Genomic DNA, 71,633 nt, shown 5'->3' with positions numbered 1-71,633 from the left:
CTCTTGAGCTATACCCTCCCCCACCCCAGTTCCTTGTTTCTTGATGGAGCAATTGCGGTGGTAGATCAAGAGCATTCCAGGGACATAATGCACTTGGACTTCAGCAAAGCATTTGACAAATGAGATGAATTGTGGAAGGCAGAAAATACAGCTAGAGGAACTTCACTTCTACCTGCACATGTGTGTGTGTTTTCACACCGATAACAGCTGCGGCAGAGGCTTTATGTCTCTTAGCGTGGGAACCACATTCTGAAGATGTTATTAACAAACTGGATCTTGTCCAGAAAGCAGTAGGCAGACTAGGCACTTAAAACCATGTCAGCATGGAAAGGAGACTCGAGAGGGCTGTCTTGGGGGAAAGGGATTGGGCTGTGTGTGTGTGTGACCTCAAAAGCAAAGCCAGGACTCATGGGTAGACATTATATGGCCCCAAGTTTGAGCTCTTTGGTCAGGAAGAACTTCCTAGCTGTTGGAGGAATCCGCAAGTGAGGTATTTGAAGCGTCCAGTAGGCAGTGAGCTCCCTGTGACTAGAGGCATTCAAGTGAGAGGATGATTCTTCATCAGGAACACTGAAGCAGAGTCGGACATCAGCAAGGGGGTGTGCAAGAAGACCTTAAGTGTCTTCCCCTCCTGTGACTTGGCGGTTCTGTTACTATGGGATCATCTCTCAGACCTGCCCCCAAGGTTTGGGAGGACAGAGCACAAGAAACACGTTGACAGTTCTCCGTGATGTCAGATGGTTGTCTGCCCGTGTTAACAGGTGCGGCTGTGACTGATACTACTTTTTTTTTATAAGGTTATACACACACGCGCGCACACACACATACACACACATACACGCGCGAGCTGTTTTCCCCCTTGAAAGCCCTTGGCGTGAGGCGGATGACAGCTCCTCTCTCTGAGCCCCTGGACCACTCTGCTGCCAGGGGGCTGTCAGCCTCTTTCACGGGGGGCTCCAGACTGCAGGCTGGTGTCGTGTAGAGGTGGTGCCTCTGGCAAGAACCTGGCACTTGTGTCTCAGCCAGCTGACATTTGTGATTTTGCCCTTTTTCAAATCGGGACAGGCCTCCCACCGTGAGTGACTAAGCCAGGATGCCAAGCAGCGGCACCAGCCAGGTCGGGTCCCCTGCCTGAAGGAGTAACGAGGGCCAAGTCCGGGCTCTTCAGGTGGGCCTGCAGGCAGGTTCCTGGGGTGGGGGAAGGGCTGTAATTGCAGGGCAAAGCCCCCTTCAGTGCTCCTGACCCCCCTCAAGATGCAGGAGCTCTGGGAGGCTCCTGGGCATCTCGAGAGGGACGGTGAAGATATTGCTCCCATGCTCTCAACCGGACTTTGGGGGTGCAAGGAGGTGGACCTGGGGCCCTTCTATGATGCCGATACATCCAGAGAGGCAGCCCTCTGCCTGCTGTGGCTCTCGGGACCCCCAAGCCCACACTTCTGCACTCCTGCCAGATCCTTGTCACCCTCTCCCCCAGCCTCCCTTAGAATCGTCCCCACTAGGGTCACAGTGGGTGTAACAGGGAAGGCGACAACACGGCGTCACACGCCTGTTAGTTTGTCAGCACGTCTGCTGTGAACCGCCCCCGGCAGGCGCGAGGACTAAAGAGCTTTATTTACCGTCTTCGCTTGGCACGTGCACGGGGCTCGGGATCCAGAGCGGGCGCCCGGTCACCGGTGCTGCAGGACTGGGTGGCCCCCGGGAGGCTGGTGGTAGGGCTGACCGAAAGGTGAGAGTTCGGGCCGCCGCATCACACGTGCTGCCCCTGGGCAGGAAGGGGTTGGGGGGGGAACAGGGTGGTGACGCTTAAGATCTTTTAAGATCTGGCTCATCTGCCTGCTACATGGAAGCCTCTAAATAAATAAATGTTCGCTGAATGACTGAGTGAATGAAAGCTACCGCTGTGTGCCAGGCATGGCGCTTAAAGCTTAAATACATTCTTTTAAGCCTCATAACAACCTTATGAATGGGTATTAAGGTCTTTTTTTCATAAGAGAGGAAACAGGTGCAAGGAGATTATTACCTTTGCCCAGGGTCACCCCTAGTAAGTGATGGAGCCATGGTTCTGCCCTTGAACTATTTCAGTGCAAGTTCTGCTCCTCATCTCTGTCCTTGTGGGCCCTGCAGCGCCTTGTACGCTGGGGACTCGGTCAGCTGGCCTGCCCTCGGGAGTGAGGGGGGGTGAGGGAGGGGAAACCAGGCTGGTGGTGGTGGGTGCCTGAGAAGCGGGCTTCAGAAGCATCAAGGGGCACCACAGCCTTCACAATTTCCCTGGCCCCACCAGTGCCCTTAGGCAGGGGCTCCTGGGGTTGCTCCCAAGAGTATGTGAGGGACTGGGTGGCTCAGAGCTGGGGGAGGCGGTTCCCGTCCCAACGGGGTAGCTGCCTTCTTGCTGGAGGAGCTCTAACCCGGGAAGCAGAGAACTTGAGACCTGGCACAAGAGACAAGCAGCTGGAGGTAGTGGAGGTGCCATGGGCTGGGCACTGCCCTTGGCCTTGGCACTGGCCTGCTGCCCTCTGCTCTTCCAGGTGAGGCCCCCTCAAACCCTGTGCCCTCCAATATCCTCTGGAGGCCAGCTCTGAGGAGATAATAATTAAACCCACTTGCCTAACCTGCTCTGGCTGGTTGGACCAAGGTTTTGGGTCAAATCTGCCCATCCTTGGATGATGCCCACTCACGACGGTGCAGGAAAGTCCGTTCTCGGGTTAAAGTGAGACTCCTGTTCCCCCATCTGCCTGTCTTCATTTTCTCTCTTTCCTGCAGTCCTCACCCAGCCACTGAATCAGTGTCCACATCAGGAATTTGGGGGACTCTGCTCCTGGGAATGTGGCTGGGGGAGACGGAAGGAGCCCCCTGCTACCTTCTGGGTGAGCAGCATGGGGAGCTGAGAGTGACATGTGTTTGGGACCCAGAAGACTTACTCTTTGGGTTCAGTGAGAGGAGACAGATGCATGTCAACTATCGAATAAACCCTGATGACCACAATACATTGAGGGTAGAGATGGAGGATGCTGGATGGAGCTAATCAGGAAGGCTTCCAGGAAGAGGCGACGATGATTCATGATCAAGGCTTCCAGGAAGAGGTGGCCATGAGGGTGATGGTTTCCTGGGAAGCTGAGGTGCTGAAGGACAGCTGTCCCCAATTCACCGAGTTGGAGATAGTTCCTTGGTTGCTGCCTGAGAGTGTGGGCGAAGTTCCCCTTAATCAGCCTCTTTGGCAGCGCAGCCAGATGGCTGCAGCATCGAGGTAGGTGTGCTAAAGGGCCATCGTACCCCTGCCAAGGTCAAAGCCTGAAGAATGAAAAGCCCTGACACCTCCTTGCTGAGAAACAAACAGGAGCGGATGGTGGGGTTTTAACCAGCCAAGGCTGCCGATATCTAATCAAGATGAACGGCCTTGAGAGACGAGGCCCAGGCCCAGGGAAGGCATCGAGCTGGGGAAGTGGGAAGACTGCCTCGCTCTGGCTGCACGGAGCCCAGACTCAGGGAAGATGCAGAGGGGGTCAGAGGCCACCACTGTCACTGTCACCAACGTGGGCCTTCTAGCTAACACTTCTCCTGGCCAGAGACCGCTGAGAGCCTGCTCTGGGCCAGCTCTGTCCCAGGACTCAAGATAAATGAGGCGTGCCCTGGCCTTTTAAGGGCTGGAAGGAGCTGGTGGGAGAGTTCACATGCGTACGTTACTCTGATGCTATCTCAAGTGTCATTAACAGAGGCACAGAGGGCTGTGGGAGAAGGAGGGCAGCAGAGATTAATTTCCCTGCTCCCCACTGTTGCAGACCCTGTCAATTCACTCCCTGTGACACAGCCCTCTTTCTCACCTCTGAGCCTTTCTGGCGCCATCTGCTGGCGACTCTGAGGCCAGGCAGTCACTCCCAGTTAACTGAGCAAGTATTAACCGTACAGCACTTGGCTAGGCTCTGGGGTAGAACAGGTGCGACTCGGTCCCTACCCTCAGGAAGCTTACACTCTCAGAGGAAAGACAGACAGGCACTCCTTACGTCACTCATGGAGCTTGACTGGTAAAACACAGAGTCTGACAGCACTGGGTTTAATTAAGTCCAGGCTGTATCACTCGCCCTGTAGTACTGCTCAGCCAAACTGTGTAACCTCTGTGAGCTTCCAGTTCCTTCTCTCCAAAGGAGGATGACAGTATTTGCCTTGTGGGGTAGTTTTGAGTTTAAATGAAACATTGTTCAGAGAGTACTTACTTAACATGTTGCCTGGGATGTGGTAGGCACCTCAGAAAGTGGGTCCCCTTTCCTTCCCTATTGATGAATATTTTAGAATGTGGTTGTTTCTATATAATCTCGGAATTCTCTGCTAAGAGGCAGAGGACCCAGGGCTGACATGATGGTGTTCTTCAAGTGTCAGCACAATGCCTGGTACGGTCGTTCATTCACTCAACAAACATTCATTGAGCACCTGATAAGTATCAGGCACTGTGATAAAAACTAAAAATTGAAGGGGAACAAGACCAGGTCCCTGCCCTTATGGAACTTATAAAACAGTAAGGGAGGCAGAAAAGAAAAACAATTCTTGTGAAACTCTATGCGTGTGTGTGTGTGGGGGGTCCCTTTGGTGGTTTCCTGGGGAGCTCTGCTCTGGCACCCACACAAGGTTCTATGAGGAAACCAAGGGATGACCCATCTGAGCCTTTCTCTCAGGGAGACTGGAATCCCAGAAGGTTGCCCCTCTGCCCACCAGAGCCTGGGGCCCCTCAGGTTCTGGCCTTGGGGCCAGAGACTGTCAAGGTGGCTTCCTATTTGAATGTCCTACAGCCCTGGGAGCCTGAGCGTGGAGCAGGTGCTAAGAGAGTGTTGGATGGGGAGACAGATGGTCTTATATATGATTGAGAATGGCTTGTAATTCAGAGAGGCTTCAAGAATGTTCTGGTTAAAGGAATTTTCGGGGATCCAATTTCCCATATGCGCCATGGGGAGAGGAAACACCATCTTCTTGGGTTCCTGTCAAAGTTCACCCAGGGAAGGACATCCAGAAAACGTCTGAAGTCAGTTTTTCTGAGGTTGTCATTCTATCAAAAAAAAAAAAAAAAACTGCCCACGTGCCTGTGTGTGCACGTGTGTACGTGCGGGAACCCTGGCTCCCCTGCTCCCTCACCAGCAGGCAGTTACTGCTCTGGGTATTCAGGGAGAGCCGAAAATTAACGGAACTCAATGCGATGAGCGACACCTTGTAAAACAATCTCAATGACCAGACAACCAATCTCCGCGCAGTTCCAGAGAGGATGGAAGGAAACCAGGGGGGCTGTGAGCAAATGGTAGCGCGGAGCCGCTCGGGCAGAGGCGGCGCGAGATGGAGCTGTTCGTCATCCTGCCAGCTCAGAACAGAGAGGGGCACGCGGGCGGGCGGGCGGGCTGCCGGCCGGAGAGGAGCATCCCTTTTCCAGGAAGGGACTGAGAGGGGACGGTGACAAGCAAGGATGCCCGAGTTAGTCAGGTGGGGAAGAGTGCTGAGTAATCCGTGCCCGGGCCGTCGGGAGGCAGCGGCTGATCCTCCCCTGACAGCGGGGAGAAGACCTGCTTCTCCAGGGGGGCCCGGGCTCCTGGGGGAGGCCAGGCCGTGCCCCGGGACCCCACCCCCCACCCCCAGGAGAACCTTGGTGCTGGTTCTCTAGTCCCTCCTGGAGGGGCTGGTGACCTGGCCTGAGTAGCCGCTCCCGGAGGGGACCTGGGCTAGTGGGTGGAGGGCATCCTCACATTGACCCCTGGGGTCTAAGCATGGGAAAGGGCACAGTCCGTCCTCACCGCCCCACCCGGCTCCCAGTGACAGTCTCCATCCTCCGGGCCCCTCACGCCCCCTCCGCCCCGCCCCCGGCCCCGCCCCTGCCCCGAGAGGGGCCCGCCCCCTTGTTTCTGCTCCAGGTCCCAAGGCCACAGGATGGCAGATGCTCAGCCCCCATCAGCTTTTCTCTGACTCTAAACCCAGCACTCACTTGGTTAAAAATCTTTTTCATTTTCAATGCTTCTCCTTTCTTTTGGAGGGGCGAAAAGGGTGATGAGTTGTTGTTGTTGTTGTTTTTTAAATATATAAATCTCATTTTCAATGGAAATCTCCTTAAAATATTGAAAGAACCGCAGCTGCCTCTCTCGTCGTTGTCTCCCTCTCCGGTTCTCTTTCCTGCCTCTCCTCCCCTTCCCTCTCTAACCCTTCTCCCCGCTCCCCCAGCTTCCCCTGCACGTGGGGCTTCTCCTGCTGGTTGTCCCGATGTGGGAGGAATTGAGGGGCCCATCAGAGAAAGGGTCTTGGGGTTCCCACTGTGTGAGAGGGGGACGGATGATTCTGTTTGCTTTCTGCAGTCTGACCTTAGGGGTCATCTCAGCCATCCTTCCCAACTGGAGCAGAAGCGTGGCTCCTGCAAATTTGATAGACACCATCTTTTTTTTTTTTAATGCACTTTATTTTTTGATAGGGGAGTAATTAGGTTTATTTATTTATTTTTAAATGGAGGTACTGGGGATTGAACCCAGGACCTCATGCATGCTAAGCACACACTCCACTGCTGAGCTATACCCTCCCCACCACCTAGTAGGTATCATCTTTAGGTGTGAACAGCCCGAGACAAAACTGCCTACAGAAACCCACCCTGCAGTGTCTCACCACACTTGTCCTCAGTTCTGCTGTCTGACCTGCATTAGGTTCACATACAGGTTTATCACCCTTGAGATTTGTAGCAATTCAAGGACGGAGTTACGAGAGTGCCCATTTTATAAATGAGGAAACTGAGGCTCCTGCAGCAAGTTTAAACACTTGGCTCTCAGTGTCCCCAGACACATTCAGCCTCCAAAGGTCACAGAGCCAGTGGCCAAGCTGGGATTAGAAGCCAGGTCCTTTGACTCCTCCCCCAGTGCTCTTTCCACCAGGCTCTATGGTGTGGGCCAGCATCTCTACCTTGGTCTCAGCCATGAGAAGGCAGCAAGGAGACTGGAGGACTTGTGGCTTCCCGCTTCCTCCTGAACCAGGGCCCAGCCCATGACAGAGGTAAAACGCCAGCAGAGAGGCAGGTCGGATCCTGCGGAGAGCAGTGATACCTCCGCGGGTGAGGATAAAGCAAACAAGCAGGACCCGCCGACTGGGAGATAACGTCTGAGAGGTGATGGAGTGCTGGTTGCTTCTGCAGCTGCGGGGCTGCATCTGGGGCCCGGTGCTGACGTGGGCTCCGCCTCCGGATCCACATTGTCACCGGTTGTTGGAAAAACAGACGTTATTGTCCTCTGTTCCCGTCCCTTTGTCCCTAATAAGCACTTAAGTGTGGGTAGGGGTGGGGGGAACGGAGAAACCAAGACAGAATAGTGTGTCTATTTCAGTCTCTTTCCGGAAGGTTGCTCTTCTGTGGGACTTGGGGTTTGGGATAGAATGGGAGCAGGGAAGGACCTCCTCCCTTGGCCCGCGTGTTCCTGGGCCAGCCTTGGGGAAGAGCTGCCCTGGTGGTCCCTCGTCCAGGCCAGTGGGTGCTGAGTACTGGTTCTGGGAGCAGGTGGCTTCCTTCTCTCCTAGGTCCACCCCCCGGACTGGACCCCAAGCTGATATTAGAAGGGATGATGGGGACCTCTGGCCTTCTGCCTTGACTCCCGGAATTTGGGAGTTTGACTGATGTCAAGGGCTAATGAGATCAAAGTCTTAGGTTCCATTTTTGTTTGGAATTCATTCATTCATTCACTCATTCATGCAATGATCTGCTGCTGAGCACATTCTGAAAGGCTGAACCCTGCGCTTGACAGCTTCATGCTGGTTTGCAGGTGAAAACTTTTCATGAGAAGAACGGTACATCCTCTTACATCAGGTCCCCGCTGCCATGAGTTAATGGGAGCTCAGAGGCTCTCCGGCACCTGAATAGACCTGCAGCAACCTGCCTGGTGCCTCAGGTTCCATCAGCAGTCAGTCCTGTGAATGAAGGCATTGTGTTTCTCACAGGCCCTTGCTGAAATACAGGTGCATAACTGGAGGGCTTGCAGAGGGGAAAAAATCTGCCCGTCACCACAGCAGACAGAAGATGGGGCCCAAAAGGAGTGCTATGCAAGATGCATAAGTCTTTTTTTTTTCCCAGCACTGGGTAAATGTTTATTGAATGTTGATTAAATTATTAAAGCCTGACCACTACCACTGCTTCCTTCGCTTGCCTGCATTTCTCACTAAGTGATTCTTCACTCTGTTGTGACCTCCCCCTTCAAGATGGATAAGTTTTGATGGGAGAGAGATAAGAAATGTCCAGCCCATGGGCTGCTGCCCTGGGAGGGAGGGCCTGAACGGCTGGATGAGAGAGTTAGGGATGTGGTGGTGGGAGGGCAGTTCTGAGAGGGACCCGGTTCCAGGCATCACTGGATGCCCCACTCTGCTTGAGATGGACAGTGTGAGATGAACGGGCTGTCCCGGCCCTCCTGCCCTGTCTGGAGTAGAGTGAAAACTTAATGCTCTGCTGACCCTCAAACTCTGGAGGCTTAGAGACACGGCTGCCTCTGTCCCCATATGCCTCCCCCATGTCTCAGTGGGGTAAAAGGGGCGGAGACGCGGTGGATGGCGGCCCCAGCATCTCATCCATCTCCTGCACCCCTGCCGCCTTACCTCGACCACACCCTGCTCTATGCCTGTCTCCTCCCCTAGCGGGGTCCGAGGGGCTCATTACAGGGGAGCTCAGGTTCCCAGCCGGGGGCGACCCAGGGGCACCCGACAACTCTGATGAAAGAAGAGAGAACCTAATCCTTGAGTAGAGGTAGGGGGATTCCCTGTCTGCCATCCCCGCCTCTACCTGGTGGTGTTAGGGAGCTAAGTAACGGGAGAGGTGCCCACCAGGCAGAGATGCCCTTTGTAGCCTCTTACTGGTTAATATTCAGAACCTATCTCACCTCCCTGTAGCAGAACTTCTGAAAAAGTCACATAATAAAGCGCATTAGAATTTGTCTGAAATGGTTTCCATAAAGACAATTGTTATTGCCTGGTGATGATTCTAGGTGAGCGCACAGGCTTCCTGAGTACCAGGGCCGAGGGAGGGATTCCCGCTCCCCCTGTGGCCCCCACCACGTTGTCCTGCTCTAGGAGGCACTCAGGAAGGGTCTGCTGAATGTTCCCTAAAGCCCTCCCGCTCTCCCCTCCTCACTCCGTCCCTGCCAGCCACCTGCCTGCCACGTCAGCGTGAATATACCATCTGACAGCTTGCCCTGCGCTCCCCAGTGACAAGGGGTCAGAGGAGGAACTCTGTTCAGGAGAAAATGGAAGGAAACTGGCCAGAGCCCTCAAAGGCGTGCTTACCTCTGGTCACCCCTTCCTCCCTCCACTCACTCTTCTGCCCACACCCCTACTCTCACCACCCCTGCTCCCATGCTCGGATCTGGTTTTGCAAAAGCAGTGCTCTCTAGAGCAAAGGGTTTTGCCCTAAGGATGGCACGCAAGGACTTAGGATGGAGAGGACCCCTGAGAAGTAGGAAAAGCATCTCCTTGCCCCAAGCAGGGACTCCTGATCCACCAGGCCCAAAGGCAGTGATGACGCCTCAGTCATGTCCCAGGTCTGGGACCTGGGCTGGGCAGGTGGGTCTTCTCAAAGCATGTTCTCGATGAATATACAACGTTTCAAAACTAATCTATGGTGTCATAAGTCAGGGGAGTGGTTGCCCCTTATTGGGAGGGGGTGGGTTAGAGGGGGGCTTCATGGCCCAGATTCCATGGGTGCGTTCGCTTTGGGAAAATTCATTGAATGATACAGACCCTTATAATTTGTGACTTCTTCTGAATGTACATTACACTTTAAGTACCATCAAAAGCCCTTTGTCAAGTAGAGGTCGTTAACACATCCATAATTATATCACTGAAATGAAAATAACCTCTGCTAGGGTGGGGGGGAGCAGGTAATAGAAAGCAGCGGATAACCCACAGGTGTTTTTGACTTGGACTTAGAATGAGTGCGTTACACACAACATGCACTTGTTTGCAAAGGACTTACTTCTGTAAGTGTGCGTGCTCTTGCTGGTATTAAAATTTATTGGCAATTTCTGAACACATACTACTCAGCCTTGGGGGTGAGACGGTCCAGAAACCTTCCGGGTGGCAGCGAAGTCAGATGGAGGTGGGATTTAGACCTTGACATGGTGGTCTCCTCCCTGCACCTGGGGACCCTTCTCTCAGTGGTGGATGTGGTCACTGTTCAGGTCACTGCAATACACATTTCTCTCCTGCTTGGATGGGTACCAAACTCAGGTCTTGGTATGAAGGATCGGAAAAAACTGTCCGTTGGAGGAAGGCCTGAGAGCCCTATCCCAGCTCGGTGACTGGTTGGACGGTGTTTGCAGCAAGCACCCGCCTCCCCGGGACACGTCTGCTTTGCATTGTGCCTTCGCCCCACTCCTGTTGTCAAGAGGCAGAGTCTCCTTTCCAACCCTTTGAATCTGGGTTGGTCTTCGACTTACTTTGACCAATAGCATACGATAGAAGTCATGCTGTGTGACTTCTCAGCCCAGGCCTTCCTTAACGGGCCTGGCCACTGCTCTCCTCCACTTGGGACGGTCCTAAGACCGCCAGGTGAAGGAGTCCGGTCCAGCCTCCGGATGGGTGGGAAGCCCCACGAAGCAGAGATGAGCCATCCCAGCTGGGCTCCCCAGACCACCCTGCTGACAGCCAGCACCCACCACCGGACATGTTCGTGAGGCCAGTTTTAGACCCTCTGGACATCCCAGCCAGCAGCTGACGGCACACAAATGACCCAGGAAAGACTGGCTCAGGTTGTCCACCCACAGAATCACAAGCAAACACCTTAGCTGTTGCTCTAGGCCGCTATGTTTTCGGGTGGTTTGTCACATAGCAGTTCATAACAGATGCTGGCCCGAGCCCCCAATGGCCAATGGCAGCTTCCCAGGGGACAGCACTGTGCCCTCAAATGCGCTTCCATAAGCCCCAGAAGCAACTTTTTGCCCAAGATTTGTTTCTTCATGCAGCCCCACCAGCTCCCAGGGCAGACGTGGTGGTTCCCATTGCTCTTTATTAGTTTAATGTATGCTGAAGCCTCCATAGATGCTGGGGCCCAAGTGGAGCAGATGACAGGTGACTAAGTTCCGGGGGATGACTGGTAATGAGTAGGGACTGGAAAATCAGTTGTGTTAATTCCTGGTCTGTCACTGGGACCGAGAATTAATGAGAAAATCTGTCTAACTTAATGATATTTACACATTATACAGAGTGTGATAAAATTGTCCTCAGGTGCTGCCTGGCATTCCCCGTTATATAAGGCATGCACCGCCTCAGGGGCCGGCTGGTCTGAGCTGTCCAGGACCTGGGCCGGGCTTCAGGAGACTTACTGAGATCCCCCACCTAGCACCCTAACCTCTGGATAGGTCCCAGGCCCCGACGGGGGTCTCACTGGCATCGCTGCCCTGCCCAGCGTGGGCCATCCAACTGGCAGTGCCTCAGGGATGTGCTGGAGGGCACAATTATGGGCCTGCTTCGAGGATGACCGCTCCAGAAGCCATGCGGGCAGTTGGGCAGTGGCCAGGGACGGGTTCAGTCTTGCGTGTTGGCATGATTTGAAAGGCCGCCACTCACCTGCCCTCCAGGTTTGGATGAAGGGAAGGGACTCTGGAGGGCTGCCCTTTGGGCAGGGAAAACATGAGCGAGGAAGGGCAGGGATCAGGTAAAGGGTGTGATGGGGAAACATAAACACAGGGGCCTCCCAAGTGACGCCCCTTCCCCTGACCCCGGGAAGCTCTGGGGGCGGCAGGAGAGAAGGGCTAGTGTTAGGAAGTCACCAGTGTTGGGATAAGCAGACCCGAAACTTACAGACACACACCAATAGCCAGCCCCGCACCCCTTCCACTCACACAGCTCAAGCTCTGCCGTCCTCCCCGCCATGCGGTTGTATGTGGATCCTTCCTTCCTCCCCACAGCACCCCGTGATGCTTGCTCATTCATTCATGTATTCATTCAACATCCTTACGTTGAGCATCCCCTGGTTCCCAGTGAACAGAGAGGGAGGGCAGAGTTGATGAATGAAATTCAAATTCTAAACTCCAGCCAGAGCTCATGGAACCAGTCACTGCAGCTCCACCCCCTCAAGTATCCATTAAAAAAACAAGAGTATCACGGGGGTGCCAAGGAAGGTGACAAAAATTGCCCAAGAGAGACTGGGAAGGCCTTTCCAGAGGAGAGCACATTTGAGCTGTGTCTTGAAGGCTGAGTAGGAGGGCATTTCAGGAGGAGAAAGAGAAAGAGGAAGAAGCAGGCGGGGAAAAGGAAGGGGATTCTCAGCAGAGAAAGCAGCACATTCAGGCACAGGGGTGGGGAGGGCAGGGCGTGTTTGCGAAGCAGCAAGACACAGAAGTAGATTTCACCTGCATGAAAATCAGGGCGGACGTGAAGGGAAGAGACCCGGGAAGTCTGCCATCAGCTCCACAGCCCGCATGAGGTGGCACCCCTGGCCCTGCCCGCCCATCTCCCTCCGCATCTGTGTCAGTCGCCCATTGCTGCGTAACACATGAGCTCAAAATGTAAGAGCTTAAAGCAATAATAAACATCTATTTCCATTCTCTCTCCCAGTCTCTATGGGTCAGGAATTTGGGAGCAAGCTTGCTCTAGGTCTGTCTTGAGGTTGCAGTCAAGATGTGGACCAGGGCTGTGGTCATCTGAAGGCCTGGCTGGGGCGGAAGGACCTGCTCCCAAGATGGTTCACTCCCGGGCTGCTGGTTGTCAGCAGGAGGCCTCAGTTCCTCCCCGCGTGGTGGTGGCCTCCCCAGAGTGAGTGATAGGAGAGAGGACAAGGCAGGAGCTGCCTTTTTATATATATGAACTGGCCTCAGAAGTCATAAACAGTCCTAAAGGATGGCAGTTACCTTTTGCAGCTTCCCCAACATTCCAGACAATGGCCGCTGAGAGCACGGCTGCCGGGGGTCCCTGGGCGGCTGTGTCTGCCTCCAGAGTGGCCATCGCTAAATGCTGTGACATCAGTGAACTCATGGCTCCTTTTCAGAAACTGTGACGTGAGCAGCTGCCATCTGGGAAGGCAGACCCTTGTTGTACAGCCACCCCCAACTTGCTTGCTGCACCCCCCACCCCAAATTGCTACACCTTTCATGTCCAAAGAAGACGCGCTCAGCCGTGATTGGAGCATAGGGGAAGCTGGGGACAATACCAGCCCACCTTTATGGAGTACTTATTACGTGTGAGGTTTGTACCAAGCGTGGTAAAAGTGCTAACTTCTTACAGCCTTTTGGTGGAGTAGGTACCCTCGACTCTATTTTATAGATGAGGAAACTGAGGCACAGAGGGGGTAAGGACCTTGCCTGAAGCGACACAGCCCTTAAGTGGCAGAGCTAGGCTCTGTCTCCAGAGCCCATTCTGCTAACTGTATATTTATTGTCTCCATGATGTGAGGCAATATTCCCTTTCTATGAGGGAGCCCCAGCTCATCAGAGAGAAAGGGGTTCACAGCCCTGCAAGAAAGATGGAAGGCTCTCCAGGCCACAACTTGTGGCCATTTTTAAGAGCGCAGTCAGTGGCATTCAAGACATTCACAAGTTGTGTGACCGTCCTCACTGGCCACGTGGAGAACTTTTTCATGTCGTCTTGAGGTCTCTGCCAGCTCTCCGTCCCCCTGCAGCCTGGACCCCTCCCTCCCGCTGGAGGTGGGGAAGCAGCAGTGCAAACAGGCTTTCCTCTTTAGAGCGGGTATTAAATGATCCACCTTTGAGCTTTGCTCTCTGCTTCAAGGGCTCAGAGCGGCTGTGCGGATAACAACAGCATGAAAGGGCGCTTATCAGTCATACCTGGAGCTCGGGAACTCATAAACCTTTCATTAGTTTTACATCAATGACGGCTCAAGTCCTAGGAAGTAGATTTAGGCTGGAGGACGATGTCTCCATAAATCACCATCTCAAGACTAGGGCAATGGAGGGAGCCTTTTAGAGGATTTCCCAGCAGCTCGCTGAGGGGGTTTTGCTTTCTTGCTTCCTTTCTGACCTGATGTTGGATTCTGGCCACGTGTCCTCGGATGGAAGACGCAGTCCGAGGCTCCGAGAAGGGATTAGAAAGGGCACCAGAGGGCTCTCCCCTTTCCTGGGGTGCCGCCAAGCCTGCAGGCTGTAAGTCGTGTATTCGGGCTGTGTAGCTGCCTGCAGAGGGCTCAGGGAAACAGCTCTCTGAAGAACCCGAAGCAGCAGCAGCAGAGCAGAGAGGAGCTTTAAAATCTAGCTCTCACCAGAAACGAGAAAAGAAGATGGACCCTTTGGCTTACTAACGAGGACAGTTACGATCACAACAGCACTTAGAACAGTGCCTGCGGCGGAGACAGTCCTCAGTACATGTTAGCTATTATTGTGGACATTTCTTCCATGCTAGGCACTTTATCCATGATTTACTATTGCTACCCTCCCAATTTACAGATAAGAAAATCGAGTCCTAGAGAGGTTAAGTGACTCGCCACAGATGATGCAGCTTCAAGTGGCAGCGCTGGGGCCTGACCCTTCCCTACACTGCGGCTCCTTGTCCCGGGAGTGGAGGGGACAGCCTCTCTTGGGCTTGACTTTGACAAGGTCGCCTTCCCCTCTCTCCGTCACGGTCTCTTCTTCTCTAAAACAGAGAACCAACTTCTGCCTGGCCTGTGCCCTAGACGGGAAGTGGGAGGCGGGCCAGCCTGGGAGCGCAAAGCCCGGAGCCCTGGGGGAAGACAAAACTTCCTCACGAGGCAGGGAAGCCGTTCCTTTCAGGAAGATGGCCACACCTTTGATCTCATGGGCTCTTCGTGGTGTCTCAGGGAGACGTGGCTCATGATGTTTATTCCCATTTTACAGATGAGGAATTTCAGCCCTGCCCTGTCCCTCCCTCCCCCGTACCCTCCAGGTCCAATCACACAGCCTGTAAATGCCTAGACAGCCTGCAGGCAGGTCCTGGCTCCTACCGTGGTGCCAAAGTCCAGCAGATAGCTTAGCCAGCACAGACGAACTCTCTGGAAGGCTGTGTCTCCAGTCAGGACGTCAGGCATGGGTCCCTGCTGCTTTGTCTTTTTTCTGGGCAGGGATCCTCTCAGCTGCTTCCCTTCTGCTTTGCTCTGTAGCTCCAGCCTCAGGCGCCCCCGCCTCCACTTCCCACCCCTGGGCTGCCCTGAATGCTCAGACAGACTAATTACAAGAAATAGCAGAGATGCACTGGCAGAGAACCAGTGATTTGGGGACTGGGCCTCGGGACCCAGTGATGTTCGTCCGGTGCTGGCAGGCTCCAACGAATCAAAGACTTTGCGATTTCCTTCCCTCTCGCCTTGTCTTGCCGCTGGAGGACGAGCCAGTGAGCGCCGAGCCCGAGGTGAGCTGCTGCAGTGTTTGCTGCGTCTGGCTCTGGAATGAGAAGGCTCCCAGCAAGCAGTGTCCCAGGAGAACGTTTACTCGGGAATAATCTGCATGAGGAGTTATTTCCTCCTTGCCGAAGAGCTGGCTTGTTTCTGCTGGGTCTGGCAGGAGGAGAGCTCAGCCCACAGATATCAGCGAAGCCGCTGAAGATTCAGATTCATCAAGCGCTGGCTGAGCACCTACTGAGTGGGAATCCCTGGGCCCATAGCTCTGCCCACTCCACCCCATTTAGCCTTCCTACAACCTTCCCATTTGGGATTCTTATTCCCATTCTACCGATGGGGAAGTAGTGTCCATCATTACTAGTAACACTACCAACTGACATTTCCTTACTGCATTTACTGGCCATGGATCATGTCTACTCAATGAACTCTACCTGTATTTACTCACTTAATTCTCCCAACAACCCTATGAAGTAGATACTGCTATTATGCCGATTTTGCAGCTGAGGAAACTGAGGCCCAGTGAGGTTAAGTGACTGCCCCAGGTTACAGGGGTGGAAGGTAATGGAGCTGGGGTCCAAATCCAGGCCAGCTGGTACCCGGGACCACGTGGCAGAGCTAGAAATGAGATCCAGTTCTTCGGTTCACACCCAATTCATAAAAGCCACAGTTATTCTTGGCTTGATGTCCTTCATGCCCATGGGAGGGATGGGGTTTGGAGGGGTGGGGTCCCAGGTATCCAAGGATCCCAGGAGCTGTAAGGCCCACACGTGGCTGTGTGTAGTGAACAGGACATTTCAGTAACAAGCTATGGAAACCCAACTTAAGTAGCTTAAAATAAAGGGGGTCTATTGGCTCTAGTGAAAGGGGAGTCCAAGGGTGGCTCTAGGGATCAAACGATGTGGTCAGGGCTCACTGACTCTCTCTTGACCTCATCCACCAGAAGTTCTCTCCTCCGTCCTCAGGGCGAGGAAGGGTGGGGCTACATCCGTTGGCAGGTTAGGCACTGCTCAAAGACACCAGCTAAGGGGCCCGGTGGGAGCTGAAACCCATCCAAAGCTCTGCTCGCCAAGCTCTGTGCCCTGGTACGAAGCAGTGTTGGCCCAGAGGGGCAAGTTTCCTAATTCACCTGACAGGAAGACTCACCTATTCTAATACAAGTAAGACGCTCTGTAGGCTACAGGTCACCCCGACCCCTCCTCCTGGTGCCCGAGGTCAGCCTCATACCAGCACCCTCTTCCCCAAACTTGGAAACTCCATCAGATTCACCCACTTGGTGAATATTTATTTTTATTTTTTGTGGGGAGGAGTTAATTAGGTTTATTTTAATAGAGGTACTTAGGATTGAACCCAGGACCTTGTGCATGCTAAGCACACACTCAACCACTGAGCTGTACCCTCCCCGCTACTCAGCAAGTATTTAGTGAAACCCAACCACAGGACAGGTACTGCCCTGCCCTTCCTGCAGCTGACATTCTGGTAAGGGTTCCAATTGGCTTAGCCTGGGTCATGTGGCCACGCTTGGCCCAGTCGCCGTTGCCTAGGGGAATGGGTCTACTCTGTGACTGGCCAGACGCCCATCCCTTTGAGGAGGCAGGTACTCGACTGACAGCCTCACCAGGACCACCTGGAGTAGGGGTGGTTTCTCAGAGGAAGTAGGAGGACTAGGCTGCAGAAATAAGTGCCTCCCAAAGTGCGGGGTCCTGAGGAAGTCGCAGTCCTTCTCTTCCTTGGTCATTAGCCTTCCCATCTGCAGCAGGAGGAGGCGGGCTCCAGCGCTCTGAGAGGAGTGGGTCAGGGAGTCCCTGAGTGCTCAGCCACTGGCTCATCACAAGTGAAAACTCCCCCTGGTCCTGTCCGGAGAGGTCAGGAGTCAGGACTGTATACCCAATGTCAGCAAAGTCGTGACTTTCAGTTTGAGGATGAAGGAAATGTTGGGGCGTAGTGGGGTGTCGGGGGCCCATGTCGGGAAGCGGTTACTGAGTGAGGCTCTTGGTCACTCTGATGGTGGGGAGGCTCATTGCGGGTCACAAACACTGAGTACTGGGTGCCAGGAGCTTCACCTGCCTTGTCTTATTTAAGCTGCACCCCTGCCAGGTAGGTGTCATCCTCCTCAGAGGGAGTCGGTAAGAGAAATATGCTCGCTCAGGTGTGCTGACTTCAAAGGCCGCCCCGCCCCATCCAGCCCACGGGCCCTGGGGCCACAGAGGCGTGCGTCAAGCAGAGCGTGCCCTCCCTAAGCCACCTCTCCCGTGCTCAGTGAGGAAGCTCGTGTGGACCCGATTTCTCTCCCTATCCCGTCCCGCCCCCTTCGCCAGCCCGCCCACCCCTAGAGAACCAGCATATCCTCCTGCAGCCTCACCTCGCACCATTTCCCCGACTCCCACTCACATCAGGGTGGCATCTTCTGGATTCCTGAGCACTTTCCTATGTTCTCATCATCAAAGGACGAATCCGGTCCCCGAGGCCACCTCGTCGTCCCGGGACACCTGCCTGCCCAACACAGGAGGAAGGTTAAGCTCCAGCTGAGCCAAGGGGCCTGTCTGCCACTAGGAGGAAGCCCCCAGCGTGGCCTTCTGCCTTAGGTGCTGAGGGACGGGGCCCGGGCAGAGCTGACCGCCCTGGGGATGCCTTGCCAAGCGTCTTCTGGAGACAAGGATGTCCTGACAGGATGACCCCACCTGGAGACCGGGAGGCTGTGGTCTGTGAGATCAGCATCTCCATTATTATTTTATTTACTTATTTATTTTTTATTGAAATATAGCTGTCCTACAATATTGTGCTAGCTTCAGGTGTACAGCAAAGTGATTTGGTTTTATATATATATACAGGTATACATATATACATACACACATACACTTTTTTTCTGATTCCTTTTCATTATAGGTTATTACAAGATACCGAACGTAGTCCTCTGTGCTGTTCAGCAAATCCTCATTGTCTATCCATTTCATACGTGGTAGTGTGTCTCTGTCAATCCTATACTCCTGATTTATCCCTCACCCGCCATTGGTAACCAGAAGTTTGTTTTCCATGTCTGTGAGTCTGCCTCTGTTTTGTAAATCAGTTCGTTTGTGTCATTTTTTTTTTAGATTTCACATATAACTGATATGATATGATGCTTGTCTGTCTCTGCCTGACTGACTTCACTTAGTTGATAACCTCTAGGTCCATCCATGTTGCTGCAAATGGCATTATTTCATTCTTTTTTTTTTTTTAATGGCTGAGTATCTCTGTTATTAAAGTGTGGGTCTGGGGAGATGCCAGTGGCTGGAAGAGGAGCCCCAGCATCCAGGCATGTGGGCTCAGGCTCTGCCTTCCCACCCCTGTCCACGCCTGCCGCTCATACCCGCTCAAAATCAGAGAAGAGTGGGTGTGACTCAGAGCAGCGCACCAGCTGGTTTTCCATTCCTCGTTCATTGATTCACTGACTCCTTCATTCAACAACTGTTTACTGAGTACGTACTATGTACAAGCTCTGGACGCCGTCTTGGAGACACCATGACGACCCCCACTGTCCTGGAGTGTTCAGTCTTGTGGGGAGAGAGCGATGCATAAGCAAGCAGCTGTCAGGCTGGGGGTTAAGTTCCACCCCAGGGGTAAGTGCAGGAGAATCCGGGTGCAAAGGGAGGTACGTCACTCCTACCTGGGAGTCTTCTCAGGGGCGGGAGGGCATCTCAGCTGAGACCTGAAGGATCTGAGGAGCTACCTTGGTAAAATGAAAAGTGTTCCAAGCAGAGTGACTGGTTTGCACAAATGCCCATAAGTGAGAGAGCATCGATTGATTGATTCATCCATTCATTCAACAGATAGTTTCCCAGCATCTGCTGTGTGCCCAGCCGGCTTTCAGATGCTGGGGCTGGCTGCAGCAGTGAGCCAGGCAAACAGTACCCCTACCTCGTGGCACTTTCATGCTAATGGGACGTGGCCATTCACTTAATCCAAAGAAATCTTGATGACACAGGGAGACATGTGGAAGGGACAGTCGCCTCTCCCCTGCTCAGAGTCCCCTGGCCCCCGTTCTCCATCCCACTCCTGCCAAGCCTGGCAGCCAGCCCCCAGCCCCCCTGCACAGTCAGCCGTGGGGAGGCCACTCAATCTGCAGGGGCAGCCTGTGCCGCTGTATTAACAGCCAGGCCAAGCAGTTCTGCTAATTACAGTGACCAATGGGTTTAATTTACCTAGTAAGTGTCATGTGCTGTCACTGTGTTGTCAGAGCTCAGCCCCAGGGTCCGCTCCCTCCTCTCTCCCTCAAGAGGTGCCCGCCTGGGTTCTTGCAGCCTCTCCACTGGTGGTCCAGGCTCCCTTAAGTCCAGGAACCTGCCTGCCCATCACCATGTCTGCTTGGGACCTGTCTGCTGACCCCTGGTGGCAAGGGGTGGAGAGTTCTTCCCTGTTGCCACTGTAGAGGGCTGAGGGGCCATAGCTAGTAGGGGAAGGAAGACCTTCCCATCCCTCCAGTCACCTCTGCACAGGGCAGAGAGCCCCCCGATCTCTAGACATCCCCATCTCCCCCAGCTCTACCTTGTCCCTGTGTAGCAGTCACCCTAGCTCAGGTCATTTTATGTGGTTTCCTGTTTCATGATTACCTTCCAGATCCAGAGCATGAGCACCCTTGAGGACAGGGACCTTCTCAGGTGCTCTGTTTGTTGAATGAGTGAATGAGTGAATGAATGAAAGAGAGTCTCACTCCCACCGCGTGCCTCAGTCCTTATTACAAGATGTCTTTGGATCTGGTCCAAAGCCATCCTTTTCTTCCCAAATCCCTTCCCAACTCTCCTCCCAGATGATGTCTGCAGGTGACAGGTGGTCCCACGTCTCCATTCTGCAACCTGAGAAACGCAAGATCACGGGGCACAGAGACCGAACAGAAGCCGAGGCCTGACGATCTGACTGGAGCAATGACACCGAGACCAGCGTCCCCATTTCTGCGGGATGGGCTCAAGCCTCCAACCAGCGCTTCCCATGACTGCGCTCAGTTTTCTGCTGCTCCCAGGGAGGGGCAAAACCTCCTTGCGATGGGCTGTCTTCTCCCGCTGTCTAACCCGACTCCTTCCCTGTGCACCCAATATGGCTCTTTGTCAGCATAGTTGGGCAGGGGGATATAGGGTCGGGCTGTCTTCTCGGGGGCAATCTAAGAGCTTTCTTCCACTTTCCAGGCCAATCCTAAGACCTGGTTCCTCCTGGCACTGGGAATGTCTTGTTGCCAAGCCTGCCCTAGCCTTGAGCTGTGCGTCAGCCTGGTCCCTCCCCTCCCCGCCACCACCCCAGAGCAGCTGTGACAAGCATGACTGAGTGGATGGCCTCGGTCAGGGGAGAAGGGGGTGCCGCTTGTTTTGTTCGTTCACTGCCGCACTTGCCTGAGTAGGCAGCCGGCTGGCAGGATGCCCGGGGGAGCCCTTCCCTTGACCAAGCCAAGCATGAATGGTGCCAGGAGGAGAGGGGGTTCAGTGGGCATAGGGCTGGGTTCCATTTCGCCTCCCGGCAGGGACAAGAAGCCTCACCTGTCAACCCTTCATCCCAATTAGAACAGGACAAAGGCAACGATGCAGCAGGAGGGACAGCAGCCAGACTGAAAGAAGGGAGAAAACACATCTATCCTCCTGGAAGGAAAGTGGGGGAGGGAACCAGGATGCCATCCTGGGAGGGACAGCTCCAGCCCAACTGCTAGCTGTCTGTGACAGGCCAGAGCAGGTCACGTCTCGCTTGGCCCTGGTTCCTCCATCTGTAAGGTAGCAGGGGGAGGCCCGTGTGCACTGAAAAGCGAGGTGGCTTGTAGCTCTAGGATCCCCCATCTATAACTCCTGCCCCAAGACACATCCAGGAATGGGGCAGGGTGGACCCCGACCCCTCGCGGGGTGTCTGGCCCTTCCTGGAGATGCTGGCACCTAGTGACCAGCCCCCTGCAGACCTGAGAGCTGCCAGGCCTCAGTGGGCGGGAGGCCAGCCGTGGGGCAGCCAGCCGACCTAGTCAGCATGCAGGGCCCGCGCGGAGCACTTGCGTCATCTCTAGACTTTTCTATACATAGCATCGTGTCATCTGCAGTGACAGCTTGACTTCTTCCCTTCCAATTTGAATTCCTTTTATTTATTTTTATTTCTTGTCTGATTGCTGTGGCTAGGACTTCCAGTACTGTGCTGAGTAGAAGTGGAGAGAGTTGACACCCTTGTTACTGATCTTAGAGGAAATGCGTTCAGATTTGCACCGTTGAGTATGATGGTAGCTGAGGGTTTGTCATGTATGGCCTGTATTATATTGGGTTATGTTCCCTCTAGTCCCACTTTCTGGGGAATTTTTATTATAAATGGATGTTGAATTTTGTCAAAAGCTTTTTCTGCATCTATTGAAATGATCATATGATTTTTGCACTCCAATTTGTTAATGTGATATATCACATTGATGGATTTGTGGATATTGAACCATGCTGAGATAAACCCCACTTGATCATGGTGTAGCATCCTTTTAACGCTTGTTATATTCAGTTTGAGAATTTTTTGCATCTATGTTCCTCAGGGATATCGGCCTGTAATTTCCTTTTCTTGCGGTGCCCTTGTCTTGTTTTGGTATCAGGGTAACGCCTCATAGAATGAGTTTGGAAGTGTTCCTTCCTCTTCAATTTTTTGGAATAGTTTGAGAAGGAGAGGTAATACCTCTTCGTTAAATGTTTGATAGAATTTACCTGTGAAGTCCTGGACTTTGTTGGGAGTTTTTTTTTTATTACTACTGATTCAATTTCATTGCTAGCAATTGGTGTGTTCAGATGGTCTATTTCTTCCTGATTCAGTCCTGGAAGATTGTAGGTTTCAAACACCCCCCTGTTGTGGTTGGGTCTTGATTGCTGTGGGCGTGCTGGTGGGCAGAACTGGCCCCCAGCTGGCTGGCTGCAAGACACACTGGTGTGCAGAGCAGCCTCCCCAGAGTGGTCGCCACTTTGGAAGGGCAGCAGTGCCACCCAGGGCTGCCCGCCAGTGGCTGGCGGGGGCAGGCAGGGTGGGCAGGGTGGTTCCTCAGGAGGATGCTGGGGTGGGCCACACAGGGTTAGCTACATAGATGGAGAGTGACTGAATGCTGCCCGCCCACCAGCACTGGCCCAAGTAGGTGTTAGGAGAGAGAAAAATGGCGCTCGCCAGAACTTCCATCCTTGGAGAAGTTTCCGTTGGATCCCTGCCTTTCTGGCACATGCCCTAAAACTAGTCAATGAATCTCTTTTTCATATGGCCCAGGTGCTTTTCAAACTGCTACTTCTATGCCGGGACTTGGAGCAAGTGAGTTTGTGTGCGAGCCCCTTAAGAGTGGAGTCTTGGTTTCCTACAGCCCCCAGGCTCTCCTGGACATGAGCTCTGCTGGTTTTCAAAGCCAGACCTTATGGGGGCTCGTCCCCCTGATGCAGTTTCCCTGGGCTGGGGAGCGTGACCAGGGGCTGGACCCCCGACTCCCCAGGGGGGCTGTCACAGTTGTGATGTCCGTCCTGCTTGTGGGTCACCATGCCAGGGGGCGGGATGTGACTGGACCGCTTCTGCCCCTCCTCCCCGTCTTGACCCCTCAGCTGTAGAAGCTCTCTTCTGCTCGTCTTCAGGTCATTCCCACAGATGCCTGTTTTATACGTAGTTGTGGTTTGGGCGCAGATTGTCTGGTCTGCCATCTTGATCAGAGCCCTGCAAGAACTCGACTTCAACTCTCTCCAAACACAGCTGACTTTCCGCCTCTCTGAAGACCCTCAAGCACAGATCGCGCGCCTGAAAGCCGCATCCACCTGAGAAAGAGCCCTGCACACTGAGAGAATATGGAGTCGCCAGGAGAAAACAGAGCCAGCCATTTGTCCTCCTTCGGTTTTGGAGGGACGGTGTTGGGAAAAATCATTCTTACTTTGGAACCTCCCGAGTTGAGCTGTTACTGGTTTATAATGAAGGCAACCCTTCTCTTACTTGTGATCCAGTGGCCCATGGGGTAGTTCACGTGGCTGATGCAGATCTGATCTTTCAAATTTGTCAGCAGCAGGGACCTTCAGAAATGGAACACATTGTGGGTGTCAGAACGATGAAGGACAGTGTGGTCAGTCAGCGGTCTGGAACCAGGGAGGCCAAACAACTTACAAGCCTTGCAGATGGCTTGTAAGCCCCGCCCCCCCCATGAAGAATTGTCCCTCCCCAAACGCCAGGGACACTCTTTTTCTGTCTTCATTTTTCCGGTATGCATACAGATGCACAGATTTACAACTTTAGAAGTAAATCCCTGTAGTTGAACTGGAAGTCTCCTTACCAGAAATAAAGCCTCCCAGCTGGAAAGCCACAGCAAGCACCACGTTTCCTCAGTGACCAGCACTTCTGAATGTCTGGATTAGGACGCTGCTGTGATTTTATTTCTGTTTTCCTACGTAAGCTACACTGGTATCAAACTGTCATCATGAAAATACATGTCTGTTTGCAGGTAGACTAGTCTTTTAGTCCTTTACAAATTTTAAGAGTGACCTACCCTAAAGCGATGAAAATCTTAACTCTAGAAAATGGGAAAGCTGTTATTGACCTTATTAGCATTATTAGCATTATTAGCATTCCTATCTGAAGTTGTGTTGTGAAGCAGTTATGAATTTGGCAGCCTTCATAAGGAATGAGCTTGGGACCTTATTAGGAAATGTACGAGCAGAAAGCTCTCATGTGCTTTGTGCAATTCAACATCTTTATCTATTCATAGTAGTTCATTATTAACCTAATGAGCTGAGAGATTTGTACAAATCAATTATTACATTTGATACAAGAAGTGTAAATGGTACCTTATTGTACAAATACACAAATTATTGTTTCTTTTTTTATGATATCATATGCACTGAAACCCACATGGAATGGATTATATATTTTACATGATATTAAAATCTGAGAACTGAATTTAAACATGTAGCTTTCGGCAGAAATGTTCTTCATTTGGAATTGTGCCACCGTGTTGTTAATCCTCTTGTTAATCCAAAGTTCATGTATCTTCAGTTATATTTCTTTCCTCCTCATTTTTCAACCTATGATCTTAAGCACTCACTGAGATGACTTGGTCAATTTAACCACGTCTCTGTAATAGTGTGAACTGGGTTGAACTATTAGATCTACTTCAGGTAGTAAATGTTATTTTACTGCACATAGGCTTAAATAATAGATTTGGAAGGGTGCTTCCACATGGCCCAGAGTGCAAACATTTTCCCTTATTGTTCACATATGTTAAGTCGAAGTCACTTATATAGAAGAAATCCTGGTAATATTCTAAATGTTAGTATGTATCGATTTAGGATATTGCCCACATGCTCAGCCACTGTTCTCTCTGGGATCTAGGATTGTATTGAATATCTGTAACATAGTTTCCAGATAGAAATGGGTGAAGATATTCCACTGGGTGTATTTTCAATATGCACCTCAAAATATTTCCTGAATGTATACCCTTTTTTCAACTATTTTCACGTTTATGGTCTGGTCACACCTCCAAAGCTGAAAAAAAACGGTGTGGTAATTACATTGCTAATATTATTTAAATAATAATGTGTATACTATGCGACTATATATGGTCAGGTCAAAACAGGATGATAACTCCCAAAATGCCTAATTCCCAGCAATAATAGGAAATAATTTGTCTTGCATACATTCATAGAGAACAGTAACATTTCTCCTCCAGTCACATTGTGCTAAAATAACACCTTTAAGGAAAGGCACAGCTGAGTCATGGCCTGCTGGCTCCTACTGAGATGCTCTCCCAGTGATTACCCTGGCTATGTGTCTGCATGACTCCACATGACTGCTCTGTGCATCGGGGAGTAGGAGCAATTTTTAAGCTGCTGTTGAAGTCTGAAAGAGTTGAGAATGAAAACCCCATTTATCATCACTGAAGCCCTCATAATCAAGAACATTGTCTTCAATAAAGTCTTACATGGATGCCAATATATAAAATACAGAGGGAAAAAGGTGTTCTATGCTTTTTTAAAAACAGGGCTAAGGTCCTCCAGAGACAAAAATCACTCTGTACTATTTTAGTTCAGGTGACAAGCATATTCAAGAAGAAGGATGATTTCATTTTAAAATGCATACAGATCTTAGATCTAATTCATTTTGGTTAAACCAACATAAGTGGATGAAGTGAATTTAGATGAAGCCTCCAATCTCCTCTTGCTTTCCAGCATTTTTGAAGCTCCTAGTCTGTCGGGACCACGTTGAAACAAGGGGTTGCTGTTTTAACTCTCCTTGGAAAGGATGTAAAGCACTGGAAGGGACCGTAACAACAGTTACAGTCAGTAATCTGAACAAAGACCTAAGCCCCGAGTTGGGTGGATTCGCAAATATTTAGACATTTAGTGTCACTTATTAAAATCATGAGTTTTTGTTCCTTTCATTCCCTTTAATTCTTGGGCGAGGCTGCGGATTCTTGCTGTCACATTATCTGGTCTCCCCATTAAGCAGAACTCTTTCAGCTACTCACATTTAGCTGTGTCTACTCTCCAGGCAGAACTCCGGTTGAAGAGGGCTCACACACCTCGTCGTTAGCTATTTGAAAGGAGATACACATGATTGGTGTGTCTTAGCATCATTTTCAGTGCCCAAAGTCTCACTATCAAGAGTTTGATTAGTCAGAACATTTTATAGTAACTGTGTATTTCCAAGGTCTGCATTGCCTATTGCACAAAATCTGTTTGACATGTTAGTTAGTATGTGGTTAATGTAGAACAGCTAATATACTGTTAAGTTAAATGAAGGACTTGCGTAAAGATTGCAGACTAAGATCATGGTTCTTGCATGGGCTGTGTTGGCATAGAGGACGCTTACTTCTCTGTCTCTCGTTTTGTGTATCTCTTACTGAGGCCAGTGAGGACAGAGGGGAGAAAGAGGGGAACCAGGAACTGGGCTTCCGGGGAGTCTGGGTCTTCCTGGGACTTCAGGTAATAGTGATACTGTCTTCACAACACCAGCTGGCTCCAAAATGGGACCCATGCCTTCTCCCCTATGGCCCTTCTGTATTGCTACAGGTGACGCTGAATGACCCATGTTGAATGGAGTGAGGGAGGAAAGGCCATATGTTGACCTGCATTCTGATGGGGCCTTTTATTTCATTAGCTCCGGGCCTGCCAGGCTCACCAGCGCTCCTGGGCCCCAGTGGAAGATGTAACCCCGAGGACTGCCCCTGTCCTGTCTCTCATGCCTGTCAGCGGACAGGTGGGAAGTAGACGCACCTATGGGCAACTGGATTCCTGCTCGTCTCTCCTTGCCGCTGGCCCTTTCTTGATACTATCAAACCGGCCCTTTCTTGATACTATCAAACCCACGTGAGGTGGGAGTGACTTTTTTTGTTTGTTTTTTGGTGTAAGCCAGACATTAACAGCAAAAATTGAAATCTTATTCCTATAGTAATTGCGATATCAGCATTTTTAGAATTTTTCCAAATTCATTCTATATGTTTTGCTTCACCTTCATTATGATTTTTATTCAGGGTGTTCTATGAAATATGCAAGCAGATCTTGATCCTTAGGTCTTCTTCAAGAGGAAATGACAGCTTGTGGTTTAGAAGACGGATGGTGATGTACGTTTAGTAGCCTCATCAATTTGTATTTGGCCTTTGATTTCTGAATTTTAAAGTTTCAGACTTAATGTTTTCTTGGTGTTTAAATTTACTATCATTGCTAAAAATTTCATCAACTTTTTTTGATATAGTCCATTGCTCCTGCTGAATTTTTTTAATTAGTTTTTCATAGCTTAAGAATTCTTATACCATCCTATATCCATTCGACTTATATAGAGAAACAGATAGGCAGTAAGAACTTCACTTCATAACTTATATTTTAGAGGGGAAACCCCACGTGACTGTTTTATCAGGGAGCCCCAAATCCTACCATAGCCAAGTACTGAGATGGTTTTGTTAACTCTGTGTACCGAGGTCGATGTGAGGCAACCCCACCAGCCGGAACACGTTCTGCATGAGAAGGGAGGAAGGAGTCACAGCCCAGCCCTGCGGTGCCCACACCGCGCTTCTCACCCGGGACACAGAACGCTGCCGTCCCCAAGAGGGGTTCGGTGGCGAGGGCACCAAGCCGTCTTTGGTCCTTGTGAAGCTTAAAAAGTCCAACGAGTCTTTGGGCCCTGTGTCCATTATTCTGACCTCATCACCCCCAGAGTTTAAGAACCAGCCATCAGAACAGAAGGCGGGACTTGCAGCGACTGGAAAAGAAACGCCCTTGTTCTAGGGGGTGGTGTCGCAGATGCGCGTCCACAAGCTGCAGCAGGAGGTGCGGGGCAGGACGGAGAGCCACGGGGCCCAAAGCGCAGCCGGCGCCGAGCCCACAGCGTCCCCGTGCCCTGCAGGGGGAGCAGGCGCGGCCAGGCCGCAGCCTCCGGCCGGGACCGGAAACGGGTGATCGCCAACCAAACGGCTAAACGGTACCCATATTGCCTGGCTGGACATTGCTTTGAGAAGCTGTTGAGAACAACTGATTTTCTGAACACTGGGCCTGAGGACGTTGCTGAAATCTAAGCGGTGGGTCCCACGGACGCTGAGCGCCCTCCTGCCGCATCACCCCGGGGCCAGCACTGGCCTCGCGGAAGCAGCACTGGGGCCAAGGTGGCTAAAGCCGCCCGGGGTTGGTTGCTTTTATCTCTTAATTGAAACGTGAGTTTGAAAGGCAAGCCCTTGGTCTGAGCTGATTGTCATTGTAGATGGACGAACTGCTGGTCAGGGACTTCCTACACGGCTGTGTTGTATAATACAACCTTTTCCTCATTTCATGTTGAACGGTGCTGTGTATGTCAATTCAAAGTTTATTCACTCTCTTTTCCAAGGTCATTTCATTTATTTCAAGTGTTTTTAACTTTAAATTTATTTTCTTCTTAATTTTATTTCCTGTGCAATACCTACAATGGTGCTGTTTCAGACTTACACAATCAGAATATAAATACGCATTTTCTTAGTAAAATGATCATTTCCCCCCCAAAAATGTACAGAGATCTAAAATCTGGTGCTATGTGTATATCTTGTCATTTGTTGAACTTTAATTTGTTGAATTTTCTGAAAGCTTATAACACATCTGCTACTCATTAATTTACTTGAATTTGACATAAAGCTGAACATCTCATGTTTTGAAAGGTTTTTTTTCATATTAATTAATAGTTTGTTGATCCTTTCACCTTTTTGCTAATCCAGAAGTATTTATTTTAGCATTTTAATGTTTTCATGAACTATTATTGCTAATGGTGATCGGTGTATTTTTGTTTTCTTTGAGTCGATCCCTTCACATACATAAGAAGACTTAATTCAGTTTCCTGTTTTATAAATTCTGCTCATTTTACTCCCAGAGGATATGGCCTGTATCCTTTCTTACAAATTGCATATTTAGGAACTTTTCTTTTTCTAAATTCCACTCATGCTGGGCCAGTTTATTCTGGTTTCAAGAACCTGAATTTATTCTGGTGATTTGAGGAGCAGGGGAGTAGACTGCTATATGGTGCATTTCAAAGTAGAGCTGTCACAGTGACTGAAGCTCTTTTTCTTACAACTGACACGTGTGACTCCATCTCCCTTGGGTGTAACCAGAGGAATGGAGCTGTGTCACCGGGAGCATCTCTGCTCAGCCTCCTGTATATTCACCATCCCCGCCTCTGTACGCATGACATGCAGCAAAGAGCACCAGGAAAGCCTGGGCCAGCTGATACCACGCCAGGTAAAGTGGAGCTGTGGCAGTTGCCTAATTCCTTTAACAAAAAGAAAGTAGATAATTAAGGCCCCAAAGGAGGGTGTGACATTGTCCCCTAACTTGGTGGCCGGCAATTCTCTTGTATCATTCTGATCCATTCCAATACAAAACATTTGTTTATTTTCACACAGATGGCAGTAATGTCCACAGCAGGGAAGAAGAATGATCAAATTTCCTGAATTATCCCTTGTTTGGACTCCAGACAAGTGTGTTTAAATACAAAATAATTATAGGCCATGATGACAATAATTAAAACTGTTTGCCCTATATAAGCACGTTTGAATTCCAGTCTAACGTTTTATACCAAGATCAGTTAACACTGTCAGATATAAATCTTTCTGTGCAAATAGCAAAATATGACTTCAACTAATATCTATGGCCTCTGGAGTCTAAAGAAAAAAGGAAGAGTAATTCGTGAGTTTATTCACGGTTCTTTCCTACCCATTTTTCCCCTAAAATCATAACAAAAACACAGCCAGTCTTAACCTTTGAAATTTTTCAGCTTGTGATCAAAGTAATTTAATTAATGATCTTAAAGCAATCCCATATGCTTATTGCTATGTTTCATGACATTGTTGAAACTTTACATTTTAGTCACTTTTATTATAGAGCTTCACTATTTATCTTGAGATATGTTGTCTGTAAAAGATGTCATTTGATGTTTGGATGATAAAATAATTTTTTTATGAATATGTTTTAGGAGTGAAGTAAGATTTAGCTTTTCTGCAGTGCTCCTCATCTCTTGAGAACCTGGGATCTACCTCCTTTTGTCCACAAGACGGTGTCTAAAGCAATTTGTATCGGAAGACCTGAACAGACTTGCAGAAACACAAGGCTGGAGACACTGAGTGAACAACAACTAAGTCATACTCTTTGCTTTTACACTTACTCTCTTTCACTTTCGTAAATAATTTCTTGTTAATTTATGTTTTGTTGTTTTGTTTCGTTAATTTATACTTTTCCTCATTTTAAGTATCTTTATGAAGCCGGCACAATAACCTTTGATCTGTTGGCTGTTTTGATTTTATTTCTTCAGTGGATTTACATGCCTTGTTAACTTGCAAATTTACTGTTTGTAACTTTGTGCTACCCTCGTATTTTAGGGGCTAACATGGAAACCCTTGAGCAATCTTCCTACTTTCTAAACAGGATAGCGAAGTCTCTTTTGACAAATAAGAATTTAGCTTCCCACAAGTAGATCATTTCTAGAATTAGACAATGTCCAAATCTCCATATTGTTCAAAGTACTTAAAATTTTACAATTAGATTTGTATAATTTATATTTTTCTAGAAATGTATCAGTATTCAAAATACCATTTAAATTTTCTTAACATTGGTAACAATATCCTGATACTGAGAATTTCTAGGTGAAGTTTGATGCTTAACTTTTTTCCAATGAATTGACAGAATAGCTTTGCAGATTTGTTCATTGCTCTTGTTTTTAAGTTATTTTTCACATTTGTCCATGTCCACCTTCTTAAGACATACAAATGTTTATTGTCATTGTTTCCCAGTGTCTTTCTTAATACTCTGGTGTGGACAACTGGACCCCCTTTTATCCCACTGTCTCTCACACAGATTACACAGCCGTCTAGGAGGGAGACGCAGACAGAAATTGAACTTGTGTCTTGGATGCCTGTTACTTCAAAGCAACTTAGCCTGTTGAGCTGCACTCACTCATTAGTTGGCTGGTAAAGGCAGCAGTCATGACATTAAATTTGTTTAACTTCTGGGAATCTCAGGAACCAAGACATATGGATGACTTCAGTTTCCTCATGTGGTGTAGCTGGCGCTGTAACTCAGACGTTTCACTCAACAAAATCACGCCAGAGGAATGGGTCCGTTTAGTCAGACTGAATGGAGAACCAGAGGGACCCAGACAAAACTCATCCAGAGAAGCAGACCCAGAAGAGCAAACACTCACCTCCAGGATCAGGCAGGATATAAAACCGAGCCAAGCCTAAGAATATCTGAATGGAAAAACTGTCGTGTTCAGATCCAACAGGGAGTGATGTGGGTTACAACCCCAGGAGTCAGCGGCTTGCTTCCTGAATTTGTCAGAAGTGAATATTAATGAAGTAGGCGTCACTACATGTAGGGGGAAGTTCAGTAAGATTTAAGTTTCTCGGAAGAGTGCGCGTTGTCCAACCATAAGAAGCATATGGGTGTAAAGATGCTAATTACGTTACAATGTTTGATTTTGCTGCATTATTTAAAATACATTTTAGGGTTAAATATTGTTCAGTGTATAGATGTATTTTAATTCAGGTTATTTTATGGCATATTTTATAACTATTTATTTTAAAAATAGCATTTAGGATGCATTTTTCAGCCCATTCTGTTTGTTCTCTGTCTGACCTCATTGAGCTACTTAAGATTGAATTCAGCATGTTCATGCTAAGTGGAGTGGCACTGGTTTTATTCAAAATCACATGTGGATATAATGTTCTGAGGCCTTGATTCCTATGTTTCTGATGCATAATGAGCTTGTCACATATCTCAGCAGTAAAGGATTTGACCCTAAATCGGAATTCTGAGGTGCAGCTGTTAACACCCTTTCTTCTTTGGAAGCGCCACACTGCGGTCCATTGCGGTGGGTCCCAACCACAGGGAGGCTCCAAACACACTCACACACCAGGCACACCATGCGTGAGCCACACACGTGTTTGAGAAACATGCAGGTTGGCCTGTTGCAGAGTTTATGTTTATACCATGCTGGCCATTTATACTTTTGTTTTTCACATGAATCAATGCTTAGCTCGAAATAATGAAGTTTATAACCCATCTCTGTGGCAGCTTATAAAAAGCCTGGTCTGATGATTGGGGATGAGAATTAAAAGCAGAAACAAAAGTCAGAGAGCAGCCAGTCCTTTGTGACTTGTGTCCCACAAAGTGATCTTCTCACTAAACCACATGGCCTGAGCAAGAAATATTACAAGGAACTTATCTCAAATATAAGCCCTTCCATCGTTAGCGATAAGGCAATAGGCATTGGGCCATTAAATCCATCGCTTTTTTCCTTAACTGACATGAATCACATCAAAACAAGCCAGTGGATTTACATGTCTGCTTAGACCAGGAAACGATTTACGTAGTTCTTAACTATTCTCATCCTTGGGTCCCCTTAGGACATAGTGAGTGAGCTGTGTGCTCTCTAGGGAATATTCTGAAGCCTTTTCACACAGAAATTTTCAACTTGGAGGCCAAAGACAAATTCAATTAAGCCTTAAAAAGAAAGTTATTTTCTTGGAATCAAGAGCAAGGTGTGAAGGCACGTGCAGGGGAAAGTTAGCCTGCGTGGCTGTTCATTAAGATCAAAACTAGGATCAGTCAGTATCCTCTTTCTGGTAACCAGATCTAACAAGCACATTATACTCCCTTTAGTTAAAGAGCATTTGAGCACATGTATTTATAGTCACGTGTTCTTATGGTTAACCAATTTTGATTTACAATTTACTGAGCCATATACATTAATACTGCCATGTCCTGGGTCACACGTTCACTAAAAAAGACCAAGCATGCAACTGGAAAGTATTTCTTTTACTCTATGAAAAAAAAGAGACACCTATATTTATTAAATGCAAGTGTTCTTTTTCTAAAAAGATATTTTCAATAATGTATGTCCATTCCCTGTCTGTAAACAGCAAGATGACTAGTTTGGGAACATTTTTTTCCTTATTGTTGCTTTTTCATGCCTTTTGCCAGGGCCATCAGAAAATGTTAAAAAGCAATTTTCTGGATATTCGGTATGTTGTATGTATTTCTAGTGATCTTCCCTCTATATTGGTCTGTTTTTAAACTCAGAGATGTTAGACATCAGAGATGCTGTAATAGCCTAATAATAAAATAATAATAATAATAATAATAATAATAATAATAATAATAATAATAATAATAATAATACAATCAGAGGTGACCTTCCAAAGCAGGGATTTACACGAAGCTTAATTCAGGTTGCAGATAAATCAGATTTTACATATGATGTTGAAGAATAACAGTATTCATTTAGTCAGCTTGAAATATAGTGTCCAAAAATGATCAAATCAGTCATGTCACTGATATGACGACTCATTCGTACTCTTCTGCTAGACAAAGTCAATTAGGCCAATCTATGATGGAGAATTTATGTGCTCAGTCATGCTGGGATGTGATTTTCATAATTCTTAACCAATCTGTCAGACATTTGGGATGAAAATTGTATCATGATACTATCGAAGCACTGATTAGAAATAAATCAGAACTCCTTTGCCCTGGAGGAAGTAACCTGCATGTTTCTCACCACCTGGGGTTGCCCGCCCACCCCTCTGTAGGTGGCCCTTCATCCACCTTTGAGAGGTAGCTCAGAGGTTTTGGAGATTTCTGCTTTGCTAAAGAGAGCTATTTGGTCTCATTCAATATCCACCAGCCCTCTTTCCTGGAGAAGATTTGCGGGCTACTTGTCCCTGCAGTTTCTCAGTCCAGAATTTACTGCTTCCGTAAGCGACTTCAGCTAACTGGATTTATAACGGATCGTTCCCACCCTCTGGAATCTGCTCGTTTTGCACAATCCATTTGTAAGTGGTCGTTCCCACAATTGCTGTATCTGTAGGAGCCACTGTACTTCCTTTTGTCTCTCAAGTTTGTAAAACAGTCAAAGGAACTTTTTCTTTGAAATTTTATTTTTTTTAAATTTTCTTATGAGTCGGGTATTACAGAACCGAGAAACATATGTATTTGGTTATTGAATAATTTCTCTTTTGTCGTATTTGATTGTGTCACTCCAGTTAAAATAAAACCACCCTGGTGAAATGACAAGGCAGTTTCTTTGCATCTGTTTATCTGTCACAGGACCCGGAAAGGTCTGCCACCTCCTCTAAAGGCCCTTTGAAGCAGTTATAACGATACCTCCATTTCAAGGATCGTCTCTTCCACGCGCAGGAAGAGCGCCCTTCCCGGGGGTGGACGGCACTGATCTGTGCGGTCAGGCTGCGCGCGTTCCCCTTAAACACAATCCACGCCAGAAGCACAGGCCCAGATGCTGGGAGCGGTTTTAAAGAAACTCAAATATATATTATGAAATGATTGATTTGACCAAACAAATGGGACTAAAAATTTTAAATGTGTAGAAAGTACACATGAGGAAAAAAATATCAAAAACCCTCCCTCCCTTTGACTTGAGAGAATGGAGTTCCATGAACTCACTGAAGATGTTGACTACTCTGAGCAGCGCGCTACGGCCCGGGACAAGTCAGTCACAGGCACCGCGACACAAAATTCATCTATTAAGTCTGATCGACAGTTCATGTAGATGTTGCTAAAACAGCAAGCCGATGTGACTGTGTAAACAGTAATAAAGTGCTTTGAGTGACCAGGCAATACTCATCTTATTGGTAAGAATGCGGCGCTCTAGCTGAGCTGCCTTTATAAGAAAAATGGCAGAACATAAATCATTTCGCAGCAGTGAAGTTCTAAATAGGAGGGCACTAACACAGCACTGAAATGAAGACTGGTTTCTCACCTAGAAACCAAGCAAGGCTAGGCTGAGGGGGTCCGTGAGATCTCAGACATCACATGCAAACATATTTATGCATATGCATTTGTGCATTTTTGTGGGATATGGATTCATATTCCATATGTTAGATTTCATATCCCATGTTTGTTAGATTTCAAAAAAGTCCATGCAGGCCTCCTCATCACCCCAAGCCCCCGCTCTCCAACCCCCACCACACACACACACACACACACACACACACACACCCACATATAAAGAACTTCCGTCATGGTAACACCCTCCTGGGAACAGTAAGGGCTTTTTAATTTCACCATAGAAAAAAAGTATTAATATTACAAGCATGCCCACAGAAATACCAGTAATTGAAAAAATTCTAATGTCTCTAAATCAGCTCAGACTTCTTTTCATTGACTACGACTAAGAAAACATGCAAGGTTAAGAAATCATATTTATTGCTTCTTTGGTACAACCAGAGGTGTTACCTCAAACCTTTAAAATAAATAGATTCATCAATAAAACTTATGATTGGCAGGATATTAAAATTCCTTCTTTGCTTTCACATAGAAGAGCCCGAAATATTAACAGGTGGGAGATGCAATACAGTTTGAAAAAATCCACGCCGACTGTGAAAACCACCACAGCTGTAAGGAAGTCACTCCATGTGGTCCAGCCTTCCCTGCAACTCCCGAGAGCGCACACTGACGGGGAGTTTGAGCACCGATTCTATCATCCCTAGTGGGGTCTCCTGGTACCTAGTCTGGTAATCCCCTACACCGCTGAAACAACATCCAAATAAAGAAGGAAAGTAACTACCGCAGCTGAGGTGTCCAAACCGTTGTCCTTGTTTCCTGGCGCAGTGGTCCGCAGCGTGTATAGCACCCTAAGGCTTACGGTCCCGGGGACAGGACTGTAAATTTGCTTCAAGGGAGGGGTTTTGTTTGTGTCACTGACGGCTCTGCTGGCTCCCGTCCACAGGAAAGGGAAGAGGATTTCTGACTGTCAGGTGGGTCTTCCGGAATAAACCTGAAGGTGAGGCACCATCCCCTTGCCCTCGCTTCGGGCAGTGCTTCTCTCCCAAGCTTCCTCTCCAAGTGTGGTTTACGCCGACAGCGGTGCAGCGCTAAGCCTTTCACTAGTCAGGACCTTCGCTAAATGCCCGCTGACCAGCCTGCACGGTGCAGGAGGCTGGCTCGCAGAAAGCAAGAGGGCCGGGAGGTCCTGGGGGGCCAGGCACACCAGGGAGGCCCGCCACCCCTGAGGGGCCTCGCCCACCATCCTGGCCATTCCTCCCATAGCTGGCAGGACCCGGGTCACCTGAAACACACAAAAAGTTGCACACATGAGCAGGACACCCCTCGTGGCTGCAGACTGGCAGGAGGCACTGGACCTCCCACTGTCCAGCAGCGTGTACAAATGGCCTTAATACATGTTTTTGTAGGGGGCAGGGCATAGCTCAAGTGGTAGAGCACATGCTTAGCATGCACAAGGTCCTGGGTTCAATCCCAGGTAACTCCTCCAAAACATAAATAAGAAACCTAATTACCTCCTCCCCTCCAAAATAATTTTTTTAATGCTTTCTTAAATGATAGAGGATGACTTAAGATGATGATGGACGAAGATGATGATCCTTAAAGCTATTTGTCTGAGGTTTTGCCCTGTAAAAGTGGCCAGAGGGAAAAACTAGCCTTCCCATAACAGCTTATCAGCTTCTGGTGAGCCCTGACCTGGGCTCCAAGGTGCTCGGAGACTATTCTGTGGGAACCTAATTTTGGGGTGACTCTAAGTCACATTCAAGTTACTCAAGAACTCCATTAACAAATATCTAAAAACTGCTTTTAAACTCTTGCGAAGAGAAAGCCCAGATCCAGAGTGTTCTCATTCTGCCTTGCTGGCCTCATGGGTGTGTTAGCTACACTAGCTGCCTGATGATTTTACAGTTTTCCAAAATTTCAAGGACCTATAAAGTGTTATTCCCAAACATTTCGTTTTTCTTAAAGTGAACATCGGTGTCATTCTCTGTGCTAACACTAGAGGGCAGTCGCGTTACACTGATGAAGGCTCAACGTGCCAGGACCCTTCCGAGGGCTCTAATGACGCTGCGGAATCACAGGGGCTGTGCATACAGGCTTAAAAAAACACGGATACATTTCCAGCATTAATTAGAGAATTTCTTACATGTCTCACTTTGTCCTGAGCTAACTTTTGTGGTGTTAGACAAAGCACACATGTTTAAGGAATTGGTGTATTTAGTGGTTTGCTCACTTAAGATCCCCAGGACTGAATAAAACAGTGGAAATTGGACAGCTGTGGAAATAGGATAAATGACTACTGCTAGACTTAAGCTTCAGAGGTGCCCTTTGCATTGCGGGATTTTTTTCCCACTCAACATTCACAAGCACAGCTCACCTAACTGCAGATTTTGCACAAGAAATCTGGTCCCGTGGCCTGGTATGGTGAGCGCCACGTTCCTGGTGGTCCACACACGACTGTCACTTAGCTGACCCCTCTCCCCGGTGTTTAAATGCACAAAGAGAAGTCAAGACCCATCCTTAAATATGTTTTCCTAAAATCCCCAGGGTGCCAAGGAACTGGTCCCCAGTGGACAAGTTTGGGGCAGCAGGCAAAGAGTAACTCTTGATGGGACAAGTGACGCCACGGAAGGTTCTGGTGAGAGATGGAAGGTAGGGGCAGGGATCGGGGTCTAAAGCCCCACAGATCCCGCTCTGTGAGTTCTGCACAGCTTTGTGGGAGGCAGAAGAGGAATCAAGACACTGAGCAGCTATGGGACACGCCAGTCAGATGATGCCTCAGATGGCAAGACCAGCTCATCGTACACCCGCCCAGCCTGCCCATCCTTTCATCCACAACGTGAACCTGGACATACGCACATCTGCCTCTGTCACTCACCCGAGATCTTTGTCGGGGCCTGGGACCTGTGTTACGTCTGTCTCTCTTCAAATATAAAAGGAGGAATGACAATAGCGGTAAGAGCTAAATTCGCAGAACGTCTGCTACAAGCCAGGCACCATTCTAAGTGCTCTACAGGTATGAACACATCCACAGGTCCTCCCGAATGAGGCCGGACAGTAGGTGTGGTTATCCTCTCCCCCGTGCAGAGAAGATGCTAGCGCACCGAGAGGCAGCGCAGCTGAAAGTAAGTAAAAGGGCAGCCGGGCTCGAGTCCGCACTTCTCACCTGTCTGCCCTCCTCCCTCTGGCCGCGAGAAGCTCACTCATGGTTTCTGTTGACTTTAACACAGCAGAGCACGAAGGCCAAAATGACAGTCCACATAATGGTGATAACAATGCCCTGTGGTCCGTATTCGGCAACGGACCATCACAATCCCAAAGGGCACGTAATCTTTAACACTGAACCAACTATGGGGTAAGGAGGAGAGGCAGAGAACTAAAACTGTCCAGAAAGAATGAAGGAATTCTGATCACTGGATAGATAGTAAAGGTGTCAGTGCCATTTTTTCAAATTCATCAGCTATATTAGCACTAAGAAGGACCAAATGGTCTTCTCACTCAATAGGCTGAGTCCCAAATCTAACAACAGGGACAACAAAGAAGGTCGCAGAATACTCTGTTCTGCAGGCTCTTTCCTCTACATGAGATGTATATGTATCTAGAAGGTTCTGGACAAGGTCCTGAACAGGGCCCTGCTGAGGGTTCCCTCAGGTCCTGAAGTCCCATCCGTTAGGTTTGGGAGAGACCAGAAAGCACATTTAATCCCATTTCAAGCTCTAACAAGGAAATTAAGAAAGGCCCAGCCTCTCTGAGGACAGTGAGCTGGTGACACGATTTGCTGTGACCTAGCACTATGCATCTGTGGGGCGGAGCTGGAGATTTCGCGGAGGGAAGGTCTGAGGGGTCGGGAGTAGCAGCATCTTCCCGCTGAGCGACAGCCAGGAAGAGGCCACCAGGGCTGAACCAGGGCCCAGCTCTGCCCACCACCCACCTCCACACACAGAAGTGGGTTTGCTACGTTACTAGCAGCACCACGCATGAACCCGGACTGCGCAGGGGCGGTGGCCAGAAACCGCCCTAAGCATGTCAGATGGGCTGCCTCCTTCCCTTTCATTCTCAGAATTACGCTCTCTGGGAGATGGGACTCTTGACTATCATCTCTTTGGTAAGTGGGGAAGCTGAGGCACTGAGCAGTTAAGAACTTGTCTGGTGTCATGAAGCCAGTTAGTGACCGTCAAGATGTGAGCCAGGCGTCTGGACTGTGGGGCCCAAGCTCCCGACAGCCCCGTTTCAGAGCACTCGCTTTAGGGGAGAAATGGCCCCCAAAACCCTTGCTCAGGGACTTGATGGGTTGGGAAACTGACAGCTGAGCATCTTTTCGTGCAGACAAGGGGATGTGAGCTGACAGAAAGCTGAAGCCCCAGCTGGGGCCTCCGGAGAAGTGAGCCAGTGTGCCAAAGCCCTGGGGAAGTGGCATGCTTTGGAAAGCAAGCCGTAATTTAAAAAAATAATAGTAATAATCTGTAATCTGGGGCAGGGGAGGGTACACTCAGTGATAGAGTGCATGCTTAGTGGGGTTCAATCTTTAGTGCCTTCAAAAAAAAATAATCTGCTACTCCGATTTTTCACTAAGTGATGCCAAATATCCTCTCAATGAAAATGTAACCAAAGCCCCCAAAAGGAAGACCAGATTTCCGAGTGGGACCAGGAAGAGAGGGGCACGGGCTGGTAAAAGGCAGAAAGGAAACCCAGAAGGGAAGGTGTCGGAGTCCTGAGATGGGGAGTCCATGGAACTTTTTAACAAATCAGATTTAAGTATTAACTCCAAGAGCGGCCATAACAAATTTTTTTTTCATCAAGGAGACAAGATTGGGGCCAGGGAGAGCTGCCAGTGATGAGCTTGTCCTACCTTACCGTCTGCCCACACACGGATGGACTGATGTGCTAAAAAAAGCTCATCAGCGGAGCCCCCTCCCGGCACCGCACAAACCCCAGGTGAGTGGGGGGGGTGCAGGTGGGAAATAGCGCCCCTCGTGGCGGCCAGGGGCACTGCGCACATGCGAGAGGCTCTTCTTTAATCTCCCCATTCTTAAACTTAAAACGTGGCTCATCCACAGGTTTTTTTTAAAGTAAGGGTCACCAGAAACAATCATATGTTTTTGATAAAGTAAAACCTTGTAAACCGTGCACGTTGCTGGTCCAAGAACAGTTAAGTGATTTGTTAACAAAATGGGAGGAGAAATTGTAAGGCTCTTGTGGGATTTATAACCCACAGATAATTAAGTAAATTGCAGTGATGCTATTGCATCAGCTTTAAAACCTCCTATTCCTACTATTGATAAAGGAGAGGAGCACTCAGCAGTCTCTTTCCTCTTCTCTCTTCTAAACGTCCATCAATGAATCCAGACTCTATAGTAAGATCTTCTCTTGGCCTCATTTAACTCCAACCACATTTTCTTTCCTTTTCCAATAGTAAAAGCCTCCCTTTCCAATCACAATCATCGATTTGTGAAAACGTCTTGACAGGCCCATGAATCAGTCTTAGAAAAGCAGTGTTTGAGCTCTCTCCAAATGTATTTGTATTTTTAAAAAAAATCTTTTAAATGAGAAAATCCCAAGGTGCAATGAAATGGATAATCAGAAAGCAACGATGTTTGGGGTGGCAATTATAACCTTGATTGAATATGCAAGCCATCGGCAGAATTAGAGAACCATCTTTTCTTTCTCTAGATTTTCTTTGACCGAGTTTTCCAAATCCACTGTGGGAGCGTGGACCACCCTCCTTCCTCCTTCAGCACAAGCCCCCTCCCCTGATTTGCCGCCCCGGGGGCTTCGGGGACCTTCCTGAGGCGCGGCCCCACAGCGATCGGGGAGTTTGCTGGGAGGCTGTGTGCCATTCACACTCTCAGGCTTCTTCTGTGGTTGGACCTGGAAGCCATCGCCCAGTGGACGAGCAAGCGGCCATCGAGACTCCGGCCACAGAGCAACCAGTGTGGAAGGAGAACAGACACCCAAGGTGAGAATCTGGGCCCTTCACACAGAGGCTACTTTGTCACCTCAGCTGACCCAGCTGGGTATGTACTTGTGTGTGGCTTTTGGTGGCCAGGGTTAGAAATGTCCAAGTTTATTTTTGCATGTGGACTTCCGGACCGTCTGTACGTTTGAAGGAGAAGCATTTAAAATAAATTTCAGTTAACTCCCTGGGCAACACAAACAATTGAAACTTGGTTTCATTTTCCTGTCGCTCTTTTTAAACAAAGAGGAAATGAGCAGCTGGGGTAGAAATTCACTCAATTTCATAACAAGTGCCTTGTGGCTGGACTTTGACACTATTTTTTTCAGTATTTATTCAAGAAAGTTACGTGTCAGGTGGGCAGAGGGTATAGCTCAGTGGTAGAGCATGTGCTTAGCATGCATGAGGTCCTAGGTTCAATCCCCAGTACCTCCATTTTAAAATAAAATAAAATAAAATAAAATAAAATAAAATAAAATAAAATAAAATAAAATAAAATAAAATAAAATAAAATAAAAAGTAAATAAATAAGTAATAAATAAGCAAGCCTAATTACCCCTAAAAAATAAAGTGCTGTTTCAAGCCCTGACACGTATTCTCACTCAAAGAATTCAGACATGATTTACAGATTATCTAACTCTTCATTGAAGTTGGTCTTCAAAAATTGATGCTAGCCATTATTATCACGTGATAAACTCAAGTAATCAAAGAGCAATTCTTTGAAATATTATTCTAGCCAGACTACCCACTTGCTACCAATTTCCCCACCTCATACTTACTTGGGAGACCTGTAGCTCTGGGCACATCTTTGGGACATCTTCCTGGAAGGCCACGATCACCCCTTTCTCCCATGTCACCTGGATTTCATTAGAGAAATGTTATTTTTCTATGTATCTATAAAAATAAAGTTCCATATTTTTCAACTTAAAGCAAGGCCTACATTCAGAAATCAAAAAGTTATGATGTTGCTACAAACTAGATTGTAGTAAGTACGTAGCAAGGGAAAAATCAAGTTAATTATTTTAAGAGGTCTAAGGGGAAAAATCAAATGATTATATCCCTAGATGATGAAAAGACACCGGACAATTAAACATGCATTCCTGATACAACATTCAATAAAATAAGAAGCTAGCTAATTCCTCAGCATGATAAAGTTTATCTGTCTCAACCCCTGGCTGGCGTGATGCTTCACGCAAAACACAAGCAGCAGCTCCACTCCAGTCAGGATGTTATAAAGACGCCTACTTTCTTACTATTATTTATTATTTGGTGTAAGTTACCCTTGTTCTCGGTGAGGCAGGAAGCCCCATAAAAAGACCAGCAGGACCCCCAGGCAGGGCCATTACTCTCCTGCCAACACCATCCAGTTCCCTGGCCCAGAGGCTCTATCTCACTTTTTGCCTCTGAAATGGCTTACTTACCCCTAAAATTCTATTGGTTCCCTGAGCTCACTTCTGATTGATTACTTCCTTCACTCCTGATTGGCTATTACTCTCACTTCTGATTGGTCCACTTCACTAACTTCTGATTGGTCCATTTGTAGTACTTCAGTCACATGGAGCTCACTCCTGATTGGTTATTTCTCTCACTCCTGATTGGTCTATTTCCATAAAGCTTGTTCCTGGTTGGTCAACTTCTGTTATACTTTATTTACATATGATGTTGCAAAGTGTAAAACTGGCAGCCTATAAAGGCCTGTGCAAACCTACAGACAGAGTCCAGAACTTGGAGTGTTAACTCCTCTGGGTCTGCTGGCGTAATAAACCTGAGTTCTCCAACTCTCCGAGTGCTGCTTGGTTTCTCGCCTGGATCCAGGTTGCTGTCACAATTGAGCTGTAACACATTTTTCTGCAACATCAGGTGATATGACTGTTGATCTTACACCCTAGAAAACCAATTCAAAATCTACGAACAATAAGAGAATTCAGTAAAGGAGCAAGGTACAAAATTAATATATGGAAATCAATAATTTTCACATATACAAACAATCAGGAATAAGATGTAGTGAAACAAAGATCCCATTTGTAATAGCAACTAAATTATTAAATAATCAGGAATAAGTTTAATCAGAAATATGCAAATCCAACCTGGAAAAAAATTTAACAGAAGATTAAAAACAATCTAAGTATCCACTGAAGGGTTAAATATATGGTGGTACTTTTTTATAGAGTAGAATGCTATGCACCTGTGAAGAAGAACCAGGAAGCTCTTTGGCATGATCCCCAAGACATTGTTAAGTGAAAAAAGCCAGGGCCAGACCACTTACTAAAGGACAATACAATTTATTGAAATGATATAAGAAAAAATATACATTCATTGATCATCACAGATATGGATATTTAGGAAGCTAATAATAGTGATTACCTAATAGAAAGGATAAAGGAATCGAGGCAGATGGGAGATAGGGCTGGGAGAGACATGCTTCACTGAATATCTTTTTATACACTTTAAAATTCATGAACAATGTACATTTAGTATTACCAAAAATGAATTAATGAATTTTTGAAATTTAGAGGGTGCTGTCACAAGGGAGTACATTTCAATTCTGCCTCATTATTTACAGGGAATAAAGGAAATCTGTATTGCAACCAACCATGTGTCTTTGCAAGACAGCTGACTGAATTCGGGGATCCAGCAGCCACAGAACAAAGTTGTATTAAACTGGCCCCTGCAGAGACCAAACCCACAACCTTGGCCTCATTAACAAAGTGCCTCAAAACCTTAGTTAACTGGTCCTAAATGACTTCTACTGCTCCTGGTAGGAGGCATTACCTGTTTCCCCACCAGTATAGTATTATATTGTTATTTTACTACATTGTTAGAAGATGCAATGGCATTTTGCAACAAATTCTATACATAATCATTTTTTCCAAATATTCATATCAGCTCAACCTCATCCAATGTTATCAGGTTCGTTATAATTTTAAAAACTAAGCCACGTACACAACAAAAATAGAGTATCTGTACAACCATATGCACATTTGTCAGTCAAAAATCTCAAATTATGAAGTGAATCTTTAAATAGTAACCATACTTCAATTTTTAGCTGTGAATTTCCTTGTGTGAAGATTTTTTACCATGTCAACCACCTTTTCAAAACAAAGTTTTATAAGTATTGTGTAAGGATTTACAGCTCAGCTCGAACTCACACGAACTAGTTATTTTTTACACTCATCACCAATACGGCCTTACTGCATTAGGAAGCTAAGACAACTAGCATTTTTAAAACTAACAGCTTAAGCTCTCTAGTTAACTTAGCAATTTAAATGTCATATCACTGCAAATCTCAATGCTGGCCATAGACTGTGCCTCATTTTCTGAAGAGATGAGATGAGCAGAGTAAGTTAAACTGCAGCTTTCACAGGGATGGTGCAATAGGGAAGAACAAACCTGACTCCCTATGAGATCTGTTCCCTTAGCTCTAGCCCTGTGCTCTGTGTCCTGGGCTGAGCCATGCTGGTTCTGCACCTTTTGTAAAAGCATGTTGCCTAGAGCCTGAAATAGACAGGAGAGCCCACTCTCCAGGCTCTGACCTTTAAGGATGAAACACTCTTCCATTCAGATAGAGATAAAAAGTTGAAGAACAGAGAATAACATTTGTCAGAGGCTTGAGACAAGGCATAGCGACATATCTACTTGACTCACACTAAAAAAATCTAAACATACACACAGCCTCACTCAGAGACTGAAAACTACCCCAAACCATGAACATTTAAAAAGTACTTATGACATGAAAGACTGACGTGATCCTAAGCAAGGTGAACACTGGGCCAGTCGGGGGTCTCTTGTGTTTCTGCTCCAGCGTCACATGACATGAACACACATGAAACAGACACACAACAAGGCTGTGGCTCCAACGCGTTTGTGTAAAAGCGTGTAAAGCATGGTGATGAAAGCCAAAATACACATCAACACGACTTAAGCTTTGAGTATGATCTGAGGCCTGTTTCTACGAGTTCCTATTAAAAATGTTCTGCTGTGTTTTTCAGAGTAAGTTTTTAGAAAGAAAACAGTGATTTGATTAAGACATAGCCTGAACTATTAGTAAAACTTATCTATGTAGCAATGTCTCTGGAAAAAGGCTCTCAAAGCATCTCCATGGAAACCAGCACCTACACCATTCCTTCTTTATTAAGTGGGGGGAAAAAAGGCAACAAGAGACAATGAAATACATCTCTGATCAGAAGAACAGTTAAGTTTCAAATGGTGGAGTGTTTATTCTCAAGAAAAATTTGATCTGTAACCTTTGGGTAGTAGAACACTACGTGTTTTCAACTAAATAGGACTTTTAGTGTATGTGATGGACAAGAAAGATTCAGTCCACTTATCAAGAATCTTACATTTCCAAATTGTGACAGTATTGACTGATAAGAGTCCATCTGATTATTCCTTTCTGTCCACGCCCCACATTTTAAGAAGTAAAACTGAGAGAAGATACTGTTTCAAAGGAACCCAATGCCAAGAAAGGTATGGAGGAGGGTGGGGAGAGAAAGTTCTTTAGGGAAAAAAAAAACTCTATCACATCCAGATTCTAGGCTATGTCACAAATACTGCAGGAAGAAACAGTCCCTTATATGATCAAACTATGCCTAATGAATGAACTTACTGCTAGAGATCCTTTCCAGGTTCCAAATATAGAAACAGATTTTTCTTCCTTTCAAAATAAGGTTCACCTGCTAGGGCCAACCCAGCCCAACCCAGACACAACTCCATGCTCCAGTTCCAAGCATCCCAGGAAGTTTCCAGAACAGGTCCCCTTTATTTCCAGTGCTTCTCAGCCCTGGTTGCACACTGAAATCCCCTGGGGAATACTGTGAAAGCCCAATGTAAATCAAAACCTCTGGGAAGGGGACCCAGACATGGATGTAGCCCAGGCTGGAGAGGCAGCCCTCTGCAGACTCTCCCAGGGAAGCAGGTAGACAGACACTTTCCTTTCTTAGGGAATAAGGTGGGACTTCAGAAGCGGTCTTTACTAAGTCAAAGTTAAGCTCTGTCCCAAATATGGAGACTTCACTTTAGCCAGAGAAGAGAGGGCTGGCAGCCCTACAAGATGCTCCTTCTCAGTGGGAAGATGGGTGACGCCCCCCACGGACACTGCTGCCCTCACTGCAGGGTTTCTGATTCAGTGAGTCTGGGCCAGCAGGAGAACTGCTTTCCTAACAGGTCTCTGATGATGCGGACGCAGCGGGGGCCACTCTTTGGGAACCACGGCTCAGCAGGGAACTCAGGAAAGCATGGGCTCCGCCACAACACAGACAACTAAGCCAGCAGTCCGCCCGCAGTGGTGGAGTTTCCTCGAAGAGTTGACACAGGAAGCAGGGCCCGACCCTGGGGAGAGCACCTCTGGTCAGAATTCCTGAACTGAAGGTAAAAGCAGGACCAAGGTGAGTGGCCATGGGATTCTTTCAAACACCCGGTTCTCTTTAAGATGCACTCTGAGCTCTCTCCATGTTTGATTGTGTTCAGCCTCTGAAAACTTGGAAATCTGCCAGGTTGACCCGGGGCCCCATTAACACACCGCTCTGCGCATGCCAAATAGGAAATAATGAACAACGCTGTTCCAGCTGAGGGTGCAGTGAGCCGAACGTGTCAGCAATTCACAGACAGATCCCAAAATGCAGCTGGCTTGACTTCTGACCACTCACACCATAATGTTTATCCCTAATTGGGGCACCCCTGTTTAAAAAACACACATCCTCTCTTGATTTTGGTGCCATGTCTTTCTGAAGTTCCCCGGAGAGCTGTCAGTCCCTCCTCGTGATACATAAACTCCTCGCTCTCAGTTCTCTCTGTAAATTACCCGGCACACTCCCACCCCAAGCTGACAGACTTACTCAGCTCAAATAGCAAACACCACCGGGGGCAGCCAGCCCTCCTCCAAGTTCTGCGGAATACCTAACCCATTCATAAGCCTATTCCCCTGCAAAATAACTGGTCTCAGGGGCTTAGCTTGCTTTCAATAAATGGAGAAGAAACAAACTCTCTCACAGTCTCTCATGCCTTAAATAAGGAATAAAGTTAGACTGAATTTCAGAGCTGAACAAAAAAAGTCCCTCAAATCTGACAGCCAGTGTCACTCTTTAAAAGAAGAGGGAGGCAAGAAAGTGGGGGGTGGGGGAGGCCGCGTTAACTCCTGATGTGACCTTTCTGACGTCCTAACAAACTGTTGGTTTAAGTTAACACGCACAAATCTTCAAGGGCTGGTTGCCATCTCAGAACAACTCTATGATGATTCTAGGGGTCTCGATAAAAATAAAAACCTGAATGATCCTTTACCAGATCCCATGAGGTTTATTTTGAACTATGGTTAAGGCAGACTGTAACTGAAAAACACTGGCACCAAAAGGCAAGGGACCTTAATTCTGGTGTTTGGTCTACTGTTGTCATACACCAAGGTAAAGAAAATATCAAACAACAGTTTTCCAGTCCTGACCATCACCACTGTGAAAAGCGAGCAATCCATCTTACCGCGCAGACAGCTGGCGCTTGCTAGGACACGTGAATTCATCTGAAAAAGGGCAGTGTACGTCCCTGGTTCCACGGGGGCAAAATGCCTTACCTTCAGGTCCCCTCAAACCGAGAGCCCCTAGGGGACCCTTCATGCCTGGGAGGCCACGATGTCCCTTATGGCCAGGAAAACCATTCTGTCCGGGGGTCCTAGGGGACCAGGGGGTCCAGGTGGCCCAGGGAGGCCAGAGGCTCCCGAGTCAGGACGCTTGAGGCTAGCAGCCATCTCAGCAAAATGCCCTAGAAGATAATAAACAAAAGAGCCCAGAATAGTCAGACACATGCAAGTGATTCAAATGAAAAGAGAGGTATTTCAAGTGTGTTTTTTTCTCAGCGTGTCACCACAGCTTCAAAACCGGCGGTGAGAAATAAGTAAAGCGGGGTCATTTTTTTCACAAGCTTTCTGCCAGGAAGCTTCACTGGGGATGCTTTTCTATTCAGCCCTCCCTGGATAAACCTGGTCCTGCTGCTTTGAGACACGGGGGAGGGAATTAAAGTCCTTAAACTGCAGGGCTCTGGGCTAAGCGGTGCTCCTCAGGGGTGAGGGTCTCACCTGAACCTGCTGGTTATCTGAAAGCCAGGAGGAAAGTGAGTTTCTCAACATGGGTAGGGAGTGGATGTCCAGGAGCTTTCTGAAAGCCAAGGACATCATCCAGAATTAGTACCAAAACACCCTTTGAGACCCAGGCTTACATTTTTAGCTTGAAGATACTTAAGTCACATGAAATATCCAGAGAATTCATGACTTCCTATTAATAATCCTTCTCAGAAGTTTTTTCATGCTTGGAACAGACACCAGACATTAGTGCTCGCTCCCTAAGAATGGGCAGTCTGTCTGAAAAATTAATAACTGCGTAGGCTTTTCCAGGAATCATTAAAGAGACTAAGAACCATCCACAGTAACCATGGAGAACAGGAAAACGGTCCCATTAAAATGCTCTCAGGGAAATATTCTAGTGCAGTGTTTTAAAAAAGCTTTTAGAGTGTGAAGGAGAATATAAATTGGAAACCCATTTTTTAACCAAGATTTTAAAGCTGTCCAAATACGAGTGTCCTACGCTGGCCTTCTTTAGGTAAGAGTTAGCATAAAGTCATAATATTCTCAGTGTGAAATATTTAAAATTGAAATATCGTTTCAAGATAAAATGTCGACAGCAGTGGTTTTCAAATACAGAGGTGATGATTCCATTCTGGAAAACTTGATGAACCTACTAGATAAACTTACTACCTTATGAATGTACGAAAGAACACGATAATTAATAGCATTGCCATAGTTACAGATGAATTTGGAAAAAAAGGCTAACATGCAAAAATATATCACTACTTTAGTAAAATTCTAGTTATTGATTTTCTACATCCATGGTACCTGAGTAGAAGCAATGTCCTTATGCTTCCTAGAGGCACAGAGTCTGCCAGTTACTTCTCACATAATCCACAGAGAGAGTCTAGGTCAGTGCCAGGTACACAGCAGGTGGTAGGATGTTAACAGGAGAAAGGTTCTGAGAATTTGTGTTCCAAAGGGGAAAAAAATGTGTGTGTGTGTGTGTGTGTGTGTGTGTGTGTGTGTATGAGGTGTACTTTCTTGTAAATCAACCCCATTGGCAAAAAAAAAAAAAAAAAATCCAGGCTAACCCCAAAAGGTAAAATTTTTCTTTGAGGCTATAAGCTATTGCAAATGGCAACAAATTGGATAAAACAGAATTGAAATTAATGTTATTCAAAATCTCCCACCTTTATGTCTGTGAGTCTTATGGTTACCAAAGGGGAAGGGGTTGGGAGGGATAAATTGGGAGTCTGGGATTAGCAAATACACACTACTATATCCAGAACAGATAAAGAACGAGGTCCTACTGCATAGCACGGTGAACTACATTCAATATCTTATAATAACCTACAATGAAAAGGAATCTGAAACAGAAGATATGTGTAACTGAATCACTATGCTGTATACCAGAAACTAACAAAAACATTGTAAATCAACTACATTTCAATAAAAAAAAAACTCCCACCTTTAAAGCATACAAAATGTCAAGCCATTCTGACGTATTTATCTTGCATGACTCTCATGCAAACCTGCTTAATGTGCTGATCTGTGGGTGCTCTACCCTGGGACGGAAAAGAAAACAGACCGTTGTATACGGAACCATAAAGGGGACACTGTTAGATGAGCAAGTGTCAGACTTGGCAAGGAGCCAGATCGTCTGGATTTACAAGGGAAATGGCCCAGCTGCTGAGGAGCTGAGGTTTCGTCCTGCCCGACTGCCCCTCTGCCCCCACCCGGTACTGTGGGATGGAGTTTCCAAAGGGAACCCCAGGGACTGCCCATCACTCACTGGAGGGCCCTGGATACCAGGCAGGCTGGTGGCACCCTGGTCTCCCTGCACGCCTCGTGGTCCAGGCGGTCCTCGAGGTCCTTCCTCTCCAGGAAGCCCCCGGCTTCCTTTAGGCACCCTCAAGCCAGGCTCCCCAGGGTTACCTGCCTGGAACACAACAGCGCACCGTAAAACTGGGCCACGCACAGGTAATGTGTCTGCTTAATACCAACACAGGCACTGACATGAAGCTGCGGGTTGACTTAAGCTCCATTACCTAAGAGGTATTTGCTCAGAGGCTGCGAATCCTCCAGGTAAAGACACACAAGGCCACACGACAATGCTGCCATCTCTTAAAATTCCAGTTCAAGTAAACTTTTTAAAGATCTGTCTTTTTGGTATGGTTATTATTTCAAAATGTTAATTGGAACAATCCATTTTGAAACCACATTCTTCATACTTTGATCCACTTCTAACAGCAAGGTAGTTTTTAATGAAACATGTTAACTTTTCCTGGCCACCAAAAGACCGCTGAGTTCACAAGACACGTTACGTGGTAGATCAGCAATACAGAAAGCATCAAATAAATATATTTCCAAGAACGTAAGTCATTTAGCCTTTATAATAGTCTCTGGAGCATTTGGAGAAGTCACACGTGTCTGGGAATTATCAAATACTAGCAGGAACTAAATCGATGTATTTAAAATACCCAAACAAAAAGTGAGAGTCCATAATTTAAGTGCTGAGGAAGTTAAAAATCTAAATATTAAAGATGTTAAAAAAATAAACCAATTATTTCTTTAGCACAAAAGCATACACCAATTAGATTTTCCTTCTGAAAGCAGACTACTAAAAGCATTTTTAAAGTCCTCATCTACAATGATTGCTTTAAAGGAGACTAAATTTATTCACTTGTTGTTAAACCACCTCTAGTGGAATTTGTGGCATACTAGTTCCGGTGTACAACTGTTCACAGAATAAGAATGAGAGATAAAAGGGCAGGAGGCATCAAGGGAATGCTAGTGCTCAAGACATGAATGTTCATAAAACAATGCAATCCTGCTTCTGTTTCATATGCAACATTCGTCTAGAAAAAGCCTACTCTTTCCAACATTCAAATGTTTTAAACTAAAGGAAAAAAGGTGGTGAAGCAATGCTTTCCCTAGACACATCGAAATGAAGCTCAGGGAGTGTGCTTTTTCCCAATCTCTCTTTATGCAAAAAAACAAAACAAACAAACAAAAACCCTGACACTCATCAAGTCAACCTGTCAAAATTGCTTCTTTGAATAAATTATGGCTTAAAAGACTTCCTGAAAGTCAGGGTCAGTGGGGAGAGCTGAGGATGGAATGAAGGCGGGGGACCTGTCAGGTGACTAGGATGCAAAACCACAGCAACTTATAAAAAAATAAAATAAAACCCAGAGAAGAAACCAAATGAATTCAGAATGCACTAAGAACTGGCAGACACATAAGAAGGAATGTGAATGGTCTTTAGGAGAAGAGAGGGACTTTCAGTTGACAGCCAGTGGCCTCAGGAAACAGAGACTTCAGTTATACAACCACTAGGATATGAATGAGCTCGGAAGTGGGTTCTTCCCCAGAGCCTCCAGATAAGAGCTTAGCCATCCAATATCCTGTTTTTGGCTTTTCAAGATTCCAAGCAGAGTCCAGTTGAATCAACCCCAACTTTTACCTGCAGAATTGAGATTTAGTAAATGGCTTTGCTCTAAGCTGCTAAAAAGAAAGAAGAAGAGGGAGGAGGAGAGGAAGGAGGAGGGGGAGGTGGAGGAGAAGAAGAGAGAAGAACAGAGGAAGAGGAGAAGAAGGAGAGGAAGGAGAAGGAGGAGGAAAAGGAGGAGGAGGAGGAGAAGAAGGAGGAAAAGGAGAAGAAGGAGGACAAGGTGACCACGACGATGATGATGGCGAAGGAGAAGGAGGAGAGGAAGAACTAGAACTAGGAGAAAACAAAGGAGACCAAATTTGAGGGTGATACCTGGCTGGCAATGTCTGCAATATTGCTAGAACAAGGGGCAGGCAGTTTCGATGAAGATGTCAAGGGCCAACATGGCCAGGACATCACAGGGGTCCCGGGTCTTTGGGAAAGAATTTATCAGTTGAGGAGTGGGCTGCTGAAATAGAACCCGGGGAACAGACCTCACCCACTTGCCGGGTTTGTCCGGGCTGAAGTCACTGAGGAAAGGGGAAGCCTTTCTCTCAGCAGCCATTTCCCCTGATGCAGGGGCTGTACTTCAGTTTCATCGGTGTTACTTGGGAAGGGTTGGGAAAGACAGGGTAGGAAGGGTGGCGATAAATCAAGAACTAACTCCTAGTATTATATCCAAAATTAAATGAAATGAACTCATTTGACATCTGCATTGCTCACCCACATTTTTCTTTTATAACTTGAATTATCACCGTTGGACATCAGTGATTATTTCTAGACAGTAAAGGAGGATTTCCATTCCCAAATTCTACCCAAGTTCATTCTTTACGTTGTTCTCAGTCCTCAGCCATGGCTGTCAGGGAGTCCTAGGCACAGAGGTGTCACCTGAAGCCCGAGATTGTCACAGGGCGTTCAGAAGCAGCATGCAAGCAGCTGAAGTGACACAGTGTGATCATTTCCATCTCAGTGCTGTGTGATCAGCCCAGGGCAGCGCACTGGGACCCAGCCTGGATGGGTCCCTCCGGAGAAAGTTGGTCTGAGGATGGTGTTAAGTGCTTAAGTAGGAGGCACTATTCTAAGGAAAGAGGAAGAGTGCTCCAGGCTGGGAGAAGAGCACACAGCATGAAGAAACATTTAGCTGAACTGCAAGCAGATAAAGCTCCAGAGAGGTCGGAGATGACCCTGGCGAGGCAGGGACCGCTTTGCTGAAGGCTTTGTGTGCGCTTCGCTAAGGCTGTGGTTTTACTCTATGAAGTGTTGTTCCTGAAGGGTTTTAAGCAGAGGAGGGACAGGCTGTGGGCTTTACCTTTTTTTTATCTAGACGGCACTGGCGGCCGTGAGGATAATGAGTTGCACAGGGACAGAGGGGCTTTGGTGGGGAGGGGGTGGTGGATTCCAGAAACAGGAGTGACTTGGAAATTAATGGATCCTGCTGGTAGCGACACTTGAAACTGAAGTCAGCTTCATCCTTTCTCCTTATATTACCCTAAATTTCTTACTGTAATAAATCTGCACAACTTTTAGCAAATCATCAGAGGTCTGCTACTGATTCTCTAATTCTGAACTCATCTCATCTCTAGGGACATCAGCTGACTTTCTGTAAAGTGATCAATTGAATGAGGTGACCATTTTCTACCTCTAATAATTATCTGTATTTTCTTAAGCACAGTGCCTGTGACTTACTTCTGCAACTAGAATACGCAGGAGATTAAGAAAATTACTGAAATATTTGCAGTGATATCACTGACAAGGAAATTCAGTTATCCTCTCTTCACTGCTAAGCACAGTTCAGTTCTTGTAAAAGTGACTTATTATGGAACAAATTACGACATATACTCAGTGAGCCACTTAGGAAAAAAAAACTTCCCTTGGCATGGTTAGGTCAAAATGCAGTTCCATTTACAGTGTTGTAAGGTTTTTTTTTTTTTCCTTTGCACTAATTCATTACTTAAAAAATAAATTTAGACATTAATTTCCTTAAATGTAAGTCCTTTTAGAATTGAGTTTTACAGAATGATTTCATAAAGCAGAACACTGTATTTTCTACAGTTTTATTGATATTTTTATTTTTATACCGTAACTGTTTGTTATACTTACAGATCCCTTTGGGCCAGGTAACCCTATATCTCCCTAAATCAATAAAACCCAATTATAGTAGAAGAGTGTATTCACATCTGATAGTTCAGTAAAAATATTTCAGAGGGATTGTGCTGCTGAAGTCTACAGAACACCACAAACAAAAGAACCCTGGCCCCGCAGAAACACATTAGATTCAAAATCTCGATTCTGGTCCTAGTTCTGCTACTTAACTTTATGACCGTGTGTGAGCTTTGTAACCTCCCAGCCATGGGTGACCTTGTCTGCTAAATACCAGGGTTGAATAGGAGCTCTCCAAGGCTCCATCCAGATCTAAAATGCTAGGTGTTGAGAATTAAATGTGTAAGTCAAAAAATATTAAACTACCATGTTGTTATATATAACACAATAGATATTTAAACCAGGTGGCTTCAGTTTTGAAACCCTAACAATATTTTCAAACTTGTCCCCAAAAGTCTATCCGAATAAATATGCATGCTTTTATGCCTATAAAACAAACTTCAATATCTCCCACCATTGGTTCTAGGTATGAATTCAGCTTGTTTTAGCATATCAGTGCATCTCCACTACAAAAGAGAATAATTTAAAACATCCTCTTAGTGGAGAGGGTATAGCACAGGTCCTGGGTTCAATCCCCAGTACATCCATTAAAAAAATAAATTAAATAAATAGATAAATAAGCCTAATTACCTCCCCCTCAAATTTTTTTTTTAAAAAAGTCCTCTTAGCTTATAAAATGAACAGTTTGAATAGAAAATAGAATTAGAATAATCCTTTTGTCATTCACTTAATTGTTAGGAAGCTCAGCCTAATTCAGATGTCACACTTATAGTAACTCTAAATTCTAAAAATCTGAATTAAGCAACATTACCAGAGTTTTCTCCTGTGCTAAAAGCTCTCTGAAAAGATTTTATGAGAACTCTGTCACCTCCCCACCCCAAAGCACCCAGTGTGCTTCCACACCAGGTCACGTTACATTGTGTCAAAACCAGGCAGCTGAGCCCGCAGACCCAGCAGTGCCGGCGGCAGCAGCAACTTGCTCTCATTCTCACTGCCTTCCTGGAGATGCAGCTGCAGCCTCCTCTGGGGGTGGAAGTCACTTCTTTGGAGGGTTTTAGACTCAGGAGAATGGCCACCAGGGTCACACTCGTGAGCCACAACTTTCCAACTGTAACAAAACTTTCCTTTTCTTTCCATGATAAACACTGTTCATAGACTTTCTACAGTCATGTAAGAATCACCTTGAATGTCTAGATGGAAAGTGACTGAAAATTTGCCCCCTAAGGGGAACACTTTGCCCTTCAAGTGCTTCAGGCTAGGTCTATTGATCTGCGGGTGTTTCCCTCTGCTTTACTTGGTCTTGGCTACAATTCTAGGGGGTCATCTGCCAGCTATATAAGCAACATCTTAGCCTTTAAAGAAGTCAGCAAGGATAGCAGTGTCAGCGAGAAGAAAACATGTATGCTTCTAATAGAGTTAAAATCAGGACGTCTCCATCAATAACCAGAAAAAAAGCTCTTACGAGTTCACCCTTCTCCTGCTTCACCTTCTTCCCCAGAGACACCCTAAAAAGTAAGACTAAATGTCACATTGTTTAAAATTCTTAGTCCCTTGGCTCAATTTTCACCAGCCAATACTGCTAAGCATTCCTAAGCCCCCACAGCGCCCCCTAGATCATGCAGAAATACACAGTGCTCTCAGCGGCTTTCCAATCTAGCTGTCAGGGGCTGTTCCCAACCAGAAAACAGCCTGGAGAAAACCAGGAGGTGAGGCTGAGTTTCTGCTAAAGTTAAGGATTATTGACTGTACCAGCAATTTTGTAATTAGGGAAGGGTTAGAAAGGGCTCTGACAGCAGAAAGCAAAGAACAGAGGGAGGTCTAACTCTAATTCACCTGCATAGTTTATTTGCTAAGGTCTCGGGTAAAGAAAAAAAAAATGGTATGGCTCAGGAGGGCATGATCAGCCTGGAGTAAACCAATTCAGTGAATAAGAGAGACAGGACCACCCTTTTCAAAGGCAGACAGTGTGTAGTCTTGAAGGCAAAGCCTTCATTAGCTCCAGCTTGTAAAAATAGTAGATCAAGCTACAGACCAAATTAAACCCTGGGCGTCACTCACAAAACACATTCAGAGAAACTGCCCACAAATCGGCCAGTGCTGGTGAAACTCATCAACGCACATTAAACCCTGTATTTCACACTATTCGGACGATGGAGCCTACCGGTTCACCCTTTGGACCAGTTTCGCCAACCGAAGAGAAATGCCATCTTCTCACCACCTAGCAAGTGTCAGGAATGACCTGGAGAAACTGACAACTGTCCAAAAACTCACTGGCCACTTGAAGTGATCTCTGACCACATTCAGGTAAAATGTGGCAAGTAGGAATGTAAATTTACAACTAAATAGGAAGTGTGACTACAGCTAAAATTTTTACTTTACTTGGCTTTTATTTTTTCCCTTCTAAAAAGTTATTGCATTAGTAGATGTCTGGCTTCTTAACCTCCACTCTCAGTACTTTAGGATATCTTTCTGGATAGATCTCTATGATAATTCCTAGAAAAATTCTCCACGGGGCCCAAAGCAAGCCTGGTTTCTCAACATAGCAGAAATCAGCCTTCCAAACAAGGAACCTTCTGGACAGCTTGAGAGCTTACCCCTGTCACCTTTCATTCTTGGAAGTCCAGGGGGGCCAGGAACGCTGGGGAGGCCAGCGCTACCCAAAGAACCCTGAAGGACAAACACAGAGTCCCCAGAAGCACAGTTACTGCAACACAGAAAACACACAAGCCAGACATGGCCTCAGGTGTGTTGACTCCTGTCTGAAACAAATGTGCTGGGCTCGGTTTAATCCTGCTCCTCCAATCTGCCACATTCTCAGGAGAAGAGAGCCCATCCCCTCTCCCACCACCCCACCTCTGAGGTCTTCAGTTCCATGCTTTACGCACCTTCCCAACTGTGGGCTCTTTCAGTTGAGTCCCTGGGATGAGGACAGCCCCACTCGCTGTGTAAACAAGCCTGCCTGAGAACAAGGCAGCATTCACACACAGTCCTTTCCAATTCCAAGAACCAGCAGAGGTCACACGGAGCCCTCCACATCTCCCCAGTTTTAAAATAAATGCTACCAGCCACGTAGATTGAAATACCCTCTGGGGGTCTCCTAGATTTAACTGGAAATCTCACATTTACCTTTTCACACACTCACCCTGGAAGAGAAATCAAGGGTGATGAAATCACCCTCTGTAACTTGTTTTTCTCTCCTGGCTTTTTTTTTTTTAAATTTGTTGCATTTTATAGGAAGCAAATAAGCTGCTGGAGACTAGAAATATTACTGACCAGTTTACCTGGTGGTCCTGGGGGTCCGACTGGCCCTACTTCACTTCGACTGCCCTGGAAAAACACAAACACGATGGTCAACCGGACAGTCTACAAAAATGCACATGTGTAATCCCTGCGTCAGTAAAATAACATTCGACCTAGGTTTTTGTTTAAGTATAAAAGTCATCAAGGTATTCTCCCCATCCTCAACCGAAGGAGAGACCTTTATATAAAATGCCTGCAGCCCCCTCAGTGTTCATCCTTCCATAAATATTCGAGGGCTGTTCACTGTGGTACAGACCTTTCAACAGAAGTCACATCCCATACCCCTACAGGAAATGGCAATCAGGAATTTCCAGTGTCTAAATCACAACCTAACTTAGATCATGGTTATTTTGTGTACATGTTTTATCCTCTCGTTTAGACTTATGTGTTCGAGGTATAGACATATTAAAACTTTGAATTCTACTTTTATGTCTAAAACACAGAGCAAATTTCAGGTCTACAGTAGACTTTAAAGCAGTATCTGACAAATGATCTTGAACCTCAAAAGAGTGAAAAAAGAGGCACAGGACAGAGATGTTTCCCTATAAACTACTACTTCAAAGAGACACAGATAGTAGAAATGTGTCAAGTTTCTGAAATTAAAAATGATTCATTCCATTCGTGCTTGTTCTAAACATGCCTTAAAAGGTTAAACATATTTTGGAAAGTACAATTTATAATGAAGATATACCAAAAGCGACACTTTTGTGAGCCAATTTCAGTTTTTTATTGGAAACTCCAAGCCCTCTGAGTAAAGGAAACACATGAACTCTTCCATTTTTTAACCTGAGAACTTCATACACTTCTATGCAGGCTGATAAAAGCTCGTTTATTATTTCAAAAGACTATGAAAGTAGTCTTTTGAGTTTGTTTTCCTTGTAAAGGACATAACAATTTCATATTAATGCTTAATATTTGTAAATGTTTAATATTTGTAAATGCTTCTGATAAGATTATCCTGACCTGACCCATATGCTAGTCATTGATCTATAAATAGAAGGAAATGTCAAGACCCATAAGCTTTCCAAAGTTTCAACTGCTCTAAAGGATTAAGAAGTGTTTGTCAAGTTGTAAGTCTCTCACTATGAGCTGTCATTTCATGGCAGTTGATTCTTATGACTTACAGGTGATTTAAACAAGATGCTCTTGAATGCTTTTCAAAATCTTTTATATACACGTTCCTGCCTAATATATGAGCCTGGATGATGACATTGGTCCTTAACCCTCGTGAGCAGCTTAGGAGCCAGGAGCCACGCCTGACAAGGATGGATGCTGGGAAGATGTCAGTCACATGGAAACCAACCTCGGTGACAGATTCTTCAGTCTGTCTCTACCCATAAAGACTGGGTTCCACCGCATTAATTCAACCCAGCACTTCAAAGTTCAAGACAGAGTTTCTCCAGTATATCTTCTCTGCTGGCATTTCCAAATAATTTCTGAACTGCATCATGACTGAAATCCTAAATGTCACTGTGCTAATGTGACTTTAATCCACAGAACAATTAATCGTCCTTGGCAGGAAACATCATTAATCAAATCAAAAAAAGAAAGCAAAGTTCTTTGCACAACCTCAAGTATGCATTCCTAAACAAATGAACTGTTATGCCATCGATTCCAAAATAAAAATGATTAATATAGATTTTTTTCTCTTCCACAAACCAAAGAGCTAAATTAAAATAAAGGATTCTATAACCTTTCATTCACTTTGGGAGAGATTAATTTTCTTCCTAGTCAAAGGCATAGATTTACTCTGCTGGAATCTCATTTTCTCCATCTTTCATGAGCTCTTACTATTCAGTTCAGAAGTCTTTCCCAACCCCTGGCAGGCCCTTGGTAACACCTATGAATGGCTCAGAACCCAGTTTAGACAGCCTGCCCTGCTGAACTTCTTCAGCCACGACACTGCCACACACACAGGACCAGGGAAAAGACCGGTGAAGTCATGGGCATTTACTCTGCCATCACTGCACACAGACAGCATGTGGGTCTTCATTTTTATTTCACTTCTATCCTATAATCCTTGGCTAGTATTTCTATAGAAATCAACTCGCTGTGAAAAAGGGGAATGCTTATTTTCACAACAATAGTCAACTAGCTACGAAAAAAGTATTAGGACAAGATTTTTCTGATGGCCATCTTATGATTTCTATATGTTCTAACACCATGCATATTCTTTCTCTAAGTTCTGGAATCCCACGTGGAACTAAGGTGAACATGAGGAATCAAGACGTAAATAATAATCTCTGAAAACGTACATCCAATGAAATACGTCCTGCCAGGAGCAATTCACCATAAACTGGCAACCACAAGTGTGCTAAATAAATGATAAATCTCCTATGTTTCAATAGCTGTGGTGAAACCATATTCTCAGATGTGGGCAACAGAGGCTGGTGGGGAAGTGGCGATCCTGCCCAGTGGCTAATATTTACAAATTCCAGGACTAAAGTTTTGATCTTTAACAAGAGAATTGGAAGGAACCAGGAAAAAAGGTAAAATCGTATTAAAAATGTGAAGACCATAAGAAATGCTCTATTTTTCTCTTGGATGCTCTGTGTCACCATGTATATCCCCAACATGTTCAGGCACATCTGCCAACATTCATCCCTATTTCAGAAGCCAATCAAGGCTTTTTTAAAAAAAGATGCAGACCCTCTACCAGTGATTCCCAACTCTGGCTGTGCACTGAAATCCCCTGGGGAGTTTTCAGAAATACATTGCACTGGTGTCTTCCACCCCTCCTCTCTCTCTCTCCCTCCACAGCCCATCTCTTTGCCCTGATCCTGATTCAGCAGGTCTGGGGTAAGACCCAGGGATTTGTTGGGGCTGATGTTCTGTTGGTGTGTCTTCACTAGCTCCACTTAGACTTTTGTTAAATGCTTGTTGTGAAAGTTCCATAAATACTGACATTTAAAATTTGTGAAAGATGTTTTGTGCCATTGGAATTTGCCAAGCTAACTTCAAATAAAAAACATTCAGTGGAGACTTGACTTATGGAGGCATCAGAGGGTGGAGAGGAGGACATGGACCCAGAGCCCTGTGGCCAGGTCTGAAGTCTGGCTCTGCTATGCAGCAGGGAACTCCAGGCTCACAACTCAATCTCTCTGGGCCTTAGTTTCTTCATCTGTAAAATGTGTTTTTTCGAGGATTACGTAGTCACATGATGCACTTAGAACAATGTCCAGCTCATAGCAAGCACTGCAGACGTGGTAGTTATGTTTACCCAAGGTTTTATTTATTCTATCCAAGGAATAGAGAAATCAATCAAAATCACGTGATTTAAATTTTGTTTTGTTTTGTTTTCTGGAGGAGGTAATTAGGTTTATTTATTTGTTTGTTTACTTAAATTTAACAGACGTATTGGGGATCAAACCCATGATCTCATGCATGCTAAGCATGCACTCTACCACTGAGCTATACCCTCCCCCTCAAAATTATGTTTTTAATCAAATGTTTAACTGAATGTTCTTTGCCTTCCAAATCTCCCAAAACTCTTTAAAAGCACAAATCCTGCTTGCAAAAAACAAGTCTCTAGACCTCAATTCTTGAGCTTCTGTCAAGATCACTGATCACAAGAAGGCACCATATTTGTAAACAAATACTGAGATCTACTTTGTAAAACTGATTTCAGTAAATACAAATACTTCATTGTGGATATCTCCCTTTTAAAATGGAACTACTATATATATATATATATATATACACACACAAACACACACACATATATATACACATACATAAGTGAAAAGCTTTGCTGTACACCTGAAACTCATGTGGTAAATCAACTACACTTCAATAAAAAATAAAATTAAAAAAATAAATAAACGGAACTTCTAAAATATCACAGAAAGCATAAACTTCATTATACTTGTGTTGTCATAATTATTTCACCAAGAGAAGTGAATTTGATTTCACTGGGCTCTAGACTGTGACGTCTGATTGTCATTGCATTTGCCTGATTACCAAACATGCTAACCAGCTGAAGAAGGAATGTTATCCTTACTTAGCACCTCGCCAACTTTAGAAGTGGTTAATTATAAATCACTGTACTTAGTCTGTATTATACACTGAATGCCTCTTTCTGGCAAAAAGGATGTTCAGCCCAGAAGGTCAGTTATGATTTCTATAGACTGTTGCTTCTACAAAGCCATTTTCATATTAACACTGGAAGATCATATTAGTCCTACTACAAGGATGCTTTTTAAGTTTGCCACAAATATGTTTTAAAAAGCGATCCGATGTTACAGCACTGTGTCGTTTGTATTTCCCTCTGGTGTAGGGTTACATACTCCCTCTCACACTGAGGCAGACCACAGTCTGTTCGTACCAAAACCATCGCAGCTGCATCACAGGTCGCTGACCAGGGAGCACTCCAGGGTCTGGTGGGGCAGGGAGCCAGCTCAGGCCAGCAGCGGCACGCCAGGTGGGGCCTCTGAGTTGAAGCTGCTGGTGACGGGTTTGGGATGGGGGGCTTCAAGAGAAACGAGAACTCCCAGATGTCCCAGACCCCGGGGGTGTATAACCTTCAGAAAACCGGGGGTCGATCAGCATGGCACTCATCTCAGTCAAATCACAGGAGCAGAGCAAGCACAGCCCACACAGCAAAAGCCCTGGCAGGTTCTGAGAAGCCCGGAAGAGGAAGATAGGCCAGGAGCCATTCCACGGTAGCACCAAATCAGAGGCTCCAGCCACCTGCCAGCTCTAAACCAGGTGTCACCCAGACCCAGGTGTAAACCCCATGGAGCGTGATGAGGAAAACCAGAAGCACAGTCCAAATGGCAAAGATACGTGCTCACAGGTAATCACTAGAGATGCCCCAAACGCCAATATGTTTTGCTGCGTCATTGGCAAAATTTGATGGATTAATGGTGGGGGGGGTCACACTTAATTTCAAAGACGTGCTTCAGTTACCCTTGGCCCTTTAGTAGGACACCTTAGAAGCAGGTTTCATTCCTTCTACTCAGCTTCTCAAATTGAGATTTGCAGGAAAAACAGATCAAACTCGTGATGAAGAGTTGAAAATGTGTGAGCTTAGCTACTAAAAGGAATTTAATGATGTAAAACGAAAGAACAAACGTATCTTTCAGAACGGAGTAGATCTGTTGTTAAAACTTCACTCTGGAGCTATATATATAACCTCTCATGACACTTCTCTGAAAATTTTATAGTAGGTGAGAAGTCAATTATCATGAACAGAGGCAGCATAGCAGGATTCACTGGACCTCCCATTCAGTTTATTTCGAGGAGTATTTCTTGAGCATGACCTTAAGGCAGGACCGAGGACAGAGATGCAGGGAACACAAACGTGGATCAGACTGTCCCTGTCTCCCTTCAGTTTCCACACCACAGGGCAAAAAGGGAGGTTCCGAATAAGGAGAGATCCCTTCTCATCTGGGAGACAGGGTGTGATCAGGGATGGTTTCACTGCAGAATTAACATTTCAATTACATCTAGGAGGGCACAGGAGACTTTGAGTAGGAGAAACAGACAGAGGCCATCTAAGAGCAGGGTGTGGCAAAAGCAAACAGGTGGCTGAGAAGCACAGAAAGTACTGAGCACAACCTCCAAGGCAGGCAGAAATGGGAAGTAAAACTGGGGGATAAATAGACAGCTCTTGTCTTCTTCCTTATCAGTGGAAATCCGCTGAAGATGTTTAAATGAGGAAGCAAAGGGACAAGGGAAGCTGTACTTGGCAAAACCCAGTGTGGAGGTATGAGCAGACTGGGAGCACGACCATTCCCCAGACGTTTGTGTCTGTCACCAGGACTGTGGGAACATGGCTGCAGTTCTAGGGGGAGGTCACAGATGGCAGGCATCTGCTATTTGCAAGAATCCTGGAGAAAAAAGAACTATCCCAGTCCAAAGATCAAAAGTGCCCTGCTGGGAGACACAGGTACAAGAAGGACAGACGGGAACTAGGAAGGCAATGATCAAGCAGCAGTGAACTATCGCGAGAGCCAGGGAAGTGAACGTGGGCTGAGAAAGGAAGAATCAAATCCGAGGCTGTAAAAGAGAGGAGGTAAATGACTAACAGACCCAGGAAAAGATGCTCAACATCGCTAATTAATAGAGAAGTGCAAATCAAAACTACTATGAGGTATCACCTCACACCAGTCAGAAAGGTCATCATTCAAATCCACAAAGGATAAATGCTGGAGAGGCTGTGGAGAAAAGGGAACCCTCCCACACTGTTGGTGGGAATGTAGTTTTGCGCAGCCACTGTGGAAAACAGAAGGGAGATTCCTCAGAAGATGAAAAATACACTTGTCAAAAGCTTTGGATCTCGGGGGCAGCCTAACAAGCTCCCAAAGGCCGGGCCTCGCCCCTTCTTCTGCGGCAGCTCGCAGGTGCCCCACAGGGTCCGGGGCGGCCTCCGCTCCCAAGGCGGGCCCACCCGCGCGGGCAGGCCGTGGCCTGAGGGCCAGTCTGAGGTGCTCCGGGGCCGTCCAGCGCCCTCCCACCTTCCGGGGCTGTTCCCACACTCCAAAGCCCGCATATGAGCGGCTGCCAAGAAAGACGCGGGGTTCAGTGAGCACTAATGTTGGGGGGGGCCCCAACCAGGGCGGCGGGCCTGGGGCCCGCCTCAGGGTCCTAACGGGCCACGCGGCCAGGACCTCACCTACCTCCGCAGCCCTCCCTGTGCGCCTCCCCAGCTGCACAGCCCAGGCCTCACCCGCCGGCTCCCGACCTGCGCGCCCCCACCAGCGCCCCCTTACCAGCCGGGCGGCGGCAGCAGAGGCGGCAGCAGGCGGCAGGCGGCCCAGACCCCAGGCCGCGTTCCTCTTCAGGGAGCTGGTCCAGGAGCACGCGGCTCCCGCCCAGCTTCCACTGGCTCTGGGCGCGCTCCCGCGTCCGCGCGCGCCCCTCCCCCTCCTACCCTCAGTGCGGACGCTAGGCTGCGGCTCCCGCAGTAGGGTCCCCGCGAGTGGGGCGGGGCGGCCCCACTCCGCGGCCAGGGCTGGCCAGGTCCCCAACCCCAACGCCCCCACCCCGCACCCCACAGGGTCCCAGCACCCAACTAGAACGACCACCGCCCCGGGCCAGGCCACATTCCCCAGCCCCACTCCCCCTGCTCGCCGACCCCAACCCACTCACTGCCTCTCCACCCCCTTCCAGGCCCGGTCCCAGACTGATCGGACCCCCAGGACAAGGCTCCTTCTCACCCCTAAGTCCCCGCCCCCGTCTGCACCCCACTACGTCCTAAGCTACAGCCCCCACAAACCAAGCGGACCTCTCCTGGGTCACCCCGGGTCCCCCCACCATCCAGAGGTAGTCCCCTCACCCTTCATCCAGGAATTAGCCCCCAACCCTCAGCCGAGTCACTTCCACTCCCAGCGACCCCTCTCCCCTCTCAGCCTGTCCCCCCTCCCCGCGGGATCCCCCACACCCGGAGTGCACCCATACCCCAGCGGACCCCCTCACCCCTCACCTCGCGGGGGCGGGGCGGTCCGGGTTCCGATCACCAGGGCGACAGCCGCCAGACAGGGATACCGGGCAGAGTGGGGGCACACAGCCCTGTGTCCCAGGTTCCCGGCCTGGGCGGGTGGGGCTGCAGGCCGTTCCAATGCCTGCCCGGGTGTCCGACCGCACTCCCAAGCCCCCACCCCTCCCCCTGTGCCCAGTGCCTTCTCAGTGCCCACGGGTCAAGGTGGTCCCGGGCGGCAAACCTCTCGCCAGTGGGCCTTGGGTGCTTGATGGTGCTGCCGGGAGGGAGGGGGCAGCCCGGCCCCGGGAGCAGGCGGCGGGCTGCCCTGGGAGAGCCAGTGGACTTGCTCCCATCTCCCCCGCTGCCTGGCTTGGGGGCAGCCTCAGCTGCCCCAGCTTCCTGGAAAGAATTTCTCTCTGTCAGCCTGCTCCTGGGAGGCAGTCGGGGTGTGCTCAGGAGATGGCAGGATTGGGGCTGCCCCATGCTAGAGTGGGGATTTGCTCCCATTTCCCACTCCCGGTGTCGCTGCCCCCGCCCATGCATAATAGTCAAAACAGTTTTCTTAATATAAATATCCAACTATATTAAATCCCATCCCTAGGACTGCTTGGAACAAATATGAGCTATTTGAAAACAAAGAAGACTATTATGGAAATAGAAGAGGAGTCTGAAGGGATTCAGTTTCTTAAGGGCAGTGGAACTTCTGTCTTAAGGATTGACAGCTTAGAACCCACTGGTAAGAAACCTGAGGGCCATGAGTTGACAGGTTACTATGCTTATAATTAGAATTTTTAGAAAAATTAATTTATAACTATTGTGGAGCCTCCTTTACTGAGGTATGTAGACAGACTTAATATCTTCCTAGAAGGTTTAAAATTACACCTCTGGAGAAGCCTTATATCTTTACATGTTGTGAATGTAAAGCTATACTTGGTGGGTAAGACTAAATATGTTTTAAATTTTTTCAAGTTTTTTAATATAATGTCAATAGATGCATCATTAAATTAATTTTATCAAAATTCTGTATGTTAATAAAATATATTTGTGCTTTCCATTTAGATATAGTAGTTTCTGAGCTCAATCACGGTGTTCTTGGATTAGGACTGGACACAGTAGAAGAACAAGAGGAAAAGGAGCAATTTTTTGAGAAAGGCTTAATATCTTCCACGGATTATTCAAGATTAAATAAGGAATACGTGCATAATATAAGTATAATATACACTAATCATTAAATGATTTTTGTGTCTTTCTGTATTTTTCAAAGGCTGGTCTATGCATGGACTTAAATGTGTTGATATTTTAACAGGCAAAAGTTAAATCTTATTTTTAACTCTCTCTGTTCATTATTTTGGTTGGAGTTTCGTGTGTGTGTGTATACATATACATATATACATATACATATATACATATGGAACATGTTGATTTGTATTTGTATTTGAGAGCCTCTAAATATCTGAAATTTCATGCCTGAGATACTGTTTAATCTAATAGCACTTTGCCAAAAAGACCTAACTAGGAAAGTAATTTGTTAAGTGATTTTCCACAGATAAGGTAGATAAGAGAACCCAGGTAGCTTTTGTAAACTCAGGGGAGATCAGACCAGAAAGGGAAGGAGGAACCAGGCAGCGAAGACTGACTGGGCTTGTGTCCTGCCTTTGGGTGTGGTCGGCCCTGACGCTGACCAAGAGGCCTCATCTGTCTTGGGAATCCTGCTAGCTGACTGAGCTGGGGCTCTACAAGTGCCATAGACCTTTGGCAGTCTCAAGACTTTGGTGAAACCTGATCTCTTTAATTTCCTCAGTTTCAGTTTTTCATTTAATTTTTTAAAATATAAATGGAAGTCAGATTACAGTTTAAGATTTTAAGAATACCTTTAAGAACACCAAACTATAATTAGACAAAGTGGCAGGAGACTCACAGCCTCCAGTTATTAGAGTGCCTGTTCTCAAGAAGCGTAGATTTTTTTACACGGTGGACAAAGCAATGACTGTCATGAACTGTGTGGGGTCTGAGGTTTTTACTCTTCTTCCAAGCCAACAAGTCAGCCTGCCAGTTTTGTGGCTGCTGACAGCAGATGCAAGATTTCTGGGGCAGAAGCAAAAGGATTTTATTTCTTACCACAAAAGAAGTACCAGGATGTCACGGTTTTTTGCCTGGGTTTCCCATGCCCCGCAAGGTTTGCGAGGTCCGTGGTGGCTGTCCACCTGTGCGGTGGGCTGCTTGACAGGAGAGCGTCACTGAGTCTGGGCATCTACTGCTTTATTTCAAAACAGTTTCCTCATAGCTTCCAAATATTTAGCTTTTGACAGGAGTGCTTGGGAGGACATTTGTATTGTTAGAGACATTTTTTAAATTTACACAAAGGATTGCACGGAAATGTACTGTTAACATGCAATGCTCAGTTAAGTAAATCTGTTTTAGTAATCAAGCTAACATGGAACTAACTGAAGATAAACAAGAGAATGAATTAAAACACTAAGAACTGGCAGGTAATTTCATTGGGTTTAAAATTTAAAGTATTTGAAAAGATAATATAGCTTTCAGTAAGGACATTGATAAGTGAAAAATACTTAAAAGGAAAATTGTATTACTTTGGAAAGAGCTTGATCAGGTAGGATGAGTTGCCTATGTTACAGGCTGAACTACTAAGGAATTGTAAGTGCACTGCTGCCTCATCTGTTGGGAGTGGGTAATAGACCCATGCAGAAGACAGAAAAAGGATTTTTACGCTGGGACCAGGGGAATCTGTGAAGCCAGGACAAATATTTCCAAAGCATGGTTGGGGAGGGGTATCTTTTTCCATCTTCCAACTTTTAATGTGTCTGTTTTTATATTTAAATTGGTTTTCTTGTAGATAGCATATAGCTGAGTTTTGCTTTTATATCCAACCTGACAATCTCTGACTTTTCATTGAGATGTTTGTACCCTTTGCAAAAATATACTCACTGGTATGGTTATTTCCTGTTTTGCCATTTATTTTTTATCTTTCCGTCTTTTTTTGTTATTTCTTTTGTCCTGCATTGTTTTGGATTCATATCTATAGCATTCCATCTTAGCCCTTGTCTTGGCCTGTCAGTTGCACTTCTCTGCTCTGTTTTCTCTTAGTTGTCCTTTGATTCACAATATGCATCTTTATCTTATTACAGTCTAATTTCAAATAACACTATACCACTTTATATGAGTCTTACCAACCATCAACTCCCTGCAATCTTTTTGCTATTTTTGGCATACCTTTGTTCTATATATCTTAGAAACTCCATGATGTATTATTATTATTATTATTGTTTTTAACAGTCTGTTACCATTTTTTTTTTTACTTTTAAGGAAGATTAAAAGTTTATGCTTATATAAAAATTTATATTTATCCACATATTTACCATTCCCAGTGACTTGCATTCCTTCACATAAATTTGAATTTCTTTCTTTTTTTACTTTTTAAAATAAGATATAGTTGGTTTATATAGCATTGTATTAGTTTCAGGTGTACAATATAGTGATTTAATATCTGTATACATTGTGAAATGATCACCCCAATAAGTCTAGTTAACATCTGTCACCATACATAATTACAATAAAATTATTTTTTCTTGTTATGAGAACTTTTAAGATCTATTCTATTAGCATCTTTAAAATAGTTGCTATCTAGTATTATTTTAAGTTTCTATCTAGTATTTTTCTTCAGCATGAAGAACCTCCTTTAACAAGATTTCTTATAGTGCAGGTCTACTAGTAATAAATTTTCTCAGTGTTCATTTGTCTGAAAACATATTTTGCCTCTGTTTTTGAAGAACATTTTTGCTTGATTTAAAATATTAGGTAGTTTCTTTTTCTTTGAGCAACTTTATGATTTCATTCTCTTGTCCCCTGACATTATTTCTCATGAGAAGTCAGTGGTAATTCCTATTATTGTGGTTTTGTACATATTACGTCTTTTTACCCCACTGTTTTGAAAATTTTCTCCTTATGCCAATTTTTTGACAGTTTGATTATGATGTATCTTGGTGTGCTTTTCTTGCATTTATCCTGTTTGGAGGTGGTTGAGCATCAATTGATCTGTGAATTTATAGTTTCCATCAAAATGAAAAATGTTTTTGCCATTAATTCTTCAAGTATCATTTGCTTTCTGATCCTAACTACAAGTATGTTAGAAAGTTACATTTTTCCCTCAGGTCACTAAGACTTTCATTTTTTTAAAGCATTTTTTCCTCTTTGCTTCAGTTTTTATTGCTATGTCTTCAAGTTCACTGATTTTTTTTCTTTAATTTTTTGTTAATTCATTGAATGATTCTTTTTTCTTTCTCTATGGAAGTTCTTTTGGATGTTTTTTCCCATCTCTTTAGTATGTTTGCTCATGTTCTTTTTTTTTTTTTTTCAAGTCTTCACCATTTTGCACATTCTGCTGATCCCAGTATTCGTTCATTTCTGGGTCTCTTTCTATTGACTGCTGCTCCTCTTAATTGTGGTCACTTTCTCCTCCTTGTAATTCTGGTGATTTTTTAACTTGTGTGTTGTATGTATTGTAGATTTTTACATTGTTGAGTGTCTAGATTTTATTTCCTTCTTTTAAAGAGTGTTGAGCTTTGTGCTGGCAGGTACCTTGATCCTTTCAAGTCTTTCCTTATGCTTTGTTATGGGAAGTCTAGAGTAGTTTTTATTCTAGTAGAACTTGACACTGCTTCCAATGCATAGCTTTTTAGAGGTTTCTACTGAATGCCTCTGCTGAACAACAAGAATTTTTTTTCTACTGAAGCTGGTTAGAGCTTCAGAGTCTCCTTACCCTGTGTGAACTCTGGGAATTGTCCAGCCTGCAGCTTTTCAGCCGTTCTTTGCTCAACTTGCGTATACATGACTTAGTTTTCAGGAAAGACTCAAGGGGACTCCATGCAGATTTCTAGTGCTGTTTCTACATAGGTGCCTCCTCTCTTTATCGCTGCCCTGCAGCTTCTCATCACCTTATCTTTTCTGTACTCTTATCTCTGTCTCCTTAACATGTGAGGCTGTCCTGATCTCCCCCTCCCTGCTCAGCACTCCAGAGTATGCATACCTTCAAGTACTCAGCTCACTGGTTTATCTTTGCTTAGGAATCATATTTTTATGCTGCTGGTTGTCCAGTGTCTGAAAACAGTTGTTTCATATATTTTGTCCCATTGACTCATCATTTACAAAGTCCTTGAAATTCAAGATGGCAGATGAGAAAGTCCTCTAGATTACATCATAGTTAAATTAAAATTTTCAGCCAAATTTTCCAACAGAGAATGAAAAATGTTTCCAAGTGTATCTTTTAGATTTTTTACATTGAGTTTTATTTAGTTATTTACTATTTATGCAAGTAATATTTTCAAAGTTGCAAGGGTATGGAATATAATAGTAGACACAGTACCTTGAATGGGTGACAGCTTCCTGTCAAAAAGATCAGAACAATAAAAATTAATACTCTTACTATTTCCCAGTGTGGAAGAGCTGGGTATTATTATCTCTGTTTCTCATATGAGAACCAGTTTCTTAACTGGATTTTTTGGTTTCACTTTTCATGTGAACACAGCTTGCCTTCATATCCCTTTCAGACTCTCTGACCCGCTGCTTTCCTTCCTTCTGTTTCTTGTCTATCTCATTTCTCTGTGTGGTGACCAATGACATTTTCTTGCTTCAAACCTAGCTTATTCATGATAGATTCCTGCAGAGGGGGTTGGTCATTTATACGTTGGACATACAGTGTTTGCCTGTTGACTGTTTAGTTACTAAGTGCAACTAGCAAAATACAGTTTTAAAAAGTGTATATTAGATTAACATTTTACTTTTCTTAATCGGAAGTAGTATTTGGCTTTATTAACTTTTGATTCAGAATAAGTGTAACACATGCAATAATAATACTAACAAAGATAATTATTATTACTAAACATAATTGGCAACCCTCTGAAATATATACTACGATCATCCCCACTTTACAGGTGGGAAAAACGAGGCAAAGAGGGTTTGTGACCTGCTGACGGTTCTATAGCTGAAAGTGATAGAACCAGGAATTGAATCCAAGCCTTCTGGCCCCTGGTTAGTCTCCTAAGCATTTTGCTGTCCCACCAGAGCTGTTCTTACACTGCTTCTTTGTAGTGACACAAACACTACCTCCCCTTCCATTGACTTGTTAGTTCCCAAACCCTAAGTAGTTGTCTGAGTTTATGGTCATACCCTCCCATGTCTCCTCTCTCCTTGTTTATTGTCTCTACTTAAGCGAAACTAATCTCTGAGGTTCTTAAAATTCAATGAGTCTCACCCAGACTATTAGAATCTTAATCATTTGACATTGGTCCTAGTGCCTAGAATTTGTCTGATGCAAAGTAATTTCTCGGTAACTGTTTTGTGAATTTAATTATGTCTGCTGATACTCAGAAAACCCCAGGCAGTGTTCTTCCACATATGGAAGAGAAACGGAGGTGAGCTTCTCAGCCTCAGAATATAGACATTGACATACTTAACCAACTACCCTAGCTCACCCGCCTAAGTCGCAGTGCCCGTGCTGTTCCGCCCTTGTATTCCCTGTGAACTAAAGTGGAGATGTTTCTGTAAGTAGGTCTCACAGAAAGCATCTGTATTTAACTTACTCATTTGCAGACTTTCTTTGCTAATCACACTCAAGTTGTAAGATTCTAAGAGAAGACTGAAGGACAGTCATTCCAGAAGCAGACTCTCTAGTACCTCCTGCAGTCTTTCTCCCATCAGGCCATCCTATCTCTGAATGTGATCTACTTCTTAAGATACAAGTAAGATTATGTTTATTTCTAGAATGATTAATTTCAGTCTGAAAAGGCCATTCCTCATCTACAGCCAACAGCCCACTTCAGTCTCAGTCAATCCTTTGATTGAAAGGCTATAAACAACAAATTAAAACTGGACAAAGAGGTCCTGGCCGGATAGTCCCTGCCCACTCTCACCACAAGTAGTCTGATGGCATCATGTTGACACGGACACAGCTTCCCCTTCTGCTGCAAAGCCATCGAGATGTAAGCTGGGACTTGAGCTGAGAAGTGTCTGGGAATGGTGAACAGTAGAGGTCACTTAAGGCTCGTATTCACTTGAGAGAGGGGTCAGAGACCAACTTTTCATGAGCACTGCTCACGGGTTACAGTAGAGACACCTATAAAGACCCCAAAAAATCAACTTAAAAAAATTAGCAAAATCCAACCTTTTGTTTGAGTGTCTGGATTTCACAAAGTGCTGCCTTTTGTAAGTAAGCAGTATGAGATTTTTGTCTTTAAAAATCAAGTAATTAATGTGTCTTTTAAAGATATGAAATCTTTTAAATAACCCTAGGAATTTGTAGTTGGTTAATGCAAAATATTAAAAGATATCAAGCTCATAACTATTTGAAAGTACCAGACACAAAATAAACCTAAATCTTTATAGCATTAATGATATAAAACATAAGTTCGTCTTGTCCAGTGGATCCAGTGTCACTTCATGTTACGTTGCACCCTTCATCTCACTTTCTGTTAATGAAATTGCAGCTTTATTTATATTCAATGAACACATAAGGGTTTAACATACATAACTGAATAAATAAAAAATAATTTTTAAAAATTAGTGACATTAAGATTAAGACTTTTAAAACTATGTGTATGCTTGATTGCGTTAGCATCAGCAAAAATATAAAATTTCTTTGGTCTGTGTTGACCATGTTCCTTGCAAATTTCAAAAGATAAATACAAATAAAAACTTGGAGGAATTCTTACAATGCATAGCGAGGCAGGGTATCTTTTTCTCGTAACAGCCTTCATAGCATGGCCCAATGTCAGTAGGTACATGTAAAAAGTGTTTT

At 46.1% G+C, this 71,633-nt stretch overlaps 3 long non-coding RNA genes across 7 annotated transcripts; 2 read left to right on the top strand and 1 right to left on the bottom strand.

Moving 5' to 3' along the window:
* The first annotated feature begins 27,675 nt into the window (after positions 1-27,675).
* On the top strand, positions 27,676-31,225 carry LOC140685885 (uncharacterized). Of its 2 annotated transcripts, none has more exons than XR_012059332.1 (2): positions 27,676-27,773; positions 29,687-31,225. It is a non-coding gene; the product is annotated as an uncharacterized lncRNA (long non-coding RNA). The 2 variants fall into 2 exon arrangements; XR_012059333.1 differs by lacking the exon at positions 27,676-27,773 and adding an exon at positions 28,704-28,953.
* Positions 31,226-34,907: 3,682 nt separating this feature from the next.
* Positions 34,908-63,296, bottom strand: LOC140685711 (uncharacterized). Of its 4 annotated transcripts, XR_012059065.1 has the most exons (8): positions 63,114-63,296; positions 56,374-56,427; positions 49,300-49,446; positions 48,976-49,072; positions 47,520-47,598; positions 47,019-47,206; positions 41,239-41,316; positions 34,908-35,791 (listed from the first exon to the last, which is right to left on the bottom strand). It is a non-coding gene; the product is annotated as an uncharacterized lncRNA (long non-coding RNA). The 4 variants fall into 4 exon arrangements; XR_012059066.1 differs by lacking the exons at positions 56,374-56,427; positions 63,114-63,296 and adding an exon at positions 55,262-55,312; XR_012059067.1 differs by lacking the exons at positions 47,520-47,598; positions 48,976-49,072.
* A 1,068-nt stretch (positions 63,297-64,364) lies between these two features.
* Positions 64,365-65,146, top strand: LOC140685713 (uncharacterized). The gene is made up of 2 exons (XR_012059069.1): positions 64,365-64,559; positions 64,883-65,146. It is a non-coding gene; the product is annotated as an uncharacterized lncRNA (long non-coding RNA).
* The last annotated feature ends 6,487 nt before the right edge of the window (positions 65,147-71,633 follow it).

The sequence above is a fragment of the Vicugna pacos genome, chromosome 15 (genome assembly GCF_048564905.1).
Source record: "Vicugna pacos chromosome 15, VicPac4, whole genome shotgun sequence".
Classification (NCBI taxonomy): Eukaryota; Metazoa; Chordata; class Mammalia; order Artiodactyla; family Camelidae; genus Vicugna; species Vicugna pacos.
The sequence above is the reverse complement of the archived record's forward strand: the minus strand, read 5'-3'. Positions and strand labels throughout refer to the sequence as shown.